We start from the raw sequence: 72089 nt of genomic DNA on the forward strand, positions 1-72089 counted from the left end.
TTATATGCTAATATGCTAAATGTTGTTGTTTACCGCTTTAATATTATTTGAATTGTGAATATATACAACTGCTACGAAACCCCCTTCTTTCCGAGTCTTCTGAATTTATGGTGTACACGTGCGCATGACCCACCTTTCTGTTAGAGTCCTACCAAATAAGACGAAGTTGGGACAAGTAACTAGGCCGGGCAGACTTTCGTGCTCCCGGTACGTTGCCCCCGCTTCGGCTCAAACTGTCCGTTTGGGTAAGCCAGGTTTAGAACAATCAACCTAAGGTTTTACACTTAGAATAACTCAGCCATGTACCGGATCCCTAGTAGGAACGAATATTTGCATCATATGCATTTGGCCTTGGAGACTCAACACAGGGGTTGGGTCTGTCTAGGACAGGTGAACCCAAAATAAAAAGACCATCATGATGCATCCTACTTGTTACTTGTGCATTCATTTGCCTCGAACATGCTTGTTGACCAGCTTAAATAAAATCATGGTAAGAAGAAAAGAATAAAATGGGTTGTTTTAAATTTCGAAAAAAAAAGGTTTTAAATCTTGAAATAAAGGTATTTAATAAATAATAAAAAAAAATCGAAAATTACTTTTTTAATATAAATTTTCAAAAAAATAAATTTTGACTTTATCAAAATTAAATTTCAGATACAAAATGAGCATCACACAAAGCCCCTCATCCACAAGTACGGAAGAATTTCTATGTCAGCTTCAAATGTGGTGGTATGATTTAGGCGAAGACGGTCAAAAATGGGTCGTCAAGCATTTGGGAAATCTCACGGACATTATGAAAGTTAAACCCCGTGATGATCTGATTGCGGCGTTAGTAACTTTCTGGGATCCTGTTCACAATGTTTTTCGTTTCTCTGACTTCGAGCTTACTCCTACATTAGAGGAGATAGCTGGATATACTGGTTTTGAAGGAAGTTTAAGAAATCAAAGCTTGATATTCACAAAGGCTCCTTCGGTACATCGATTCTTCGGTCTTTTGAACATCAGCAGTCAAATCAGGAAAAGCAATGTCATCAATGGATGTTGTTCCTTCAACTTTTTGTATTCAAGGTTCGGAAAGTCAGATGGGTTTGAAATTCATGAAAAAGGCCTTACTAATAAGCAAAACAAAGACACTTGGCAGATTCACCGTCGATTTGCTTTCATGGTGGCTTTTCTAGGAGTCATGGTCTTCCCAAATAAAGAGCGAACAATTGATATTCGCACCGCAAAAGTTGTGCAAATCCTTACCACCAAAGAAAATCACACCCTTGTCCCCATCATTCTATCAGATATTTATCGGGCTCTGACTTTATGTAAATCAGGAGCAACGGTCTTCGAAGGATGCAAAATTTTGTTGCAAATGTGGGTGATGGAGCATCTCCAACAACAGCCCAAGATCATACAATATGGGTCAAAAAATGATAATTGCATCGAGAGCTATGAGGAAAGAACAAAAAATTATCAAGCTCCAGAAGGGATAGAAGCATGGGTATCTCATCTAAAGGCTTTAACGGCAAATCAAATTGAATGGACTCTGGGATGGCTCCCGATGAGAGAAGTAATACATATGTCAACCTCAAATAGTTATCTACTACTATTGGGATTGAGAAGCATTCAGCCATATGCACCACTAAGAGTCCTAAGGCAACTAGGGAGATATCAAATAGTTCCTGATGAGGAAGATTTGAGTATGCAAGTAATCGAATTACACCCAGAAGCCACTATTCCCGAAGCTCTACTTCAGCAGATGTGGAATGGGTGCCGATACTTGAAAAGTGATACTCAAGTCCTAGACGCTACCAAGGGTGAGATAAATCCTGGATATGCAAGGTGGTTCGAAAAACGGTCTCGCGTGGATGATGTACCAGAACCTGAGCTAAAAAGGCCAACAAAAAGACCCCATGTTCAAAACTTCAATGATAAAATCCAAGAGCGGTTGATCTGGGGAGAAAAAGAAAAAGGGTACAAAGCAACTATCCATGCCCTAAAAGAAAATCTAAGAAGCCTCAGTTTGGAGAAAGATTTGCAAGAACAAGAAGCCGAAGGCGAGAAAAAGAGTCTAGCTTGTGAGAATGAAAATCTTCATGCTCGATTCCAAAAAATGAAAAGAGTTTCTGAAACGCCAAAGAGGAGCTGGAAGGATCAAAAAACCATCGCCAATCTCTTTGAAAGAATGCAAGATTATGATTTCATTCTTGCGGAAAATGAAAGGGCATTGAGCAAAGCAAAAGAAAAGATCCAACAATTAAACGAAGAAGCCAGATCTAACAAGGAACGCCAAGATAGGCAATCCGAAAAAGACAAGGCACAATTCAATAAGGAAAAAGACTATTGGATGCGATCAGAAGACCAGCTTCGTGCACAACTAGAAGAGGCAAGAAGATGCAACAGAGAACACCAACAAGCAGACCTCGACAGGGAAAGAGCGCAAGCAAGATTAGAGCAGGCCAGACTCCGAGCTTTGTTAGAATCAGCTCTAGATCGTGAGAACCGTGTCAGAGATATAGCCACCACTCGTCAGCAGCAATTGCAAGACCAAGACCAACGTCTCCAAGGTTTCAGGGCACAAATCCACGACCTGGCAGTCTTCACATCTCAAAGTTATGTAAACTGCCAAGGAATGGATTATGAAAGATTTACTGAGCATGCGCCCACTTTTACTCGTCATCTAGCAATGGAGTTGGAGAGGATGTATCGTACACTGGGAGGCCATCCGGGTCAAGCACCACATTGAGCAGATAATCCAATATTTGACAACAAAAATGGAAAGTGGGGCATGTTGTGAGATGTTATGAATTGTATCTTTTATTTAAGTGTGTGTGTTTTCAAGCCATTTTCTTAAAGTTTTCAAATGTAATTCCATCTTTGTGTAATGAATAAAAATGATCGCCTTTGGTCTGAACTACGCAAGGTCTGATTCATGTGAGGCATGATACGTAGGCAATCTCTAAGATTCGACCACCACGATAAAGATATATATAGTAAATAAAAGCGAATGACAATTTTTCAATTTCAAGAAAGCTGGGACGACACAAGCAACCGAGCGAATGCATAATAGAAAGGGATTATTTGTCTAGGAGCATTGCATCTCAACGTGTGATTATATATGTGTTAAACTCTCAAAACTAACAAGTTTGTCCATTTCCAGAATTCAAGCAGTTAGTTTCTCTAAAGAGTATACTGGCATATTATCACTATCACACAAGATCAAAAGGACCAATACCCGAAAGTATGTCTATCCCAGATGTTGACACAGGTATGGATATAGAAGAGATGGATGTCGGAAAAATGAAAGAAGAGATGTTTAAGCTCAAGCAGCAAATGGCTGAAATGTACCAAGCTTGGTCTACAGGACAGTTACCCCCATCTTACCCAAATAACCCTGCTCCATCAATGACCCAAACTCAGGATCATATCACCACTGAATTATCCCCAAGTTTTCCCATTTATCAGCACTACCGAGGCACTACCTCTCAGACACCACAGTCTCCACCTCCAAAGCCAGTTCCGTACTTTCCTCCACCTATGACTCCTGTTTTCGTAGCACCTCCCACTGCTACATTTCACAAATCTCCTAGTGAGCCTACATTCCAGGCCCAGGACAACCAATATTACCCGCCGGAGCCCACCCTCAAAGCCTCCGAAATTCATTCAACCACTCCTCATTTTGATCTCCCAACCGAAATTGACAAGCCAGCCAAAAATGCTGAGCAAGAAGAGATGTTCCGGAAGGTCAAGAGTCTAGAACAATCGTTCAGAGACATGCGAGGATTAGGTGGGCAAGTCAGTGTAGCCTACAAAGATTTATGCTTATTCCCCAATGTACAATTGCCAGTTGGCTTCAAGATGCCCAAATTTGACCTATACAGCGGGCACGGCGACCCAGTAGCCCACTTAAGGGGTTTCTGTAGCAAGATGCGAGGAGCTGGGGGAAAGGATGAATTATTAATGGCATACTTCAGTCAAAGTCTAAGCGGATCAGCTTTGGAGTGGTATACACGCCAGGACCATGGAAGATGGTACACCTGGGATGACCTGGCACAGGCATTCGCATACCATTTCCAATACAATCTGGAAATCATCCCAGATCGATTATCTTTGACCAAATTTGAGAAGAAACACAATGAAAGTTTCAGAGAGTATGGTTTTCGGTGGAGAGAACAGGCAGCAAGAGTAGATCCTCCTATGAAGGAGAGCGAAATGGTAGACTACTTCCTCCAAGCCTTGGAACCAACTTACTATGCCCACTTGGTTTCAGCGGTTGGAAAATCATTCAACGAGGTAGTAAAGATGGGAGGTATGGTAGAAGAAGGCCTCAAAACAAATAAAATCATGAGATATTCAGCAATTAAGGCAACTACTCAAGCTATTCAAGGCGGGGTAGGAGGAATCGGAAGAAAGAAAAGGGAGGAAGCAGCAGTAGTTGATTCAGGAATTTGGCCGGGACCCAGAGGTTCACCACTTTACTATAATCAACAACGACCTCGCCAATCAGCTTACCACCATGATTCATCCCAACACTACTATCACCCTTCAGAGCCTCATTTTGCCATTAACCATGCTCAAGCATACAATCAGCCACCTGTTCACACCAATTGGCGTGCTCCTGTCACACCAAATACTTACCCCCGAGCTTATCCCGGACCAGGTTTCAGGCCTAGGCCAGCATTCAGGGGAGAAAGGGAATAGAAAAAGAAAACTTACACTCCATTGGGAGAGTCTTACACTAGTCTGTTCCACAGGTTGAGACAGCTAGACATGCTGAGACCAATACAATCCAAACTACCCAATCCTCCACCAAAGAATCTGGATTACACCATTAGCTGTGAATATTGCTCCGGTGCACCAGGCCATGATACGGAGAAATGTTGGCATTTGAAAAATGCAATACAAGAGCTGATTGATACTAATAAAATCGAGGTTCAAACCCCCGAAGCTCCAAATATCAATAGAAATCCAATGCCAGCCCATCAAGAGGCTAACATGATAGAAATCATACAAGCTGATGGAGAGACAAAGAAGCCGTCACAAACTGTCATGATGATCAAGTCTCATGAAACCAAGCCAGATAAGCAGTTAATGGAGGAGAAGCCGGTGTCTAAGCAGAACAAGAATGGTGACGAACCGTCTATGATAGTCGATGAGGTATCATCAAGCAAAGTTGCCGCAAGACAAGAAAGGCCGAAAGTGATAGTACCAGGGGTTGCTAACAAACCCATTGTATTCGTGGAAGGAGCACGTACAGATCGGGTTATTATTGCACCTGTAATCCAGCTGCCAGTCATCAACAACAAAGCCATCCCATGGAACTACGAACGAGTGACTGTAATGTACAAGGGAAAAGAAATCAAGGAAGAAGTGTGCGAGGTGCAAGGCTTGACTCGTTCGGGAAGATGTTTTACTCCCGAAGAGCTGAGAAAAACTAAAAACAATCCAATGCCAACAAAGAGAGCTGTGACGGAAGAAGAGGCGGAGGAGTTTTTAAGAAAAATGAAACTCCATGATTATTCTGTTGTGGATCAATTAAAGAAGACCCCCGCTCAAATTTCATTGTTGTCATTACTGATCCATTCAGAGGAACACCGTCTGGCGTTGATGAAAATCCTGAATGAAGCTCATGTTCCTGAAAAGATATCTGTAAATCATTTGGGAAAAATAGCCAACAGAATCTTTGAGACAAACAGAATTACATTTGCTGATGATGAATTACCTGTGGAAGGTACCGAGCACAACAAAGCTCTTTACCTCACCGTGAAATGTGAAAACTCCGTAGTAACCCGGGTATTGGTCGACAATGGGTCCAGTGCAAACATATGCCCTCTCTCCACTTTAAACAAATTAAAAATTAAAGAGGAGAGGATCCAAAAGAATAGTATCTGCGTACGAGGATTTGACGGTGGAAGCAGAGATTCATTTGGCGACATAGTGTTGGAACTAACTATAGGGCCAGTTGAATTCACAATGGAATTCCAAGTGTTGGACATGACTGTTTCTTACAACTTGTTGTTGGGTCGACCATGGATCCATGCTGCTAAAGCAGTCCCGTCAACACTACATCAGGCTGTCAAGTTTGAATGGGATCATCAAGAAATAGTCGTGCATGGAGAAGAAAGTTTAAATGCTCACAACAGTACCATTGTACCGGTCGAGGGAACAGAAATTGACCAAGGACCATGGGTATACCAAGTGACAAACACAGTGTCGATAGAGAAAATTCCAGAAGGGAAATACCTTCCGAATCCAATGATATCCTCTGCATCAGTCATGATAGCTTATGAAATGTTAAAGAATGGCTTTATACCCGGCAAAGGTCTGGGCTTATCTCGGCAAGGAATTGTACAACCAGTATCTCTCCCCGAGAACTGGGGAACATTCGGTTTAGGGTTCATACCCACCGCCAACGACGTAATAAGGGCCAGGAAGTTGAAACATCAAGCATGGGTTCTTCCAAAACCAGTACCACATCTGTCAAAGTCTTTTGTCAAGACCGGCGCTAAAAATCGCCCGATAACAACAATTCCTAAATCCCGGGTCAATCCTGAGAAGGAATTAATTGAAAGGTTCGAGAAATTGTTTAGTGATGTGAATATGTTGGAAAGCGGAGAAGGGTGTAGCAACGCAGAAGTTCAATTCGTTGGGCCAGAAACAAAGCTCAATAATTGGAAAGCCACTCCTCTCCCAATTCGAAAGGAGTCTTGGTAGTTTATTTTGATTTTCTTTCAGTTTGTTTGGGTTATTTCAAGGTTGTAATCCCAAAGTTTATCTTACAATTGGTTTGAAGTGTGCAAAACCTTGTTATCTTTCATCATCCAATAAAAAGCAGTTTCCTTTTTATTATCATTCCTAATAGCTTTCTTTTCTTGTTCTTCTTTTCTGTACAGTTCCTTTTACGCTGGCTGTAGTGATATGGCATGCATGAGGAATCTTCAGCCCAGTCTTAAAAATCAATCTGGTTACGAAATATTAATTCAAGAAATATATTGTGATTATGAATCAGAATATGATGAAGATGAGGTTTTTGAAGAGATTAGTAAAGAGTTAATTCACTTTGAGGAAAAAATCAAACCTAACTTGAGTGATACCGAGGACATCAATATAGGGGACACGAGTAATGTCCGGGAAACTAAAATAAGTGTCCATCTCGAACCAAAGATCCGAGAAGAGTTAATTAAAGCACTCATAGAATTCAAAGATGTTTTTGCATGGTCGTATGACGACATGCCGGGCTTGAGCACTGATTTAGTGGTCCACAAATTGCCCACCGATCCAACGGTGCCTCCTGTCAAGCAGAAGGCTGAGAAAATTCAAGCCTGATATGAGTATGAGAATTAAGGAAGAAATCACCAAACAATTGGAAGCAAAGGTCATTCGAGTCACTCGATATCCTGTTTGGTTGGCTAATGTCGTTCCTGTGCCAAAGAAAGACGGCAAAATTAGAGTATGCGTCGACTATCGCAATCTCAACAAAGCAAGTCCAAAGGATAATTTCCCATTACCCAATATCCATATTTTGATCGACAATTGTGCCAAGCATGATATAGGGTCTTTCGTGGATTGTTATGCCGGGTATCATCAAATTCTAATGGATGAAGAAGATGCAGAAAAGACGGCATTCATCACACCATGGGGAACTTATTGCTACCGGGTAATGCCATTCGGTTTGAAGAACGCCGGAGCAACCTATATGAGAGCAATGACCACAGTGTTTCATGATATGATACACAAGGAAATTGAGGTGTACGTGGATGATGTGATCGTAAAATCAAAGCATCAGGCCGACCACGTTGGGGATTTGAGGAAGTTTTTCTTGAGACTTCGCAGATACAACCTCAAGCTTAACCCTGCCAAATGCGCATTTGGAGTTCCATCCGGAAAGTTGCTGGGATTCATAGTCAGTCGACGAGGCATCGAGCTAGATCCGTCAAAGATTAAAGCCATCCAAGAACTGCCACCTCCAAAAAACAAAACTGAAGTAATGAGTTTGTTGGGGAGGTTAAATTATATCAGCAGGTTTATTGCTCAGCTCACAACAACCTGTGAGCCAATTTTCAAATTGTTAAAAAAGGATGCTGCAGTCAAATGGACCGATGAGTGTCAAGAAGCGTTCGATAAAATAAAAGGGTACTTGTCAAACCCACCCGTGTTGGTCCCGCCAGAGCCAGGAAGACCTTTGATTCTTTACCTGACGGTTTTGGAAAATTCATTTGGTTGTGTATTGGGGCAACATGACCTCACTGGCAGAAAAGAACAGGCCATCTACTACCTTAGCAAGAAGTTCACAGCTTATGAGGTTAAGTATACTCATCTGGAAAAGACATGTTGCGCCCTAACATGGGTAGCTCAAAAATTGAAACACTATTTGTCATCCTACACTACTTACCTCATTTCTCGTTTGGATCCATTGAAATACATTTTTCAAAAGCCTATGCCAACGGGAAGACTTGCAAAGTGGCAGATATTGCTCACAGAATTCGACATCATCTATGTGACTCGAACTGCAATGAAGGCTCAAGCACTGGCCGATCATTTAGCCGAAAACCCGGTCGATGAGGAATATGAGCCGTTGAAGACTTATTTTCCTGATGAAGAAACAATGCATATCGACGAGGTGGAACAAATTGAAAAACCTGGCTGGAAACTTTTCTTTGATGGAGCCGCCAACATGAAAGGAGTCGGAATAGGAGCTGTAATCATTTCTGAAACAGGGCATCACTATCCTGTTACGGCTCAATTGCGATTTTATTGCACCAATAATATGGCTGAATATGAAGCTTGCATTTTGGGGTTAAGGCTAGCTGCAGACATGGGTATCCGAGAAATCTTAGTCATGGGAGATTCGGATCTTTTGGTACATCAAATTCAAGGAGAATGGGAAACCCGAGACTTGAAGCTCATACCATACCGACAATGTCTACATGATCTTTGTCAGCGGTTTCAATCAGTGGAATTCCAACATATTCCAAGAATCCATAATGAGGTGGCCGATGCATTGGCTACCCTGGCATCAATGTTGCACCATCCGGATAAAGCTTATGTAGATCCGATACATATTCAAGTCCACAACCAACACGCTTATTGCAATATGGTTGAAGAAGAATTTGATGGTGAACCATGGTTCCACGACATCAAGGAGTATATCAGAATGGGGATATATCCCGCACAAGCCACAGGAGATCAAAAGAGGACCATTAGGCGATTAGCAAATGGATTCTTCTTAAGCGGAGGAGTTTTGTATAAAAGAACACCAGATCTTGGATTATTAAGATGCATAGATGCCAGACAAGCTACAGCTGTCATGTCTGAAGTACATTCAGGAGTTTGCGGACCCCACATGAGTGGATATGTGTTGGCAAAGAAAATCCTCCGAGCTGGTTACTATTGGCTTACCATGGAGCGAGATTGTATCAGTTTTGTGCGCAAGTGTCATCAATGCCAAATACACGGAGATTTGATTCATTCTCCACCATCCGAGTTGCACACAATGTCGGCACCATGGCCATTCGTTGCCTGGGGCATGGATGTGATTGGACCAATTGAGCCGGCAGCATCCAATGGGCACAGGTTCATTCTGGTAGCTATTGATTATTTTACCAAATGGGTTGAGGCCAAGACATTCAAATCAGTGACCAAGAAAGCTGTGGTCGATTTTGTCCACTCAAATATCATATGTCGATTCGGAATCCCGAAGGTGATCATCACAGATAACGGTGCTAATCTTAATAGCAACCTAATGAAGGAAGTATGTCAACAGTTTAAGATTACACATCGCAACTCTACCCCATATCGGCCCAAGGCGAATGGAGCAGTAGAAGCAGCCAACAAAAACATAAAGAAGATACTTCGGAAAATGGTAGAAGGTTCAAAACAATGGCATGAAAAATTACCATTTGCATTATTGGGATACCGCACTACTGTTCGCACTTCAGTAGGAGCAACTCCTTATTTGTTGGTATACGGCACTGAAGCAGTAATTCCTGCAGAAATTGAGATTCCTTCCCTTCGGATCATCGCCGAAGCAAAGATTGATGATGATGAATGGGTCAAAACCCGTCTAGAACAGTTAAACTTGATTGACGAAAAACGATTGACCGCAGTATGCCATGGTCAATTATATCAAAGAAGAATAGAAAGAGCATACAACAAAAAGGTGCGTCCCCGGAAGTTTGAAGTAGGTCAGCATGTGCTGAAACGTATTCTTCCACATCAGGTTGAAGCAAAAGGCAAATTTGCCCCGAATTGGCAAGGACCATTCATTGTGACCAGAGTATTATCGAATGGTGCACTATGTTTAACAGATATTGAAGGCAAATGCATAGATATGGCGATCAATTCTGACGCGGTAAAGAGATATTATGCATAACTTTTTGAATGTTTGTATTTAGCACTATTTCGAAGATTGAAATGACAAAGGCAATTTATTCTGCTATCCAAACACTATACCATTTGCTTCCCCTTTGAGCCATACTTGTTTCTTTCCTACCCTCTCTTGGAATCAATAAAAAAAAATCAAAATCTTCACTATTATGTAGTGAACTACGTTTGACCTGATTTCTCAAAAGAAGGATACGTAGGCGCCTCACGGCTCGGTCATAGGGTGCACCACATGCACAAGGTGCACGGAAAAGAAATATTAAGAGACCCCAATCAAGAAACTGGGGCAGGAATTGTATTGGAAATAAGAAAGGATTCCAAGAGTTGTAATTTTAAACCCATGCCAAAGCTATTTAGCTTTTAATACCTTTTCCATTCCTAACCTTATACCAAAAAGACCTTTCGATCAATCTTAGAAAAATGCTGAGACAAGCAAATGAAGTGGTTCATAACACTCTGGTACAAACAAGGAAAGAAAGTAAAAATGAGAGAGTCTTATAGGTGAAAACCCACACGGGCACCATAAGGCGAAGGAAGTTGAGAGAAAAGTAAAATGAGAGAGCCTTATTGGTGAAAACCTTCGCAGGCACCATAAGGCGAAAAGGAAGTGAAGAAGTGGAAAATGAGGAAAACTTATCGATGAAAACTCCTTGAGACAATTGAAAAGAGATTGATTAAAAGACTGGGTTGATTAATCCGAAATGCATACCCTGATCATTGGTGCCATTAATTCCAGTCAGATAAGTCCTTTATTCCTTTTCCAACAGTCATCCAAAAATTAGAATTTTCTTTTCATTCTATAATTGTCGAAATCAGCATATTTCGCTACTAATAATCTTACTTTCTCCAAGCTTTGAGATAAGTTTATTCCAAACAAATAAGAAGGAATGTCAAGGTATACTACCAAGATTCAAGGTTGCAAGATACAGCCACGAAAGGTGGGAGATAAAATATGGGTATAAGATAGGTGAAATCAAAAATGGATCAGCAAAGTCAGAAGGGGCATATGATTACAGTTAAAAGGTTTTGAAGGAAAACATACAAAGGGGAATCCTATAGTCAATGATCAATTACAAAGACAAAACAGTTTTTTCAACCATTCCGAGGCAATAAAGAGAGACAAAGAGCAGCATCACCATCTGCAAGAATACCACAGCAAACCAACCTGCTTTAAACTAACGAAGTTTTCTTTGATTTAAAACAGGGGCAAGTATAATATTTGTGTCAGGAAATACCCGATAAGAAGTTAAAAAGAAGTCAGGCGTCCACCTGGAGAATGAGGATAAAGAAATTAAAGAAGTCAGGCGTCCACCTGGAGAATGAGGATGAGAATTAAAGAAGTCAGGCGTCCACCTGGAGAATGAGGATGAAGAATTAAAGAAGTCAGGCGTCCACCTGGAGAATGAGGATGAGAATTAAAGAAGTCAGGCGTCCACCTGGAGAATGAGGATGAGAATTAAAGAAGTCAGGCGTCCACCTGGAGAATGAGGATGACAATTAAAGAAGTCAGGCGTCCACCTGGAGAATGAGGATGAGAATTAAAGAAGTCAGGTGTCCACCTGGAGAATGAGGATGAAGAATTAAAGAAGTCAGGCGTCCACCTGGAGAATGAGGATGAGAATTAAAGAAGTCAGGCGTCCACCTAGAGAATGAGGATGAGAATTAAAGAAGTCAGGCGTCCACCTGGAAAAATGAGGATGAGAATTAAAGAAGTCAGGCGTCCACCTGGAGAATGAGGACAGAGAATTAAAGAAGTCAGGCGTCCACCTGGAGAATGAGGATGAAGTTAAAAAGAAGTCAGGCGTCCACCTGGAGAATGAGGATGAAGAATTGAAGAAGTCAGGCGTCCACCTGGAGAATGAGGATGAGAAAAGAAGAAGTCAGGCGTCCACCTGGAGAATGAGGATGAGAATTAAAGAAGTCAGGCGTCCACCTGGAGAATGAGGATGAGAAAAGAAGAAGTCAGGCGTCCACCTGGAGAATGAGGATGAGAATTAAAGAAGTCAGGCGTCCACCTGGAGAATGAGGATGAGAAAAGAAGAAGTCAGGCGTCCACCTGGAGAATGAGGATGAGAATTAAAGAAGTCAGGCGTCCACCTGGAGAATGAGGATGAGAAAAGAAGAAGTCAGGCGTCCACCTGGAGAATGAGGATGAGAATTAAAGAAGTCAGGCGTCCACCTGGAGAATGAGGATGAGAAAAGAAGAAGTCAGGCGTCCACCTGGAGAATGAGGATGAGAATTAAAGAAGTCAGGCGTCCACCTGGAGAATGAGGATGAGAATTAAAGAAGTCAGGCGTCCACCTGGAGAATGAGGATGAGAATTAAAGAAGTCAGGCGTCCACCTGGAGAATGAGGATGAGAATTAAAAAAGTCAGGCGTCCACCTGGAGAATGAGGACAGAGAATTAAAGAAGTCAGGCGTCCACCTGGAGAATGAGGATGAAGTTAAAAAGAAGTCAGGCGTCCACCTGGAGAATGAGGATGAAGAATTGAAGAAGTCAGGCGTCCACCTGGAGAATGAGGAAGAATTAAAGAAGTCAGGCGTCCACCTGGAGAATGAGGATGATAAAAGGAGAAGTCAGGCGTCCACCTGGAGAATGAGGACAGAGAATTAAAGAAGTCAGGCGTCCACCTGGAGAATGAGGATGAAGAATTGAAGAAGTCAGGCGTCCACCTGGAGAATGAGGATGAAGAATTAAAGAAGTCAGGCGTCCACCTGGAGAATGAGGATAAAGAAATTAAAGAAGTCAGGCGTCCACCTGGAGAATGAGGATGAAGAATTAAAGAAATCAGGCGTCCACCTGGAGAATGAGGATGAGAATTAAAGAAGTCAGGCGTCCACCTGGAGAATGAGGATGAAAAATTGAAGAAGTCAGGCGTCCACCTGGAGAATGAGGATGAAGAAAGAAAAGAAACAGTCAAGGCACCCACCTGAAGAACGAGGGAATGAAATTGAAATGTTGAAATCAAAAGCCCGCTCATATGGAAAAGGAGCACACTTAGAATCAATAAAGCAGAGAAGTCCAACAGAATCCCCAGCAAGAAACAACAAGAGTTCCAAAAGGAATACGGAATAAGCCAAATGCCCAAGATTCACCAAGATATCAAGACAACAAGAAACGCAAGGGCATGATCTAGATAAGATTTTTATAATTCATGTACCATAATCTAGTTTAATTTTGTATTTCCTTTAAAGTAAGGTGTAATAAGGAGGTCAGCAAGCAGTAAAAACAGCACGAAGCAGCAGTAACATCACAGTCCCACGGTAGTCCCAGCTACCCAAAACTTCCCGAACTACATTGACCTGATTCCTTTATAGCCAAGGATATGTAGGAAACCTTTGAAGCAGAGGTTCGGTCAAATCTTTCTAAAAATGCTTCCCACGGAGTATTCGAACGGGCAAAAATCGCTCGTATCCGCTCACTTTATCTTTGCACGAAAACTCTTCGAGTTTCCGCACAAAGAGGGGCAGCTGTGAGCACGTGATTTTTGCCTTACGAAAAACTACTCCAAAATAAATCAAAAATAAAATAAATTTCTTTTACTGTGTAATTTCTGAATTTGCGTGGTGTTAAATATTTGTTTATGTCCGTAAATGTTTACTTTGTCATGATAAAATGAAAAATAAAATAAAATACATGTTGCATGCATATAGGATATAACTATGCATTTTAAAAGATAATTTAAATAAAAAAAATATATGCGTTAGTTCTATTTTAAATATCCCACTGTGTGATTAATGTTTTTGACTATGTGTTAAATAATTGTTATGAAGTAATTAATATTTTTGTGTAAGGTTAAAAATTGTTTTATAATTTTTATTAGGATTTTTTATAATTTAAATAAAATTAGAAAATATATATAAATTGTGAAAGGAAATTGGACCTGGATTAAAATCCAGGCCCAAGTGAATTAATTCCCTCCCAGCCCAATCCAAAATAGCCTGTCCGGTCCAATTCAATGCAGCTACGCCAAACGACGTCGTTTGGTGATCATTCATCAAGGGCCGTTGGATTAAGTCCATCCAACGGCCAAGATTTCATCACCCTAACCCGTGATCATTACCCGACCCACTGCCCCGGTTCAACCCGTCCCCCAACTTAAACCAAACGATGTCGTTTGGTTAAGTGGATTGATCCTAGCCATCCATTCTACTTGATCCAACGGACGATACCAATCCACCCCACCCCTATATAAATCCCAAGCCTTACCCCGGCCCCTAACTGAACACCCCCCCTCCTACACTGTTCATCATCGTCCCCCAAACCCCCACTCCTAACCCTAGCCGCCCTAGGATTCCACCGCCTGAAACCCGGCGGCATCAACGCCGCCGGTCACCATCTTGACACCCCAGAACCCTCTGAACGTCCCCTACACGAATATGACCTTAGATTCCTTCGAATCAGGCCCCAACCCTTTGAATCTTAAATCGAAGGTTGGCCTGAAAACCTGATCTAAACCAATCAGCACCTAGTTAACACCATAGCTTCCCCTAGTCATCCTGAGTATGGATCTGTTGTTTGTTTGGCTCGAATCAGTTCCGAGCTTCTCGAATCTTCTTTTGAAGATTCGGACCAAACAAGAACAAGCTCAGATTTGTTTTAAGCTGACACCAAATGACCCCTAGGCTACCCTCACCCTTGTGTCATGTTTGGTTCTTCTCGAATCTGACCAGAAATGGTTAAATCCCAAATCGAATTTTTAAGAACCCTAAAAATACCAAACTTTCGGATTCTGTTCAGATTAAGTAAAGATTGAGGTTCAATCGACCTTAGTCGAAGTATTTTCAGTGGAAAATACTTCGACTAAGGTCTGTTTGATTTCAAACAAAAATCCAAATCCAAGCTGAGTTCGAGTCGGATTAAAATTGAAGATTCAAAGGTATTTTTTCTATTATTTTGTGTATTCTACGTGTGTTGTTGTTTGTCTTAATAGCTTGTTAATTTTTCATGATTTTATTTGATTAATTCTGTCACTTTTGTCTCATGCCCGTCTATATGGTCAAATATGAAACTGTTTTCAATTGGTTGTGATTGTTCATAATGTAAGTAATCGACTCGATTAAGTTCGTCGATTAGTTATATTATGAATTCTCACTTATGATAATGCTAATAAAAACAGTCTGCTTCTATTGTTTTAGACTAATTATTAACAAATGTTGTAAATAGTCAACTGATTAATACTCGTCAATTAAATCATGTTTGTTTGTGAATCAGTGAATTCAAATGTATGCTGTATATGTTGTTTTCTGAACAGGGCATTGTCAGTATATTGACAATGCTCCTGTGTATGTTTGATCTTAGTTCAATTATAAGTTCAGTTTGCATTATTATGCTGAACCCAGTGTAATATTGTCAAGTTTGAGTTCAAGTTTACAAATGATGATTAGATGTAATTGTGATAGAATGTTTACATTCTTAGGATTCAGTCCAGAACCTAAGAGAATTGGTATTAGCTGTGTTAAATCAGGTTGATAATTAAGTTTGAACAGATTTTTAAATCTGTTTTGTAAATTCTGTTATGATTTTTACATTTAAGGCAGTAATAATAGTGATCACAGTAGGTATTTCTGGGTTAGAAACAGTAGGGTAATGTGATAATAGTAGTGGGCTGAAAGTGGAATGTAATGGCTATAATTTAAGTAATAAAGGGGAACAAGGGATAATGGGGCTGCTGAAAATCATGTTAGGATCACATAAAGTATTAAAAAGTAGTTTTTAATGGAAACTTTCTAATTTTTAAAGGGATAAAGGGTCCAGCCACCATGACAAAGGTGCAACCAGCCCTGTATAAATACAGGAGCTGGACAGCTTAAAAGGGGAAGACTTAAAAAGAGAGTTGCAAGAGAAAAAAAAAAAGGAGTTTTTCAGAGAATATGGGCAGTTTTCAGAAGAAGAGAGTTTGAGAGATAGAGCTTAAGGCAGATTTTAGGAGATTGAAGGAGGAAAATCAAGACAGAAATTTAAAAAGGAAGATAGAAAGAAAGGAAAACAGAGACACTAAAACAGAATTCTATATCGGAAATTAGTATTGACGCTGATTCTGTGTTCTTGAAATTGAAAGTTTTCAGTCTGTTTCGTTCTAAACATCAAAAATCAGAAATATTACTCTTGGTTTTGAATCTGTCCGGATTTGTTCGATCTCATTCTTCAGTTAAAAATCTGAAGTTTCTTAAAAGTACTTTTACTGTGCATCTGGGCTCTTCGAATCCTATTCTTGTTCAGATTTGCTGTGTTATCGGTATATTCTACTGATTTTGTTACTGCTGCAACTGCTGAAACTTACTTCTTCTACCTCCATTTCCAGGTACATATCTTCTTAAATTCTATGTTGGAAAGAGATTCAACATGACTCATCAATGAAGCTAGAATTGAAATGCTATTTTCCAATTGTCCAAGTTCATTAGTTTTAATTTCATTTTTATGTTAGTTAACTAGTAGTGAATTCAATTTATAGCCATGAGTTAAATTGTCTTATTTTGAAATTCATATAAAGTCTTTTGTAATAATGTTAGCCATTCCGAAATCTCATTGGTATAGATATATGTGAATTGTCAAAACAGGGAGTAAGGCATAAAAATGGGCCATTGATTACATCCCATAATACCATTAGCTAAATGTAAAGATTAAGAAGTTACATTAGTAGAATATCTTGTAACAAATATGATTTTGTTTAGATTGGTATAAGTTATTATATGGTATGATGACAGGTATAATCATATGAGTAAAGTAAGTTGGTATAGCTCATCATGATGTTAAAACGTTATGAATGTTTACGCCAAACAGTTAGGTTGCATGTAAGGTAACTTTGTTGAATTAACTTGTATAATAATTCCCTTTCTATAAATTCGATGCTTATCTATCTTCATAAAACAAAGTGACCAAATAATTAGGCCTATTAGATTAAAAGCGAGTATATGAGAATGAAAAGAGATGTACAAGCATAAATTGCCACACTTTACATCAATGATAATTAGAAATAGAATTTGCATTAAGTAAATAATGAAAATTCTCGGAAAATATTTCCTTCCTTTATGAATCATTTATTTTCAGTTTCATATGCAATTTATTCTTTGGCATATATATATATATGTCATATTTGTTTAAAAATAGTATTAATCATATTTTTATTCTGTTCTTTGAATTTGAATAGTTGGAATGAATATAACTTATATTCGGAAATCATAATCGACGAACAACCTTTAATAGATTGCGAATTCTTTTCAAAGAATTTATAGGCCTCTAAATAGGAGTTTCTCATGATTTTCACATAAAAGAAATACATAAATATAATAAACAATTTGTGGAAAATCCCTAAACCATTACAAATATTTTGCGCAATTAGGGATACGTTCGCGTACCCTGATTATATTTTTAAAAGTAAAAATTCGGATTATGCGTACGCGCAATTTCGAACGAATATTTAATAAAAGGATTTATCCAAAGGCGTTAAATCAATTTCATAAAAACCCGAGATGTACGGTTCACTATTCAAGAAAAACAAATATTCTTGATTCGACACAATTTTGAAAAAATGATTGCTTAATAAATATATTATCAAAAGTTATTGTGTACACGTACGCGTGACACAAGTCCGCAATTTTTTAAAACACGAATATACGTACGTGTAATTCGATTCAAAGAAGGGTCCTCAAACACAGTAAGTATAAGCGGTAGCAAAAATCATGTAACATCAATATGTTTAATAAAAATCAAGATAATTAAGCCAATAATAAAAACAGTTAAGCGACCGTGCTAGAACCACGGAATTCGGAAATGTCTAACACCTTCTTCCGGATTAACAGAATTCCTTACTCAGGATTTCTGGTTCGCAGAATAATAAACAGAGTCATATTCTCCTCGATTCAGGGATTGAAATTGGTGACTAGGGACGCCTTAAAATTCCCAGGTGGCGACTCTGAAATAACTAAATAAATCCCGTTTCGACTGTCCTTCAATTGGAGAAAACTCCCCACGCGCCCCTCGGGCGCGGCAAAAAGGAGGTGCGACACCTAAGAATATTGAAATTTAGGGATTTAGACCTCAAATTGAGGTCGGATTCCAAAACCAATTATTTATCCGGGCTCGGGGACGAATGGGTAATCGGGTTTTGTTCCGAATTTCGGGTTTGGACCAAGCGGGTCCGGGATCGATTTTTGACTTTTTGGGAAAATCATTGGAAAAACTATTTTCATTCATTAGAATTGACTCATTTAGCATTTACTAATATTATTAAGTAAATTGTGACTAGATATAAGCGGATTGGTGGTGGAAACAAGAGGTAAAGCGGTAGTTGAGGGTTGAATTGTGTTCGTGGCATTGAGGTAAGTGTTTGGTCTAACCTTAGCTTGAGGGATTCGGAGTTGAGTCTTATTTTCTATGTGTTAATTGTTGAGTACGACGTATAAGCATGGTGACAAGTATCTATATGTCGGTGTCAAGCATGCCCGTGAGTCTTATACTATGATTAATGTGACTCTATTTCGTATTATTCATGCTTTATATGATGATTTCTATTGTTGAACAAGGCTTGTGAAAGTATTATTGGCAATTGAATATTTTAGAGCGTTGGCTCAAGTTGAGAATTGAGTTGTAAAGTAAATGTGGAAAAGAGAAGAGGTTTATGATATTGTCTCCCTTGCCGGGATGTTATTGTTTTTTATATTATCTCCCTTGCCGGGATGTTATTACTCATGATATTATTTCCCTTGCTGGGATATTGTTGTTATGCTATTATTCCCTTGATGGGATTTTATTATGATATTATTGATTCCCTTGCGCAAATTGCTTTGTGATTGTTTCTTGGGTGAGAAAGAGTGTAAAGCACGAGGGTAATGTCGTGCATGATTTTGAGAGTATTAATGCACGAAGGGTGATGTTGTGCCGATATTGTGAGGTAAAAGTACGAAAGGTGATGTCGTGCCGCACGATGTACAATGTCATGCCATGATATGAGTGATAATGCACGAAGGATAATTATGTGCCATGATTATGTGACGTAAAAGCACGAAGGGTGATGCCGTACCGATTATATTGATTCTTATGGTGAGGATGAGAGTAAAAGCATGAAGGGTGATGCCGTGCACTTGTCTTTGATTTTTTGATTCTTGCTGATAATTGAATTATGGTGTTCTTTACATTTATCTATTGGTTTTCTGTTGTTACTTGATGTTCCCCGCAACATGTTTCCCCGTCCTATCCTTAACTGTAAATTTCTACCTTTATTTTTTCGCTGTATATGATTTAACTGCACAGGTTTATTTGGTAGTCTTGTCCTAGCCTCGTCACTACTTCGCTGAGATTAGGCTAGGCACTTACTAGCACATGAGGTCGGTTGTGTTGATACTACACTCTGCACTGTGTGCAGATCCCGGTGCTGCAGTTTTCGGACCGTAGTGAGGTTGTTGCCTTCAGTCCATCAGGCAATCGGAGGTAGTCGCAGGCGTTCGCAGGCCTTGCCGTCCCCTTCCTATCTAGTTTTTCTTCTGTTTTTTATTATTTCAAAGACAGATATGTATCCATTTTGTTCGGACCCTATTTGTAGTATTCATAGACAGTCTGTGAAATTGTAACACCAGTTCTGGGTAGCTTATGTTTATGGATTTGTATCGATATTATTTTTAATTGTTATGTTTCGTTCTTCCGCTTTATTATCTTCGCTGGTTATGAAATGTTAACTCACAATTGTTAAGTGATTAAAAATAAAAAGAATTAAATAATTGGAATAATTGGCTTGTCTAGCTTTCACTAGTAGGCGCCATCACGACTCTCGAGGGTGGAAAATCCGGGTCGTGACACATTCACATCCTTAACATGAGAATATCAAATTTGGCAATAATAGCCTTTCAAACTTGTGATGGTGGTTATGTAATTGCTTTTTAGACATTAAGGGTATTTCGGTTCAGACATATATTTAACATATATTATAATGAAAAATTATTATATAATAAATAATATTTGAAATCTTTTTTATCAGTGAATAGCAACTCAAAGAATGTCATCCAGTGAGTGACATTATAGAAATTTTCATGCAATATCTTATTCATGTAAAATAATATATAAATTTTTGCATATGAGTTGTTAATATTAATAATGTAAGAGCTTTATTCATAAATCAGATATTATATTAATTATGCGGATCTTTTTAACCAAAAAGATTTTTGTTAATATATGTGATAGACTTATCTGTAGAACAAGTCGAATTTTATTTCTGGAGTTAAAAAAGAGTGAAATTGAGTAATCAAACGTATAAGTTAATAATGTTGGATAATGAGAAAAATAAAAAAATAGAAAAATTCACATATAAGTAATTTTATTGATAGTGATCAGAACTCAAAAATATATTTATACAACTAATGATAAAAGAAAGGTAGAGATTTCAATAAATATTAAATTAAGGTACATAATACAAAATATATATATATATATATATATATATATATATATATATATATATATATATATATATATATGTAGTTTTTATAGCAAATTCCTAAAAGAATCTATACTTATGCTGTAAATAAATTAAAATTAAAATTTAAAAGATATTTCCTTAATGGAAATCAAGACTAAAATTCTACATGCAAAACTTAAAGAGAACAAAAGAGATACTGAAACTTAATAATATATTTAATACATGTAATATTAAAATAACAATCATAAAATAAATATTACAATAACATTCTTAAAGGATTACAGTACTTTATTTAGACTTTGAATTTACTTGATTTGTAATTCATTGGTACTTAAAGAATTTTCATTACCAAGTAAATAGATAATCATGGTGGTCAATCCATGATTATCAATACCCATCAATGGTGAAGCCACATTCAACCAAGGGGTGTAAAATATATATATATCCCTTGGTAAAAATTCTAGCTCCGCTACTGTATACCACCATAATTATCTATTTAGCAACAAGTAACCGCTCCAAAGTAAGCAAGAGGCATTATATTAGTTTCTAAACAAAATATAATTAACTCCAATAATAATTTCACAAATTGGTACAGGTGACAAATACATGCACCAAAGCTCATACGGCGGACTAGACTTGGACATTTAGCGCTTTTCGCAAACTGACCTAGACGAAATTAAAAGGAAATCAACGAGGCCACCTTATTTTTGATCGTGGTGACAATATTAATATTCCTCGTAGTTGACAAAGAATAAGAGGCTATTATGGTAATGTTTGATTACCCAAATAAAAGAATAAAGTTGCTGTGAAGGAATTAGGCAACTCCATACACCTATGAGTGCACGTTTTCATTTTGGGAAGGATGAGGTGAAATATTGTATTATTATCTTTGTACTCGACTAGCTTGAGTTTTAAATAAAGACTCCCAACTCTAATCGGAAATCGTCTCGTTTGCGGGGTAAGAGAATTAACCACGTCAATCCCAATTAAATGGTATAGTAAAGGGTTAACAAAATTTGATTTCTCACAAGCAATTTGAGCTAATAAGTATGATGGGAAGACCTCGAATCAAAATTGTTACTTATTGGTAAACATTTTCAACGTTGTATAGACATACACTTCTCTTTTTCTCTTTTCTAAGGAAGGGCGAGGGGAGGTTTAATTGTATTACTGTGATGATATATGTGCATTTTTCTGCATTGGTATTGACCCATAAATTGTGCTTCAGTACCATGCTTATGCAGGTAACAGCATTTCAGAACTCCTCGATACGATCGAACCAGTTGACAATGGTTGTACATAGTCCCTTAGTGTCATTTAAGGCAACAGTCTTAACCACTTGCGCAACAGCATCTGCTGGAGTGTATACCGCTCCTACTCGCCATTTTGGTTCCTAACCACCCCCAAAAAAAAAACAATCACATTGTGTTGAAATGAACGAATAACGCAATGTTCACTTATAAGAGCAATTTTCATATTCTATATCAGGATGAGTAAAGGACTGTTCAAGGATAAGGGAGTTTCCATTATCATTGCGTGGTACTATCCTTTTTAACAATTTCAGCTTGAAAATGATGCTAAAATTTGCACTTTTCAGTGGACTATGCTGGTAACAAGTAGAACTGATATCACTCGCAAGAGTCGTATCTCATGTACTTAAGAGTTCTCCTTATTTCTATAGCTAGTTAAAACAAGTGAATAAAGAAAATCACGCAACAATATGCAAGTTACCTGTACGCACGGTGTGATGTGGTTACCAGTTAATGCAATTTTCTCCACCTTTCCACCGAAAGATTCTACTCGGGGCTTTAATGTCTCTTCAAGCCGATCTGTCTCATCGATCGTATCAGAGTCAAACTTCACCTGAAATAAAGGTCAAAACTAACATTGACTTTCAATCAGAAACTACTTTTCTGGATGATAAAAACCATAATATGAATACCAGCAGTGTACGCTTGACGTTGTATGAGTTTTTGAAACACTCAAGATTTTCAGAGGGTGTTGGCTTGAACTCTGATATCCCTTGAGCAAGCTAAAGAAACAACAATCTCATTAGACCGATAACTAAGACCAAAACCATAATATGCTTAAAATTTGGAATGCATGAAGACAGTGTGATTCAACAAGATATATATTATTCAAAACTGTAACATGTAAGGGAGACAATAAATTTTTCAACCAAATTGCAGGATCACCAATAAATAAAATGGACAGAACATACCTCGCCAAATACCGAAGGCAATTGATCAGCAAATTTAGTCAACGAAACAACTGTTTCCGGATCATAGTCAGGGATGATTGTTCCAGCTGTATCAAGTAACACCCTCAACGCATCTCCTACATATTAGGTCATACATATACAGTGAACGATAACTCATTGAAGCTCTTGATCAATCATATTGATACATCACTCACTCCAGTATTTCCAGCATTGCAACATCTGTAACTCTTAAACTTTAATTGAACTTTGCAAAAAACTATAACACAATCATCAAGAAGACTTAAGTATTAAAAAAGGTACAAATTTGAGTGTCTGTAGAAGCTTCTTGCTAATAGCTTAAGTTAATGTTATGGACACGTATCAACATGGTAAGATTTCAAAAGAATATCAGCCTTATTTTTCTTGATTTTCTTGGCCCTAGTTTTCATAAATAATGCTGTCAAAGTTTTGACATAGTAGATGGTAAGATTTAAAATGAAGTTTCCTTCTTATTTTCATACTCGTTGCCTTAATGTCGTGGGTTAGATGTTCATATTATTTCACAAAAGAATAGATCCAACATTTACTAAACTCATTCTCACACTTGTAAGAACACATTAAAGTCCACGCGTGAAACCAAAATCGGGTTACACATACTGGGAGGGTGTTGGGTTATGTAGTATTCCACTCGCTGAACTTAAAAAAAAAAAAAAAAAAGAGTTATGTGGTGTGCCACATCGTGTATATAAAGACACCTGAAGGGTTTATAGAAGTCTTGGATTACTTCATCTAGTGGCGTAAGATTTTACGTTGCATGTTTAAATTCTTTCGCATGAATTAATGTGCAAAGTTATTAACTTCTTATGTCAAACATCAACAAGACATCATCAGTATCATTCAGGTTAAGGAAACTATTGTAGTTTCTCAGTAAGAATAGGTCAAGATTTTAGAAGAAGTAGTATCTAAGAACTTACAAAGAAATAATTGAACTTCGCCTAAATCCTTTCTCACATACCTGACCTTCAGTAGGAGGATTTTTTTTTGTTTTGAAACAAGTAGTATCTAAGACCTTACGAAGTTACATGTGTGTATATATATATATATATATATATAAATAAACAGAAACCAAAACAACATTAAGGCAGGTCAGTACCATATTCACAAGATAAAAAATAATAAAAAACTAGCGGTGTCAGCTAAGGTCACAGTGAGCCTAGCAAATCAACCTAAAGATTCTACCTCCTCCAGAAAATCAGCTAAAGCTCACACTAGGAGGATATTTTTACTTCTGCTTGATCTAAAAAGATTATATCTCTACATCTAATAGCCATTTTAAAAGGAAGTCGTCTGATGCTCCACAAAAAGTGGAATACCAGAAAAGGTAAAAGTGGGTTTTCTTGTATTTTGACACCAAATCACTAGAATCATGTACAGTTTCTAAGATCAACTGGTAGACAGCACATGCGCTTGTCCAATTGCAGGAGAAAAATAGAAAAATGAGAAAGAGAGTAGGAAACAAAAGAGTGTAGTAGGCAACGAAAGGAGAAATTAAATAATATTCACATGTTCCATTGAATTTGACCCACTTTCCTTTTTCCGGTACAAAAAACTTCACCTATTTCTTGAAAATGAAATTTTTTTCTTCCTTGAACAATTTAAACTCATAAACAAATATTAAATCATGTACATTTTTCTAATTAAGTATACCACTTCTAATAATTCAGACAATTTTTTGTACACTTCTGCATCAATCTCAACATAAGAATCAATTTAAACATTTTATTCTTAAGCTCCATACAAGTTAAATTAGGTAGATGGAGCAGCAGTTGCTTGCAAGATTGCTGCATAAAGGAAATAGCAATTGACATCTCTAAACAAGAAAATCAGAATTTAATGTTTCTAGACCCCTCAAACTTATGTTGATCATGTTTTGGAACTCCCTACCAAGAAAGGAAAAACATTATCCAAAACTCTCTTTTAACTTTCATCAACCCCCCCCCTCTTCCCCCCCCCCACAAATCGACACCCTTCCCACCCGGCCCCCGACCTATCACCACGCATCTCGATCTCATCCCAACCCAACCACCCCCAACTCCTGCCACCCCTCCACCGATGGCCCTCGGACCTCGAGACCCAAATCCTGACCTTAAAGTCAAGGGGTCGAGTACAACATCGGGGTTTGGGTTCGGGGTTCAAGATCAAGGTTCGGGGGTCAGGGTTGGGGTTTAAGGTTGAGAGGGTTTAAGGTTGAGTTCAGGATATAGGATCAAGGTCGAGGGGGGGATCAGGGTTTGAGGTTGGGTTCGAAGTTTGGGGATCAAGGTTTGGATAGGGGGTCGAAGTTCAAGTTTAGGGTGGGGTTCGAGTTCGGAGTTGGGGTCGGGATCATGATTCGGGGATCGTGGTCGAGGTTCGAATTCAGTCAGGTTCGGAGTTTGGGCTCGTGGACGGGGTTGGTTCAGGATCAGGGTTTGGGGTCGATGCCGACCCCAACACTCCGACCCCCAACTCTTGTTTCCACCCCGACACCTGACCCTTGACCCGATCCTGACACCGACCTTGACCTTGACCCCAAACTTCGACCTTGTTTGCGAGACCCCTTCCCCCCTTCTCCTAACCCCAAACTCGAACCCCGATCCTGACCCGGACCTTGAACCCCAATTTGGAACTCCGACCTCGACCCCCCGACCCTAACCCCGACCAGCTGAACTCGAAACCCGAACCAAACCCTAAAGCCGACCCTGACCAGAACCTCGACCTCGGCCCCTAACCCCCGACCTGAACCCCCACTGCCATGATCCTCCCCTGCCCCTTACACATTCCGTCTCCCATGGTGTCTGAGTAGCCTATATATTTTCTGCTAACTAACCCAACACCAGAAAATAAGTATGAAAATCACTTATTTTCCAAAAAAATAGTTTCCAAGAAAACATTTTCTGTGGAAAACGTTTGCATTCATAGCAAACACACCCTAACGTCTCTTATAGTTTCATCAGCATGCAATAGAGCTAGAAGAAATCTAATTGGTTGAGGTGATTAATAAAGACAAAGAGCAACGTGCATTGTAATTTGTTTATGACATTAATCATTTTTGCATCACCTCAAATAGATATTATATCTAATTCCCAAATGATTTTAGCTTTGTCCTGGTAAGTTTGTTACTCCGAGATTTTTGTGAAATGGGTATGTCACAATGAAAAGAAGCAAATAAAGTATCTTGAAGCTTACAGCAGCTTTCCTTTTCTTTTTTTTCATTCCCCCTAACAAACTTTTTCATTTTTTCGTTCCCCCTAACAAACTAATATCTGCACTGCCCTTGATAGCTCTGAACCGCTAAGATAGAGCAGGTAATTGTCATGGTTAATTAATTAGATTGAGTAAATAAAATTTCACTTACAAATAGTGAATCTTCACAATCTTACTTGAATGAGAGCTATAGTTTCAGCACAACATACTACAAATTTGCAGAAAATCACTACTATGGTTTCTAGGGGAAATTAATAATAGAGAAGCAGTTAGATTGATCTACCTGAAGCGGATTGAGCCATTGAATATACTGGAGATATAACAGGAACCATCTGGCCAACAAGAAGACCTAACTGCAAAATGGGATAAAAACCTCAAGAAATGATGCATTTTGGCAGCAAATTGTTCTATGGAGAAAATAAAAGCTGAACTTGAAGTTTCTAGAAAAACAAATTGTTGCAAGATTTCATGCTTCTTTCAAAAAAGTAATTACGGCATCTGATCCTTCCTCGTCCACATTTACTCCTATCAGAAAACACCTATATTACAAGCCAGTACCATACATAGTTATCCTTATAGATTATCAATCATCCCTTAGACAAACACACGAAAAGAAAAGAAGGAAGTGCTTAAATTTGTCTAAGACTCTCCTCACCTATATTCTCTATCAAATCATAAAACAAAATACACGGCAGATAAGCTTTATCCGATTTTCCATCAGGGAGTAGGAAAGGAAAAAGAATGGAATGAAGTAAAGCAAGTTATCAGAGACTCAAGTGTTCTCTTTGATGCCAATGGCATGCCATTAAACCAGATCTAGATCTTCTCCTTAGCAGTCAATTCATCTCAGCACTCGTGCTCTCTCCCACTTTTTTCATTCTATACCATTGTTTCTATTTGTTATAAACCTCACAAAAGCATATATAGCTTTGCTAACATGACATGATAACAGCATTGCATACGCTTTTATTAAAAATTCAGGCTTCTTTCTTTGTTCATTTTTGGCGGGGTCTTGAGCAGGCAAAGATTTACCTTGACCTCGGAAAAGGAACTAGACATAAGTATAACATTAAGATTATGAGATATAATAAGTTGAGAAGGAACACATAGCAGCGGAAAGATAAGTTGAAGCATTTGTACAGAAGCCATAACCACACACGGGTGTTCAATACTTTAGGAATTAAAGCAGAATAAAGGGAACAAAGTAAAAGAAAAAGTCAATTTTGTTATTCTCAAGCTATAATGGATTGTATATTGTCTCTAGATAGAAGATGAATGATGAAAAACACTAGGTGAAAGCCAATATAGCTGCACAAAATTAGAATGTTAAAAGCAAAATATAGCATGTGAGAAAGCGACAAGTTACCTGCTCAAAATATGGCACTGCCTCTGACGCTGGCCTATTGTTGTACGATATTATAATATTAGCCTTCATGAAAGACACATAAATGGATTCAGTAAGACATTCATTTCTTTGAACTAAGGGGTCGTTTGGTATATGGGATAAGGATAATAATCCCGGGATAGAGTTTGGGATTAACTTTATTCCATATTTGGTTTGGGATATTAGCTAATCCCGGGATAGCTTTTACACCAAAATGATGGGGTTATTATCCCATATAGAAGGTGGGATAACTAATCCCCATGGGATATCCCACCATTGTACCAAATGACTCCTAAAGGTTCAGAATTCTCTATGACTGCAGGTAAATGGAGGTAGACTGTAAGCCAAATATCAGAAGCCAAACCTTAGGTATCTTCTCACAAAAATAACTTCCTGTAAGTGCTTGAATAAGAGCACCATTACTGCAAAATCCACGGTACCGAAAAACAAAAAAGAAAAAAAGAAGACATCTTAGCCAGGTAAAACTATATTCACCTCTAGCACTTCAAAGTAAAAAGAGTTAAAATTAGTGAACGCTTTTGAAACAAGCCGATTAAGCAAATCTAACTCAGACTGAGCTACATTAATGGCACACGGAAAGAAGGATATTGAAGCCTTCACGTGAAAATCTATTTACTACTCCCTCCTTTTCAATTTATGTATAGTATTTCCTAAAAGTGTGTTCAAGAATGATATATTTCTAAATTTAGAAATAATTTTAACATTAAATTCCATTTTACTCCAAGTGAAATTTTTTATAGCCACACAAATGTTATGCATATTTAAGACGAGAAGTATCAAAATATTTTCTTGAAACTTGGTGCTGAGTCAAACTAATTACCGAGTAACCCATTATAAAATAACTAGCCTTTGAACCAAACTATTAGGAAACAACAATGGAGAAATAGAGTGATTCAACTCTAATTAATTACCTGTGGCCAACAGAGTAAAGTGGCAAATCAACAATGTCAGCAGCAGAAAGGCCAGAATCAGGCAACCCTGATGCTAAAATTGAACCAAAACAAGCATGAAATCTCTCGAAAACCTGTCTTGTGACTTGGGCATGATCAAATGTCACATTGTAAGGCACACATATTATCAAATACCCTTCTCTCGCCAAATTCTCAAGCAAATAACTGTTAACAAGAAAAACCCCAGAACAAAAAATCAATAAAAGATTAGAACTTTAATACCAATTCCAGAAACTACAACTTGTTTAACCTGTAAGAAACTTCAGGAACAGCTCCAATAAAAGCACCACCAACAAATTTGATTATAGCTTTGGGTTTTTTACCCTTTGGTGGAGGAATTACCAAACAAGAATCCATCCTTTTGTAAAACTTAGCAGTAGTGGCATTATTGTAATTATAACTTGTTCTTGGGGAGTTGAAATTTTCTGTACCCACATATTCATATTCATTTGAGAGAGTCATTTTAGGAAACTTAAAGAACTTTGGGTTCTTGAGATTTAGAGGAGAAAAGGGGTGGAATAAATCTGTACATTTACTTGGAAAAAAGGGTTTTTGTTTGATTTCATGAAGATTAGAAGTGAAAGTAGTAATGTAAGCTGCAGAAGTAGAAGCCATCTCTCTACTGTGAGAGTGCAGCAGTGAGGGAAAATGGAGAGTTGAGTATCTATTTAATTTGTGGAGTTGTGGAGGTTTTTATGTTACGTGGCATGATTTTAGTGATGTTTTGGAGATTCTTATTTTTCTTTTACCAAGCTATAGCAATGACAAATTGTGTACTAAAATTGTTTTAGTAGTAAATTTTATTTAACAAAATGGCATGAAGTATAGAGTCCTTCATTTCTAAGGCGGAAAAGGGCCTAAAGTACCTCAAGTATCAATTTGGTACAATAAAGTCCTCATTTCTCCTTTTTTAATAAAAAAGCATTTTTCGTTTAATTTTTGGCTCAATTATGCACTGATTTCTAACCGATTAAAAATTAATCCACGTGTTACATTTTTTTGGCTGAACTTAAAATCCAGCCCTAAACACTAAACTACCTGTAACTCGCCTCATTACCGACTGCCCCCTTTAATTCCTTTTAATCCAAAGAATCCATTCTTTAAAGATGCAACAACGTCTTCGTCTTCGTCTTCTTCTTTTCATTAGGGTTCTTTAATGGGAAAATTTCACATAAGAATAATTGAGCTTCATACTTTTTAATTTTATAGCCCATATTTTAATTACAACCAACTAGCCCAAAATTAATAGGCTAAGATTCAACATCCAACTCCAATAGGTTCTAGAAATTATTATTTAATTTTTAAAAAAGATTGTTCAAACTTTTAAGTTAATTTTTGAATCAGTAAATGTGACTCAAATATTAGTTCAACCAACCAAATCCATTTGGATGGTGAAAATTAAATTTTTAACAAGCTTAAATATGTGGGTTTAAATTTCGAATTTGATTTTATGAGAAATTTGGAGTGGGTGTTATTTAGACTTGTTAGAAATAGTATAAGGAGGTTGTATATAAAATTTGAAGTCATTTAATGGAGATTTGGACTGGTTTTGAACAAGAATTGCAACAGAAAATAGTGGAAGAAGTTCGTCTACAGATGCTTGTATAAAGGTGCATAATAGTGTATAAGATGTGTTTATACACTCATATACATTATTATACAAGATTATACATAATTATACAAAAAAACTGACTTCATCTTCTTCCTTGCGTCTTTTCTAAAATTTAACTCAAATCTTGCTCAAATCTACTCCAAATCACTTCAAATTTAAATGGTTGTAAGAACACAAGTTTTGAATTTGCTAGTGCTTTCAAAATATGTACAATATGGGCTAGGTTGGGTAAAACTTAAAAACATAGGCCATTTTTTGTTATGGTGTGAAGTCATGTGTATTTTCTTGTAATTTTTTCTCCATATCCCATCTCCCATCTCCAGTTACTGAACTTTGTATTGATGAGAGACAAAGAATTGCTTCCGATGGTATTATAGTGGTCAGGTAAACTTCTTAAGCTTTTGATGCATGACATACTTGTCCACTGTGTGATACTGAACTTTGTAAGATATCTGTAATGTAGTACGAAAATATTACATCCTCAATCCACGGATGGTATGACAAACAAATCTTTGAAAGGAAAAATAAGAATCACCACACTGCTTGTGTCTTGATAAAGGGAAACTTCTGGATTCGCTTCATAAAGCGGCACATGCTGCATTGTCAAGTTGTCCACTGAGTTTCCCGTTGCCGCACATGGAAAGAACTGTGTCTGAAGTTCTAAGGAAAATGGCTCGGAAATACAGTAATAAAAAACCTAAGGTTATTGCCATTCCCTTTGAAAACCTGTGGGAGTCCTGGCTGATGAAATCAATGGAAAACTTTCTGGAAAATTACATGCTGGTTTGGGAAGTTCACCATTGAGAGAAGAAGAAGAAAAAGAAGAAGAAGAAGAAGAAGAAGAAGAAGAAGAAGAAGAAGAAGAAGAAGAAGTTGTGTCTTTAAAGAATGGATTCTTTGGGTTAAAATAAATTAAAGGGGGGTGTCACGACCCAACTTTCCCTTCGTTTGGGTATCGTGATGGCACCTAGTCTTAGGGACTAGGTAAGCCTAACATTTTCAGAATAACAACAATAATAGAAGAACATCTAACAATTTAAAAGGGAAATCTCCACAAAAATTTACAATTCCCAAGATCGGCTACAAGTCTAAGCTCTACACAGTTCGCTACCACTTCTAAATACAACTGTTTAGAAATAAGTAAAACAGTGTGAACACAAAATAGGAAGGTGACTCCAAAGCCTGCAAGCGCAGCAGCATGGTTACCTTGAGTCTCCTTGGCAAGAATCCGCACATCTACTAACGATCAATACCTGGATCTGTATAAAAAAATGTACAAAAGTGTAGTATGAGCACACCACAGATGTGCCCAGTAAGTATCAAGACTAACCTCGGTGGAGTAGTGACAAGGAACAACCAAGACACCCACTGGTCTAATAAACAAAACAAGTGTAAGTATGGGAACAATGGTGCATGGTTTCTACATGGAAGCTACGCAATGTGACTAACAATATAATAATTATAGTAAGAAAGGGAAGCGACAAGTATCAGCGGAATACTATAATAATGACACAGAAGAGTGAAAGAAACATAACCTAATTCCGAAACCACAGTTACAACAAAGACAAATAATAACTCAACAACTACGACAGCTTTTTCATTTGATTTTTACTCAACAACCTTCACGAAGTACCGAACCTCGGATAAATTACAATTCACGGGTCTCAATACCTGAACCCAACACTTGGCATCTTGTGCCCTCATCCCACCTCATAATCATGATGATATCTCCCGGGCCAACCAGAACCACTCTCACATAGAAGGCAAGTAAACAAGGGTGTACATCTATACTCAACAATATCAAGAAAACCTCTTATCTGATAAGGGCGCTTAGCTACGTGTATGCTTGTGCAAGTGTCCTAACATAGTTCATACTAGCTAGTAAGCATAAGGAAAAGAACGGGCAACACGTAGAATAACAGAGATAAAGTAAATGAAAAAAATAGCTCATAACACAGTAATAACAATAGGGAATCTCCTGAGATACTGTCTCGTAGTCCCAAACGTAAATGTTCAGGGGGATCTCCCGGAATACCGTCCCATAGTACCAAAGTAAATATGCAGAACAAGGGGATCTCCCGGAATACCGTTTCGTAGTCCCAAAGTAAATATGTAGGGGGATCTCCCGGAATACCGTTCCGTAGTCCCAAAGTAAGTATGCAGGGAAGGGGGATCTCCCGGAATACCGTTCTGTAGTCCCAAAGTACATATACAGCGCCACCAATAGATATAACAGTTACAGCACGACAGAAACCTCGTACATCACCACAACAAGTACAACAGCAACAATGACAATAATATAAAGTACGGTGAGTAATCAACTCAAGAACTTTAAATCACAAAGAAACGGTAGAATCAGTTCACAAGGAATAACCAAAGTAAAGAATGTTAGGCATAAAGGGAACAGTTCAACAAGGGAAAACTAATATGTAGCAACGACCCCACAATATACAAGTCAACAATAAGGAAGCCAACACGTGTCAAATAGTTCCAAATAAAGGCAAGTCAACTAAGATATAGTTTATCTAAACTCCTTTTATGGTTGAGCGATTGCGAAGGATATTCAACAATTCAAATAATGGTAAGTAGAAGAAGATAATCATAACTTCAATTAAGACTAAACAATTATAGGATGAGATAATAATAATTTCAATTAAAGATAAGCAGTTATGGAAAGATAGCATGACGATAGAAGAGGCAAAATCTTCAGTTAAGTCAAAGAAGAGACAAATAGGCAATAAGAGTGAATCCTAAAGCAATAAATTCTAATTAAAGCATGTAGAAGTGAAACTAGCAAATAGGAACTCAAACGTATCAGGAACAACTTCTTACATAGTAAATATAAGGACCTACAAACCCTAAAGGCCAACTTTCCACAAATAAGTTCGAGCACGCACTCGTCACCTCGCGTACACGAACTACAATCAACATAGAAGACTCAAATCCTAAGGGAAAATCTCACACACAAGGTTAGGCAAGATACTTGCCTCAAAGAAGGCAGACCGATGCTCTAAAATACACTTCTCGGGTGAAAAGACCTCCGGACGGTTCAAATCCAACCAAAACAACTTGAAGTCACAAATAAAACTCATAAGAAACTATTCCGGATCATAAAGTTTTAATCTTTAACAAAATCCAAAAATCGGTCCAAAAGTCGACCCTCGACCCGCACCTCTGAACCCGACGAATTTCACAAAAACCGAATATTCATTCTGATACGTGTTCAACCCTACAAAATTATCAAATTCTGATACCATTTCGTCCCTCAAATCATGATTTTTTATTTTGAAAACTTTCTTCAAAAACCAATATTTTCCTCAACTCAAAACACAAATTAAATGATAAAAGTGAATATAAAATTATGGAATATATTATATACTAGGTGAAGAAAACTTACCGAATCGATTTGCTTAAAAAAAACCCAAAAAGAAGCTCCCAAAATCGAAGTCTAAAACTCCAAATATGAAGAAAATTGCCAAACCCTCAATTTAATGATTCTGCCTAGCACTTCCACATAAGCGCATCTGCGCTATCGCATTTGCGGGCAGACGTTCGCATTTGCGGCAGACGTTCGCATTTGCGGGCAGACGTTCGCATTTGCGAACTTGACTTTTAGGCCTAGGTCTGCATCTGCAGACAATATAGCCACATCAATGGCGTCACAGAAGCGATAACAAGAGAGCAGAAGCGGGCTCCTTCGCAGATGCGATAGATCAATCACAGAAGCGGTTACGCACCTGCGTTCCAGCATTCACAGAAGCGAGCTAGCTTCCATGCCACAAAGATCGTAGACGCGATCAGGCTCATGCACGGAGCCGCACCTGTGCTCCAAAGTCGCAGGTGCAAAAACACCAGAATCAGTCATGTTCAAAACCATGCAAAACATCTGAAACTCGTCCAAAACGGGTTACGAGACCCCCAGGACCCCGTCTAAACACACAAACAAGTTCTATAACTTAACACGAACTCGCTCGAGGTCTCAAATTACATCAAACAATGCCAGAAATGAAAATCGCGCCATGAATAGAACTTATGAACTTTCAAATCTTCCAACCTCTAAAACTCGCGCCGAAACCTACCAAATCAACCCGGAATGACGCCAAATTTTGCAGACAAGTCCCAAATGACATAATGGAGCTGTTCCAACTCTCAGAATCGCATTCTGACCCCGATATCACAAAAGTCAACTCTTGGTCAAACTTCTCCATTTTCCAAACTTCAATTTTCCAACTTTCGCCGAAATACTCCAATTTACCCTACGGATCTTCAAATCTAAATCTGGACGCACGCCAAGTCCAAAATCACCATATGAAGCTGTTGAGATCATCTAAAACTCATTCTGGAGCCGCTTACTCAAAAAGTCAAATTCCGGTCAAATTCTCACCGCTTAAGTTTCCAAAACTAGATTCCTTCGTCCAATTCGACTCAGAATCATACAGTAACTGAATTCAACATGCACGCAAGTCGATACACATAATATGAAGCTGTTCAAGACCTTACACCATCGAACAAAGCTTAAATTCTCAAAACGACCGGTCGGGTCGTTACAGCGGGTCGGTAATGGGGCGGGTTACGAGTGGGTTAGTGTTTAGTGTTGGATTTTAAGTTCAATCAATGAAAATATAACACGTGGATTAAAAAAAGTTTTTTTAAATAGAAGGCTATTAGAAATAAGGGCATAGTTGAGCCAAAAGTTAAACAGTAAGTGATTTTTTATTCGAAAAGATGGAAGGAGGTCTTATTGTACCAAATTCGATACTTCAGGGGTACTTTAGGCCCTTTTCCGTTTCTAAGGGCTTGTATGGTAAGGAGGAAAACAAGAATATTTTTAAATTTTTTCAGGTGGTTTATATATTTTTAAAAAATATTTTCTTCTAATTTTTGAAAAATGATTTATGTCCCTTCCAAACTCCCACGTGTGTCATTTCCAACTTATATTTTCCACCCTCCCACCTCCACGCATCCCAGCTCACACCCCCTGGGTCCCCTAATTCCAAAAAATAAGTTAATTTGTTACGACTAATGATATATTTTTCAAAAATATTTTTTTTATAATAGCATGTCACGACCCGGAATACCCACCATCGGAACCGTAATGACGCCTAATATTTCACTTGATAGGCAAGCCAATGTTATAGAATCATTAAGCCAATTATTATACATTTCAGTAATTAACAACAAATAATCTATAACAAGTTAAAATGAATGCGGAAATTCATAACAGCCTCAATATGTGTACTACTACCCGGATCTGGAGTCACAATTCATGAACTTCTAATATTTCACTACAAGTAAATGTCTGAAAGAAATACAACTATTTTTTAAATGAAATAAACAGTAAAATGAAATGTCTAGAAGGGGAACTCCAGGGTCTGCGGATGCTAGCATATCTACCTTGGGTCTCCTATCGGATGAATCCGGCAGCTAACCTCACGATCAGCTGGGGCCAGTACCAAAATCTGCATAGGAAATGCAGAGTGCAGTATCAGTATAACCGACCCTATGTACTGGTAAGTGTCGAGTCTAACCTCAGCGAAGTAGTGATGAGGCTATGACGAGACGCCTACAAATAAACCTGTGCAGTATAACAGTGTATGTACAAATAACAGCAATGAGAGAAACCAGACAAATAATATCGGGAAGGGGACATGCTGAGTGGATCACAAGATAAAGAATCACAACAATAATAAGAACTTGATCAACCGATATACCTTGAACAATTAAGAACAAATAACACAGTTAAGGAAATGCACGACATCACCCTTCGTGTTTTTACTCTCAACATCACCATATGAATCAATAGAAAAGGTACAACATCACCCTTCATGCATTAACTTTCTCATAATATGGCACGACATCACCCTTCGTGCGTTAACACTCACAATATGGCATGGCATCACCTTTTGTGCATTAACACTCTCCCTCACCAAAACAAAGAACAATGATAACAGGGAAATAGAAATAACAAGAACAAGTCTTACTTCCACATTTGGTTCCACAATACCAACCTCAACTTTGAATCAATACTCAATTATAACCAAAATTCCGTAAACATGATAAGAACGATCAACATAACGATTAACTAGTCTAAGCATGGATAATATGATCAATGAAAGCAACAATTACAAGAATAAGACCCACCCGCATGCTATAACCTGACAACAACACATAGGTACTCTTCATCTCACCTATACGTCGTACCCAACATTCAAACACATAGCAAATAGGCAATTAAGTCCTAATCCATCGATCCAAGGTTAACCACGATACTTACCTTGCTCCAACAGCCAAACTCAAAGCTCAACCACACCTTTTCCTCTCAAACAAGCCTCCGAACCAATAGAATCTAGCAAATTTCCAACCAAGAAATTCAAATTAAGCCTTAGGAACTACCCACGATTGCAGGAATTCAATTTAGGCAATTACTGAAAAAGTCAACAAAAGGCAACACTCGGGTCTGCTTGGTCCAAACCCGAAATTCAGACCAAAACCCAATTATTCATTCACCCTTGAGCCCGGTTATATAATTGATTTTGGAATCGGACCTCAATTTGAGGTCTAAATCCCCAATTTATTAAATCCCTAATTTCTACCCAAAACCCCCCAATTCTACCATGAAAACCTTACATTTTAGGTTGAAATGTAGTGAAAGATTGAAAGGAGATAGGTTAGAATCACTTACCAATGATTTGGGGAAGAAGGAGTCTTGGAAAAATCGCCTCTAAGATTTTAGGTTTTGAAAATTTGAAGAATGAGAGAAAAATCCCGTCTAAGTCATTTTTACCCAGCTCTGGATCCGCAAATTCGACCTGGGCTTCGCAAATGCGGGAAAAGCTTCAAAAATACGAAACTCCCACATTTCTATTGCTTTCGCAAATGCGAACAAAATGTTGGCAATTGCGGAATCTGAGGATCACAAATGCGACCCATGTCTTCACAAATGCGACTAATCCTTCCCCAGACTTACTTCGCAAATGCGAAGGATGTTCACAAATGCGAAACCTATGTGGCCCAGCTTCTCTTCACAATTGCAATGAGAAGCTTGCACATGCGAACCCTTCAGAGGTCGCAAACGCGATGCCTGATTTCGCAAATGCGAGTTCAGAGGCCTACAACAAAATTTGAAGCACCAGCAACCTCTCCAAGTCAAATTTCACTCTGTTGCCTATCCGAAACTCACCCGAGCCCTCGAGGCTCTAAACCAAAAGTGCACACTAGTCTAAAAATATCATACGAACATGCTTACTCGATTAAAATACGAAAATAACACCTAGAACTAAGAATTGAACACCAAATCATATGAAATTTTCAAGAAAACTTTAAAACTCCTATTTTCACAACTGGACGTCCGAATCACGTCAAGCCAACTCTGTTTCTCACCAAATTTCACAAACAAGTCACAAATATGGTATTGGACCTATACCGGGTTCCAGAACCAAAATATGGACCCGATATCTAAAAAGTCAAACCTTGTTCAAACATTTCAAATTCATTAAGCCTTTAGCTTTCAAATTTCGACAAATGTCCGATATCTCGGGCTAGAGACTTCCGATTCTAATTCCGGGCATACGTCCAAGTCCCAAATCACGATACAGACCCATCGAGACCTTCAAAACACAAATCTGGGTTTGTTTACCAAAAAAATGATCGAAGTCAACTCAAATAAAGTTTTAGGTAAAATTTCTTGTTTTTAACATAAAAGCTTTCCAAAAAGACTCCCGGACTATGCACATAAATTGAGGAAGGCCTAAACATAAATTTTAAGGCTTCGGATCATTGAATTGAGTTTCAAAACATGAGATGACCTAGCGGGTCATCACATTCTCCACCTCTAAAACAATCGTTCGTCCTCGAACTGATATAGAAAAGTACCTGGACTGGTGAAAAGGTGGGAATATCTACTCCGCATGTCCGACTCGGAATCCTAGGTAGCTACCTCAACGGGCTGATCTCTCCATTGCACTCGAACTGAAGGATAACTATTCGATCTCAACTGACGAACCTGTTGGCTAGAATAGCCACCGGCTCCTCCTCGTAGGTCAAATTCTTGTCCAACGGGATAGTGTTGAAGTCTAAAATGTGGGATGGATCGTCGTGATACTTTCGGAGCATGGACACATGGGACACTAGATGAACTGCTGATAAACCAGGTGGCAACGCGAGCCTGTAGGCCACCTCTCTCACTCGCTCAAGATTATCAAAAGGCTCGATATATCTAGGGCTCAATTTGCCCTTCCTTCCGAACCTCATCACACCCTTTATGGGTGACACCCGGAGCAACACTCTCTCTCCGACATGAAATGCAACATCACGAACTCTATAGTAAACATAACTATTCTGCCTGTACTGAGCTGTGCGAAGTCGATTCTGAATAATCTTGACCTTATCCACGGCATCCTGTACTAAGTCTGTACCCAAAATCGAGCCTCCCCTGGCTCAAACCATCTGACTGGAGACCGGAAGCACCTACCATATAATGCCTCATAGGGAGTCATCTAAATGCTCGACTGATAGTTGTTGTTGTAGGCAAACTTTGCTAGCGGCAAGAACTGATCCCACAAACCTCTAAAGTCTATAACACAAGCGTGGAGCATATCCTCTAATATCTGAATAGTGCGCTCGGACCGCCAGTCCGTTTGAGGATGAAATGTTGTGCTCAGCTCAACCCACGTGCCCAACTCACGCTGCACAACCCTTTAGAAATGCGAGGTGAATTGCGTACCTCGATAAAAAATGATAGACACTGGCACTCGTGAAAATGAACGATCTCGCAGATATAAATCTCAGCCAACCGCTCTGAAGAATAAGTGATCACGCCCAACTATGCCTTCTAAAAGACAAAGCGGTCGTTGCAAATATAATCCGGTTTAAGTCTGGAGTCGAATCCTCAGGGAACTAACCTATCTATTACAATTCTTGGCAATGCTATTGTCAACTCAAACAATTTCCAGATGCAAGATTTTTATCAATAAAGATTGGGTTTTTGTTTAACTACTTCCAATGATATTAAAAATAATATGTTAAATCAAATATAATTCAATGGTAAAAAGGTCTAGGGTATTGATTTCCCCAATTGCTAGTTTAAGTCTTAACTCTTTTGCTATAATCTCGTCGTAATACTTTATGAGGATTATGAGCTATGGGTTATCGTAATTATATCTCGATCAACTACGATAATTTACTAGAGCATTCTCTCGAACTACTCTAACTGACAATATATGTAGCTCTGAATTATCCCACCAAAGTATCGTTATCTCTAACCCCACTTTTAAGTTCAAGTAATGAATCTCTTCAATTACCCAAAAGTGGTGTTGTTCAACAACAGTCTAACCTAATATTCTTTCTCAAGCAACACAAGGCAATTAGACACGATTAATCAAGGGCCCATTCAATTAATCACCATACAAAACGTAGTTGAACAATCATATAATAAATCCAGCTTGATTATAATAAAGTTGAGTCAAAACTTCATCCAACAATTGGTTCCATCAACCCTAGATCAAATGTTTAGCTACTCATAACAAAGCAAGAGAAAACTACAAAAATTTTCATAATGTGTAATTGCAAGAAATAAAAGGAGATAGAAAAACTCTAATGTTTGGTTGATCTTCTCACACCTGTTCTTTCCTCCAAAGTAGTCTAAAAACAAGCTTAAAACTTTCTTGGGCAAGCTTCTTGAGTTTATAAGGGTTTTGAACAAGTTTTCCCCGAGTTACACTTTGGTCCCAAAAGTCTGGGCAATTGCACAGTTCACCCGCGGCCGCGGCGTGACCGAGGTGAGGGCCAAACATTCTGCCTCGTATTAGTTGCATGTCGCGGTCCCACCGCGGTCCACCGCAGTCGCGGTGGATTCAAATCCAGTCCCCTTTTTTGCTTATTTTCGCTCGGGTGCTTCTTGCTTGGATGTTTTCTTCATATTATTGACTCCAAAACACTCCATAGTTCTTCCTAACTTGGATTAGTCCCTGCGAAGCAAAAGAACACCAATTAGAGCATTTTGTTATCATTTAGTCTATAAAACAACAATAAAGCATGGTATAATTAGGGTGTAAATATCGTCTATGTAGCCTATTATCAACACCCCACACTTAAATCATTGCTAGTCCTCGAGCAATCTGCCACACTCTATCAAAGTTCCTTCCCTAAGCTTTCCCCTTAACGAATTACACCATGAACAATTCACCAAAGTTGCACCTAGTAGTGAACAACCTTTGCCTCAAAAGTCGAATCTCTCATGCCATGTAATATTTGCACTTACTCAAACTACTCTATACAGAAGTCAAGACTTACTTTTCCTTCGTGAATCACATGCCCTCACATCACACAAGAGAGTAGTTCCACAGTTAATATTAGTAAGAACAATTAGGAACTCAAATGGACAAAATTCGCTCACTCTCAAGAAGAACATTCACATGCCACAAAGATGCACCATAGTCTTGCCCGTAGTGTACTACTCTACTAATCAAGCCTATTCAGTCTAAGATCAATTAGGACTTCACTTGGTTGTAATGTAGGCTAAGGGATAGGTAGGATATATTTGGATATAGTGACTAACCTCCCTAAGCACTTTTAATACAATCACATTAACCTTCAAAATCATGCTTATGTCAACCAGACGTTCCACCATATTTTTATTTATAACATCCCATTCCTTTAGGTGCATTTGTATCAAGCTACCACTTATCAACTATTACATTTATTCATTTTTTTTACGTGGCGCTTCTTCTTTTACTCTTCCAAAACTGCACCTTTCCTCTATTTCATTGGTTCCACTCAAAAATCAAACCACCACCCTACACTTTAACCTTTACATATGTCAAGGTCATTCAAGTGCTTGTAGGAGGTAAAAGGGGTTCAAATAGATGGCTATTCAAACAATTGGGTAAGGTTCGCAACGTGGTTGCCACAGAAACAGGCTTATAGGATCAACGGGGTTCACTATGATGTATTACATTTAGGTGGGTTTACTTATATATCTGGTTTAACAAAGAAATGTCTATATCACTTCTAAGACTGAATGAAGCTACTATTTTGCTTTGCAAACACACGGAGCAAGTTCTAGGCATCAAATGTAAAGCATAGAATACAGTACAACTCACACACACATGGCACATGACTCACTCCAGATTGGTTAATCAAGAGACTCTCTTTTGGGTGTTCAAGTCAGTTACAAACATACAAACTTAAGGCATTTTAGCAAGAGTCAACCACTAAGACTAGGCGCTACACTCTAGTGTCGACTGTGTTCAGGTGTATTAACGCCGAGGGTTTTTCTTTCTATTTCAGCTCGTAACCCATCAATACTAACTAAAACTAAAAACAAAATAAACAAAAACTACCTACACCCGGTTCAAGCTAAACCCTTGGAAAAGAACCGTGGCCCAAAGAAAAACCAAGGGGGAGTTACTACACTAACTAAAAATAAAATAAAAAAATCTTTTTGGTATTTTTTCTAGACTAACTTCCCTCAAGAAACTATCACAAATATCCGTCATCAGGAAGAGTCCTTATATTCCTTTTTTTAGTTAGTTCGACTAATGTCCCTCAAGAGACTTGTCGAAAGGTGTCCGTCTTCGGGCCAAGTCGAAGTTAACTACATGACTTTACCATACCAATCAATCAAAAAGAAAGCAATATCATACAAAGTTACACAGTCTATTTACCACAACAATCATCCCCCACCCCATACTTAAAAGTTTGGCATGTCCCCATGTCAACAAATATAAAGTAGAGTAAGGTAAGGGGACTTCCCACAAAATCAATCCTGATCAGAGACGGTGCCAAGGTCGAGGTGACATGCTCGTCCTAGTGCTCGAAGCTATCCCATAATCTTTTTCTCCGACTTGGCCTGTTGAGTGGCCAGAGTGTCAACTCTGGTGCCCAGGTCATCGACAGAAGTACGGAGACCAGCCATTTCTTGTTCTGGAGCTGTCATGCGGGTACTTCAACGTGGCTGTAATGGGTCATAAGACTGTAGATAGTCGTTGCCCCTGGACCATTGACATCAGTCGTGTTGCTGGAGGATAGCAAGCAGCTATTGATAATGGTGAGCCAGCACTTTGCCTCCCAATTAAGAGACTGTGAGTTTAATGTTATCAAACATTTTATCCATATAAACTCCATGTCAGGTACACATATGACATCAAGAATTGGTGTCCAATTGACCCTCGGGCAGTGATAAGCAATATAAGCATCCATCTCCCCCATGAATACTGGTAGTCGGTACACTCGGCGGATGGCCTCGAGGGACACATTTACCCAGGTATTGCGTACTATGACAACCCCATCCTCATGTTCCGGGAAGTTAGCATAGAATTCTCTTACCATCTGCACATTTGCCTCCTCCAGTTCCTCAAAGAAGATGTCCAACTGACGCCTCCTCAACTCAGTAAAGATATTCGGGCCTTCCACTTGCAAAGCTGCTCGGTCAATATGCACCTCTGCTAACAATTTCTTAGACGCCTTTGCATTGTACCTGTCCTCCACCGGTTTGGAGACAAACCTAGTGCTGTCAAACTATGGCGCACTAGCTTGACCTCTAGCTCTCGAGGAACTACCCGGTCCACTAGCGGAGGACCCTATGTTGCGTCTCTTCCTAGAGGGATGCATTTTGCCTGTCAAACAGAGAATCGCCTATCAGTGAGAGTGTAAGTTGTGTGAACTATGGGTGGTTACTCAGACTTTACCACAACCATGGTCACATTAGCCCTGATAACTCCATTAGGGCAATTCCACAAACACCTTATGGGCAAGACACTTTCCTAACACATATAGCCCATATGGATATATCAATGTTTCCCCTAAATCACAATTTTCACTTCACCATTCCACCCACAACACTAGTCTTACACACACAAACACACACATCTCTACAACATAGTGCACACACTTCACTACACATTAGGCACAAAACCTATTACAAAGCAAAAGGAAAATCAAAAGAAAAATACTACACAATTAAACATTAAACTACATAAAAACTAAAATAAAATACAAGAAAATAGAGGGAGAAGCATGCCATAACTGGGATGAGTAGAGAGGTAGAGGAATGGAGGTAGAATGAGAATGGTAGATGGGAGCGAATAGGAGAAAAGTGAAGAAGAAGAATAAGAAGAAGAGAGGAGGGAGATGAGAGATTAGGGTTAGAGAGAGAGAGAAATTGGGAAAGTGAGGGGTTTGGGCGGTGGTTATGAGATTATTAGGGCGGAGTTAAAAAAAATATAAAATAAAAGAAGAAGAAAAGAAAGAAAAAAAAAGAAAAAAAAAACTTACCTGGTGCGAACTCACCGTGGTTGACCGCGGTCCCACCGCGGTTGCGGTGAGTTAATAAAATTGAGGAAGAATATCATCGACTCACCGCGTTCCCACCGCGGTCGCGGTGGGTTGAGCGAATTCGAGGCAGAATCCTGTTCTCTCACCGCGATCTAGTCGCAGTCGAGGTGCGAGGAAATTTTTATTTTTTTATTTTTTTTATAAGGTTACATAAGAAAACAAAACAACACATTCGTGGGTTGCCTCCCACGCAGCGCCTGATTTAACGTCGCGGCATGACGCAGGCTCGGATCATCACTCCTCATTCGCGTACTGGGGCTCGTCCAACGTTATTGTCTCTCTATCCCCTTTCTCATCTGCCATTCCAAGGTAATGTTTCAACCTTTGCCCATTCATTGTGAACTTATTCGTCCCATCTTCTGATTCAATCTCAACAGCTCCACTTGAGAACATTTGCACCACTCTAAAGGGTCCTGACCATCGAGACTTTAACTTACCCTGAAACAATCTCAATCTTGAGTTGTATAACAACACTAGCTCTCCGGATTTGAATTTTTGGTCCACAATGTGCTTGTCATGCATTAGTTTCATCCGTTCTTTGTATAATCTAGCACTCTCGAATGCCTGGAACCTGAATTCCTCTAACTCATGTAACCTAGTGACTCTGTTAGTACTTGCTGTCTCCATGTCCAAGTTCAACTGTCGCAGTGCCCAAAGTGCTTTATGTTCGAGCTCTACCGGAAGATGGCATGCCTTTCCAAACACCAACTTGTATGGTGACATACCAATTGGAGTTTTGAAGGTTGTGCGGTACGCCCACAATGCATCATCCAGCTTCTTTGCCCAATCGGTCCTTGTTGCATTCACTATTTTTGTAAGGACACTTTTAATCTCCATGTTGGACACTTCAACTTGCCCGCTCGACTATGGGTGGTACGGGGTGGTCACTTTATGACGAACTCCATACTTTTCCAACAGTCGTGCGGATGCTCTATTGCAGAAATGGGTTCTGCCATCACTTAGTATAGCTCTCGGGGTGCCAAAACGTGTGAAATGTTCTTCTTTAGAAAACATGTTACCCCTTTAGCATCATTGGTTGGGAGAGACACTGCTTCAACCCACTTGGAGACGTAGTCAACTTCTACCAATATGTACTTGTTACCATACGAGATGACAAATGGCCCCACGAAGTCGATCCCCTACATGTCAAAAACCTCCACCTCTTGAGTTGTGGTCATTGGCATCTCATTTCGGCGAGATATGTTGCCTATCCTTTGGCATTCATCACAACTTTTGACCCAAGCATGGGCATCCTTGAACAGAGTTGGCCAATACAAGCCCGACTCCAACACCTTAGCTGCTGTCCGAATTCCTCCAAAGTGTCCACCATATGGTGAATCATGACAAGCCTGCAAAACAGAATGTTGATCGTTCTCGGGGATACACCACCGGATCATATTATCTACACATATTTTAAATAGTAGAGGTTCATCCCAATAATAAGACCAACAATCACGAAAGAACTTTTTCTTTTGAATTGAGGAGAGTTCATAAGGTACAATACCACTTGCTAAATAATTAGCAATATCAGCATACCACGGTGCCTCCTCCATTGTCATTGCTAGTAACTGTTCATATGGGAATGTCTCTGTTATATCCTCAACCTCTACCTTCTTTTCAGCTCCTTCCAACCTTGAGAGGTGGTCAGCTACTTGGTTCTCTGTCCCGTTTCTGTCACGTATCTCTAGATCGAATTCTTGTAATAAAAGAACCCAGCGAATCAAGCGTGGCTTTGACTCCTTCTTTTCTATCAGGTACCTAATTGTTGCATGGTCAGTGTAAACAATAACTTTTGAGCCAATCAAGTATGACCTGAATTTGTCGAATGCAAAAACGACAACCAACATCTCCTTTTCCGTCATGGTATAATTGAGTTGTGCACCACTTAGCGTTCTGCTTGCATAGTAAATTTGGTGCATCAGTTTATCATTTTGCTACCCCAAGACTGATCCTATAGCGTAGTTACTTGTGTCGCACATGAGCTCAAACGGTTGCTCCCAGTTGGGTGCAACAATGATGGGTGCAGTCACCAATCTCTTCTTCAGCTCCTCAAATGCCAACCTGCAATCATTAGAAAACACAAAGGCCTGATCCTTTTCAAGGAGTTTGTATAAAGGGTTAGCAATCTTGGAGAAATCTTTTATGAATCGCTTGTAGAACCCGGCGTGCCCAAGGAAACTTCTCACTACCTTGACTGAATTAGGTAGTGGCAACTTCTCAATCACGTCAACCTTAGCATGGTCAACCTCGATTCCCTTACTGGACACTCGATGCCCCAAGACTATCCCTTCTTGTACCATAAAATGGCACTTTTCCCAGTTCAGCACTAAATTTGTCTCCATATATCTTCTAAGCACTCTTCTTAAGTTGTGAAGATAGTCCTCGAATGAATCCCCCACCACGGAGAAATAAGCCATAAATACCTCTATAATGTCCTCCACCATGTCCGTGAAAATGGATAACATGCACCGTTGAAATGTCACTGGTGCATTGCAAAGCCCAAAAGGCATTCTCCGCATGTGAATGATGTTTTCTCTCTGTCTTTGAGGGCTATTGAGATCTGATTGTACCCCGAATATCCATCCAAGAAACAAAAGTGAGATCACCCAGCCAACCTGTCCAGTATTTGGTCAATGAATGGTAAGGGAAAATGGTCCTTCCGAGTGGCTGTATTTAATTTCTGGTAATCCATGCAAATCCGCCATCCGGTGACTGTACGCGTCGAGATCAACTCGTTAATCTCATTTTGTACGATCATCATTCCTCCCTTTTTCAGCATACACTGAACAGAGCTGACCCAATTACTGTCAGAGATGGGGAAGATGATACCCGCATCTAATCATTTGATCACTTCCCTCTTCACCACCTCTTTCATATTTGGGTTCAGCCTTCTTTGATGTTCTTTGGAAGGTTTGTGCCCTTCTTCTAGGAGAATCTTGTGCATACAAAAAGCTGGGCTGATACCCTTTATGTCCACCATGGTCCAACCAATAGCAGTCTTACATCCCTGTAGCACCTGTAGGAGTTGCTTTACCTGCACATCTAGCAAACCGGATGATATAATAATAGGCAAAGTAGAATCAGGCCCTAAGAAAACGTACCTGAGGTGAGCTAGGAGCAGTTTCAGATCCAGTTTGGGTGGTTCCTCTACTGATAGTTTTGTCGGTGTTGTAGCCCTCTTTTCTAACTCAAGGGACTCGAACTGAGGTTCCCTCTTCCAGAATCCTTGGCCTTCGTGTGTCATGACCCACTCAGCCAACCCTTCACTATCCATCTCCTCTAAATTTGTCAGGCAAGCCTCCAATGGATCTTTAACAGTCAGGGTCACATCATCTTCGTGCAGGATCACATCCACTGCCTCCACTAGGGAGCAATTAGCATATTCACTGGGTCTCCTCATGGATTGTTGAACGTTCAATATGACTTCTTCATCGTTCAACCTCATTTTTAATTCCCCAGTTTCACAATCGATCAGTGCTCTCCCAGTGGCTAAGAATGGCCTCCCTAAAATAATAGGTATCTCTTCATCTACCTGGCAATCTAGAATAACAAAGTCTGCAGGGAACATAAACATTCCCACTTTTACCAACACATTATCAAGAATCCTTGTCGGCCTTTTAACCGTGCAGTCAGCCAGTTGCAAAAGCATCAAAGTCGGTCTAGCTCTGCCAATGCCCAGTTTGGTATATATGGCCAGCGACATCAAGTTTATGTTGTCTCCTAAGTCACATAATGCCTTTGCAAAGGCATAACTCCAATAGTGCATGGAATAGTAAAGCTACCTGGGTCAGACATCTTTTGAGCCATGGGTCTTGTCACTACTGCACTGCATATCTGTGTTAGAGTTACTATGGATAGGTCATGAAAATCAAACTTTTGTGACATTAGGTCTTTCATCATCTTTGCATAGCCTGGCATCTCCCTCAAAGCATCCATCAGAGGAATATTCAATTGAATTTGATGCAGCATCTTCGTGAATTTTCTATATTGATCTTCCTTCTTTTGTTTTACCAGTCTCTGAGGGAATGATGCAGGTATCACCCTTTGTGCACTGTTTGCTGGCTTCTCTCCATTGGGGTTCTGTGGTTCAAGAGGTACCACCTGTTCTGCAGCTTGTTCACTCTCTTTAGCTTTACCCTTATCATCCTGAACCTGTTCAACCAACACTTCAGTAAGTTCTGCTGATTTATCTACCTCCAATGGAACTGGAGTGGATGGTGTAGTCTCTTTTCTAGCTTGTGCAACTTCCTACTCCCTGTCTAAATCTCTCCCATTTTGGAGACTTACTGCCATCAGCTGATTCGGATTTTGCTCTTTGGGGTTAATGTTCGTGTCTGCTGGCAATGTTCCTTGGGGGTGGTTGTTTAAGGCCATAGATAGCTGCCCCAACTGAGTTTCAATGTTCTTTATCGCTGAGTCATGCACTGCCAACTTTTCATGCATCTTACCATTTGTTCCAATGAGTTGTTGAAGCATACCCCTGATCTCTACCATATTGTTATCTTGTTGCTGAAGAGGTGGCTGATATGTCAACTGTTGCTGGTTCTGTTGTGGATAGCCCTGTTGTCTCTGATATGTCACCATTTAGCCTTGAGGTTGTATACCTCCAGGCTATGGCATGTTTGGTCTGTATTGCTGATTTGGTACCGGTCTCCACTGTTGTCCTCCTTGTCTCTGACCCCCACTGTTGTTAACATAATTCATATCCTCTCTTAACCCTTGGTTGTCACCTTCTCCACTCCATGAACACACATAAAACTGATTAACGCAGGGTGTACACAGTCTTTCATTTGTTGTGTCAACAATATGCACTTGCTTTGTACCCATCTCATCAATCTTCTTTGTCAATATACTCATCTGAGTCATGAGTGTGGCTATGTTCTCTGCATGCGAATTATTCGGGTCAAGAGGAACTGAATGCACTATTGGTGCCAGTGTTGTACCTCTCGTCATCCATCCCGAATTCTAGGACATCTTGTCAAGAAGGATTTTGCACTCGGTGAATGTCTTATTCAAAAATGCACCCCCAGCTAAAGCATACATATTGGCCTTTAGATTGTCGGCTAACCCCATGTAGAATCTCTAGCCGAGCATCTGGTCTGGAATCCCATGGTGGGGACACTTCACTAGCATCCCTTTGAATCTTTCCCAAGTTTCCTGCAAGGTCTCAGTAGGATGCTGCTTGTACTGTAATATCTCATCAATCTGTCTTGCAGTCTCGTTGGGCGGGTAAAACTTATTCAGGAACTGCTTGACTAATTCCTCCCAGGTGACAATGGAATTGATTGGGAGCGAATTCAGCCAAGTCTGAGCTTCCCCAGTCACAGAGAATGGGAACAGTAACAACTTGATAGCTTCTGGGGTCATATTTGGCTGCCTTTGGGTCACACAAATCGACAGAAAATTTTTCAAGTGTTGTTGAGGATCTTCAATGTGTGACCCGGAGAACAATCCCTTATTCTGCAGAAAATGCAGCATGTTGTTGGTGATTTGGAATATCTCCGCTTGTATTGGGGGCACAGTAATGGCAGTGGTCAGGTTGTCAGTTGTTGGTTGTGCCCAATCATAAAGTGCAGCTTCTGGCATAAGAGGTGCCACCACTCTGACGTTTGGGTCGGCTGTCTCATCCCTGATGTTTTCGTCGACGTTATTTACGTCACCCATGTCAAATTAAAGTTGGTGCATTTGTTGTGATTGTTTGTTCTTCTTGTTGGAACAGTTCAATGCCCTAAATGTTTTCTCGGGGTATGAGAGTCCTTCAAGCAGTTCTCCAGTCCTCGAAGAATTCCTAGGCATACACCTGAATCCCACAAGAGTTCAAATGTGAGAGTTTCAATGGAAAAAAAATTGTTTAACACCTTAGAAATTTGATTTAAACTAATAATTCCAATACTACTTCTAAGTTGTAATAAATAACACCGTTAATTCCCTGGCAACTGCGCCAAAATTTGATCATGCCTAACTATGCCTTCTAAAAGACAAAGCGGTCGTTGCAAATATAATCCGGTTTTAAGTCCGGAGTCGAATCCTCAGGGAACTAACCTATCTATTACAACTCTTGGCAATGCTATTATCAACTCAAACAATTTCCAGATACAATATTTTTATCAATAAAGATTGGATTTTTGTGAAACTACTTCCAATGATATTAAAAATAACAATATGTTAAATCAAAGATAATTCAATGGTAAAAAGGTCTAGGGTATTGATTTCCCCAATTGCTAGTTTATGTCTTAACTCTTTTGCTATAATCTCGCCGTAATACTTTATGAGGATTATGAGCTATGGGTTATCGCAATTATTTCTCGATCAACTACGATAATTTATTAGAGCATTCTCTCGAACTACTCTAGCTGACAATATGTGCAGCTCTGAATTATCCTACCAAAGTTTCGTTATCTCTAACCCCACTTTTAAGTTCAAGTAATGAATCTCTTCAATTACCCAAAAGTGGTGTTGTTCAATAGTAGTCTAACCTAATATTCATTCTCAAGCAACACAAGACAATTAGACACGATTAATCAAGGGCTCATTCAATTAATCACCATACAAAACGTAGTTGAACAATCATATAATAAATCCGGCTCGATTATAACAAAGTTGAGTCAAAACTTCATACAACAGTTGGTTCCATCAACCCTAGATCAAATGTTTAGCTACTCATAACAAAGCAAGAGAAAACTATAAAAATTTTCATAATGTGTAATTGCAAGAAATAAAAGGAGATAGAAAAAATCTAATATTTGGTTGATTTTCTCACACTTGTTCTTGCCTCCAAAATAGTCTAAAAACAAGCTTAAAACTTTCTTGGGCGAGCTTCTTGAGTTTATAAGGGTTTGGAATAAGTTTTCCCCGAGTTATACTTCGGTGCCAAAAGTTTGGGCAATTGCATTCTGCCCAGACTTATACCGCGGTGAGGGCCAAACATTCTGCCTCGCATTAGTTGCCTGTCGCGGTCCCACCGCGGTCCTCCGCGGTCGCGGTGGATTCAAATCCAGTCCCCTTTTTTGCTTCTTTCCGCTCAGGTGCTTCTTGCTTGGATGTTTTCTTCACATTATTGACTCCAAAACACTTCATAGTTCTTCCTAACTTGGATTAGTCCCTGCGAAGTAAAAGAACACCAATTAGAGCATTTTGTTATTATTTAGCCTATAAAACAACAATAAAGCATGGTATAATTAGGGTGTAAATATCGTCTATGTAGCCTATTATCAATAAGTAACTGCCATAGGAATGAAATGCGCTAACTTGGTCAGCCTGTCCACAATGACCCAAACTGCATCGAACTTCTTCTGAGTCTGTAGGAGTCCAACAACAAAATCCATAGGGACACGCTCCCACTTCCACTCTGGAATCTATAACTTCTGAAGCAAACCATCAAGTCTCTGAAGCTCACACTTTACCTGCTGACAATTTATACACCGAGACACATATGCAAATATATCTTTCTTCATTCTCCTCCACCAATAATACTGTCGCAAGTCTTGATACTACTTGGCAGCGCCTAGAAGAAAAGAATATCAAGAACTGTGGGCCTTCTCAAGAATCAACTCACAAAGTCCATCCACATTAGGCGCACAAACACAACCCTGCATCCTCACAACTCCATCATCTCCAACAGTAACATGCTTGGCACCACTGTGCCGAACTGTTTCCCTAAGGACAAGCAAATGAGTGTCATCATACTGCCGACCTCTGATACTTTCAAACAAAGAAGACTAAGTGACTGTACAAGCTAAAACACGGCTGGGCTGAGAAATATCCAACCTCACGAACGGATTGGACAAAGCCTGAACATCTAATGCAAGCAGTCTCTCACCAACTGGAATGTACGCAAGGCTGCCCATACTCGCTAACTTTCTACTCAAAGCAATGGCCACCACATTGGACTTATCGGGATGATACAAGATGGTGATATTATAATCTTTCAATAGCTCCAACCACCTCCTCTGCCTCAAATTGAGCTCTTTTTGCTTGAACAAATACTGCAAACTCCAATGATTTATGAATATCTCGCACGACATGCCATACAGAGAGTGCCTCCAAATCTTCAGTGCATGAACAATGGCTGCCAACTCCAAGTCATGAACGGGGTAATTCTTCTCGTGAAACTTCAGCTGCCGTAAAACATATGCAATTACCTTGCCAGCCTACATCAATACCGCACTCAGTTCAATACGAGATGCATCATAATATACCATATAAGATCCTGAACCTGTGGGCAACACCAACACCATTGTCATAATCAAAGCAGTCTTGAGCTTCTGAAAGTTCGCCTCACACTCGTCTAACCATCTGAACGGGGTACCCTTATGGGTCAACCTGGTCAACAGGGCTACTATAGATGAGAACCCCTCTATAACCGATGGTACTAACCCTCCAAACCTAAGAAACTCTGGATCTTCGTGGCTGAAGTGGGTTTAGGCCAGTTCTGAATTGCCTCAATCTTCTTAGGATCCACTTGAATACCCTCTGCCGATACAACATTCCCCAAGAAGAAGACCGAGTCTAACCAAAACTCACATTTTGAAAACTTAGCATATAATCGGCTATCTCTTAGAGTCTGAAGTACGATCTGAAGATGTTGCTCGTGCTCCTCTCGACTATAGGAGTAGATCAAGTTATCATCAATAAACACAATCACGAAAGAATCCAAATACGACTTGAACACCGGGTTCATCAAGTCCATAAATGCTGCTGGGGAATTTGTCAGACTAAATGACATCACCAGAAACTCATAATGCCCATATCGAGTCCGAAAAGCTATCTTAGGGACATCAAATGCCCTAATCCTCAACTGATGATAGCCAAACCTCAAGTCGATCTTTGAAAACACCTTGGCACCATGAAGCTGATCAAATAAGTCATCAATCCTCAGCAATAGATACTTGTTCTTGAAAGTAAATTTGTTGAACTACCGATAATCTATGCACATCCTCATCGACCCATCTTTCTTCTTCACAAACAACGCGGGCGCACCCCAGGGTGAGGCACTATGTCTAATGAAGCCCTTATCAAGCAAATATTGCAACTATTCCTTCAATTCTTTTAACTCTGGCAGGGCCATACAGTATGACGGAATATAAATGGGCTGAGTGCCCGGAACCAAATTAATACAAAAGTCGATATCCTTGTCGGGTGGCATCCCCGACAGGTCTGCAAAAATACCTATGGATACTCTTGAATAACTAGTACATAATCCATGGAAGGAACCTCCGTACTAGAATTGCAAGAAATACCTTTGGAAACTCTCGGACAAGAGTTCTTTTTTCTTTTCTTATTGATATTTTCTTTCATTAAAACGAATTTCAATATTAAATCTTGTTAGACTCCATTATTGGAGTCAATAGAAGGAAATTGGAAATGAAGAAAACCCTAAATCGGGAGAGAAAAGAGAAGGGAAATATTTTCTTATTTCATCAAAAGCCTAATGTTCCAGATACATCTAAAAGTATATAACTATTTACTCATCTACATATATTTGGACTGGGTCGGTACTATACAATTGGGCCTAGATAATAGAAAATGAAAAATATTAAAACTACTAACTGATGGGCTGTGTGTCGGAAGAATTAGGCAGCCTCAGCCCAAAACACCCCCCCCCCTCAAGCTGGAGGGGGAAGCCACTCCAAGCTTGCCAAGCAAACGATAATGTATAGGCCCTGCAAAAGACTTAGTCAAAATATCACCAGGCTGATCAGCACTAGGAATATGATGGAAAGAAATCAAACCAGATTGCAAACAATTGATAACGCCCAACTCTAGTCCTAAAAAGGATAAGCAGTCGATGCAAATATAATCTGGTCTAAGAGCCCGAAGTCGAATCCCATATAGAACTAAGGTTTCGCTATAACTATTAAATATCACTAAGAAGGAAAGCTCAAATAATTCCTAAGTTCTAAATATTAAGATTCTTATGTCTAACTAATTAACTAACAATTTAAAGTATTAAATTAACAACTAAAGATACTAAGGGTTAGAGATAAGATTAAGGAGGTCTAGAGTTATTATTTCCCCAATTATTGGAATGCGCCTTGCTACGCCTTCTATAAATTTGTCTAATTATTCTCTAATGATCACGAGCACTCGACTTATCGTAATTCTCTCTCGAGCAACTACAATAATATACTAGTCATATTCTCTCGAATTACGCTAGCTCGCACTTTTTCACCGCTCACTATGATCACGTCAAAACTTCGTTATCTCTAATTTCGCTTTTAAACCCGCCGTATTGATCTCTCATATACGTTAGGAATGACGTTGTTCAAAAACCACCTAAATATTTACTCTTTTTCAATAAATACATAATAAATAGGCACCATTAATTGAGAGATCTTCAATTAACTAAAATAAGCACGTAGTTGAACAAATAAAAAAATTCAAAGACTCAATTATATCAAAATGTATCAAGAATTCATCCTACAAAAGGTTCTATCAAAACCATAGATAACAAAATTAGCTACTCATAAAGTATATAAAACTATAATACTAAAATTCATAATCAATAATGGAAATAGGAAGAAGAAAGTGAAAAAATCGTAGAAAAATTCTTCGCCTTGCTCCTTGTGTGTTCTAGCCTCCTTAGGTCGAATCACCCCTCCTAAAGTGAGTTTAAGGACTATTTATATGTGATAGGGTTTTCATAGGGAGAAATAATACAAGCCCACTTCGGAACAGTCTTTTTAGGTTAGCTCGTTCACTCTCTCGTGCGCACTTGAAAGTGAACGAGCGAAGTTCTTCTTTTTTTCTTTTCCTTCTAGGTATCTCGTGCACTTCCATGCCTTTTTGCTATAATCCGCTATTTGTTTTTTCAAGCTTTCCTCTGCTAGCTTGTTCACTCTCTCGTGTGCACGCGAGAGTGAACGAGGAAAGTTCTTCTTTGTCTTCTAGTACCGAATCAACTTCTTTTGTTCACCTTTCGTCCAAATTGCTCTTATATGTAAGAATGCACGTAATGAGCATAATTCAATACAAAAACTCATGTAACCTCCCGCATTCACCCAAGTTATGAGATGAAAGTACACCCCAAAATATACATTTTTTACCATTTATCAATACCCCACACTTAAACTCTTGCTCATCCTCGAGCAACTTTCAAAATTAAGCACAATGGCAAGAAACACCTTTAAAAACATACTCAAGCATCCTACCAATGATAATTATTTATACCAATACTTAGAACCCAACATAAGAACTATTGACATTTTTCTTCAAAGGTAGACCCATGCCAAGACTACTTAAAATATTTGTGCGACTTCTTCTAACATCCTAACCTCAAGAGGTGACTCCAATACAATCCTTACTATGACTCACTTCTTGTGTCAGCTCAAAATGCCTGGACTTTACCAATCCTTTGTAAATCATATGCTCTCATCACAATCAAAGAGAGAAATTAGTCCACTCAATTAAATATGCATTTAAGTATAATTTAAGGACTTATAAATCGAAAGAATTCGCTCACTCTCATAAAGAAATTCATATGCATACCGAAGTCGTACCATAGGCTTGTCGTAGTGTATGTCTCTATTATTCCAAGCTTGTGAAGTCTAGGATCAATTAGGTCTTTCCATGTTGTAATGTAGGCTAAGTGATGGGTAAGATATATTTGGGTATAGTGACTAACCCTCCTAAGCACTTTAATATGCTACACTTAACTTTCAAATACACACTCTTCATGACCAATTCAAGATATAATTTGGCCCTTCTTCTTTAAGCACAACTATGCATTCACTAGCCCAGATTAAGAGGAATAGGAGGTGTATTTTCTAAAAAAATTATTTTTCTTTTCTTTTTGAATTTTCTTTGATTTTTGTTTTTCTTTTTTTTTCTCTTTTTTTCAACACTCTCCAAACTTGGGTTGCCCGGCTAATGATCTTTCAATACATACGTGCACCTTTTGGCCTTTCTGTGGTTCCACTCAAAAGCTACCTAAACTCTCACCTTACTCTTCTAGCGACTTAAATACTTTCGGAGGTAAAGGTTCAACAAGATTTAATTAAGAATAAAAAGGAAATCGGCTTGTAATGTGGGTGCCAAAGAAAAGGTTTATAGGCTCAAATGGGAAATCTAAGGATAATTTTATTTATGGTAGCATGCTAGCTCAATGGACAATCAAGTAAATGTCTACATCATATCCTAGACTCACAAAGATTACTTATTTCGCTTCGACTAACACACGGGGCAAGTTTTAGACTAACACAAAATAGCACAAAATGTACTTAAGACCTCACAACACACAATGCACATGATTCACTCCGGACGGCTCATACCCAACTCTTAAGTTAAACAACTAAGCACAATTATCATATTAATTCAACACATGGAAGTAATCATAGGAGTCAAAAGATAAGCCTAAGTGTCAAAATAAAGCCATATATATTCTCAAGGCATGTGGGCACATAGAATACGAAGAAGATAATCAGCTCAAATGCTACAACTCTAAGTCTCGGCATAAAACATTTCAAAAAAACATAGATACTCAAGTCTTCTCATTCCATTATCATTTCTAAAAAGAAAAGGAAAATCTTTTTTTTCTTTAAACTTTACTCCCTCAAGAAAACTGTCTAAGAAATCCATTATTGAAAAAAGTCCAAATTTTTCTAAAAATTCTACCTTAAAAAAACTACCTCCCGGTTCAAATACTCATCCCTTGGAAAAGAACCGTGGCCATAAGAAAAACCAAGAGGGTTTATTTCTACTTAATTTATATATATATAAAACATAGCACAAGAAATTACCCAGACAGTCTTCTCCCACACCACACTTAAAATTATACATTGTCCCCAGTGCACACCATATAGCAAGAGGGTAAAAGGAACTCCCTGATAGGCCAAAGGCCGAAGCATTAGCAACTCATGGGGTACTCAGACTTCTCCCGGGCAATGATCTTTTATGTGGGCACCCCACACTTAGTTCCAGCCATCTTGCTTTCTTTTGCATCCTTCCAATGGCTTTGCTTCTCATGCTCCTAGAAAATCAAAAAAAATATACTAAAAATTAACACAGTAAAGATAATTAAAAATCAAAGAAAGCAGTAAAGCTGGGTTGCCTCCCAACAAGCGCCTGATTTAATGTCGCGGCACGACATGAACCACTTTCTGCCTCCACCTCGAGCTAATGAATTGAACCCCAAGTTTTGATTGAAGCTTATGACTATGCTCTTGGGGGCAGTGGAACAAATCTATCTAGGCCAAGGAAATGATATAATATTCTACGTTTCTTGGTCTTTAGATGAGATGTGTAATCATGTCTTTCTGGCACAAAAAATGTCAGAATAAAGGTACTTTGTTCCTCATCCCTTGACTCCTCAATTGGCTCGGATGACTCTATTTTCATATCATCTCCAAACACAATGTGAAAAAATGCTTGGAGTGAGGACCAATGCGCTCAAAATAAAAATTTGCAGGCTTATTCACATCCTCTTCATGACACAAACTAGGGTCAACTAAAGTTGCATCTTTAAGGTCCTTGGTTGACTCAGATGTCACTTCATTAACATGGCATCCTCAAATTCTAGATAGATAGATTGTTGGTGTTCTAGTCTGACCTCCTTCATTAGCACCTCAATTTCTGTATTTAATTCACGCTTTTATTGGTTACTATCCACAATATTGGTCTGTTAAGCATTAAAAGGTTCAACCAGTTGACTCATTTGAGCCTCCAAGTTGCAAATAGTTGCCTCTTGCCTTTCTATCTGCAGCTGTCTTTCATCATTTTGCTCCACAAGGCACTTTAACATATCCTTGATCTCTTTCAGGTTATCATTTTCGGGTTCTTTTTTCCTATTAACTTCACAAGAAAAAACAGAACCATCATGGTAAGGGGTTGAGGGAGGATAAAAAATATAATCACAACCATAAAATGACCATCTTGAACACCACACACATCACACACATTCCATAAATAAGATTGAGTTGGTGCACATAACTCGCTCTCAGGAATATTTTGATAATTTTGCCACGAGTGATTTCCTTCGCAACATGTATAAGGATCAAAAGTAGAATGACAAACAACTAAACTCCCATAATTCCAAGATGTCATGTTTCTCAAATCAAAAAGTAGAATAAAATAAAATTAAAAAGAACAAAATAAAATAAAAAATCAAACTTGAAACATAGCAATATAGACATCTACAACTATACCGTTAGTTCCCCGGCAACAGCACCAAAATTTGATCACGTCCAACTCTAGTCCTGAAAAGGATAAGTGGTCGCTGCAAATATAATCCGGTCTAAGAGTCCGGAGTCGAATCCCACGGAGAACTAAGGTTTCACTATAAATGTTCAATATCACTAAGAAGGCAAGCTCGAATAATTCCTAAGTTCTAAATATTAAGATTCTTATGTCTAACTAATTAACTAACAAAATAAAATAGTAAATTAACACCTAAATATACTAAGGGTTAGAGACAAGATTAAGGAGGTCTAGAGTTATAATTTTCCCAATTGTCAGAATCCTTCCATGTAACACCCCGTACATTCGAACTAGGTGTGGATATGTTAAATGGATATTAATTTGATATTTTAGACATATAAAGTCCTAGAGGGATGATTATTGGTGAAAATAGTTGCTCGGAATCAAGATAGAGAGTGAGGTACATAAGATTCGATAAAATTGACTAAGTTTACAAAAGGTCCATCTTCCAGCAGCGATTAGTGAAAACGTGTAAGGAATTTGGGAAAACTCAAAAAATAAAAGTTGTAGGCCTTTGAAATATATTTCCAACAATATATATATGGAGCCCGAATGAATCTATTTGTAAAATGTTATGCGCGTTTTACAGAACAGTGTGCAATATGTGCGCCCTAAGCGCGCTTCGACCACGGCCGTGCACCTGTAGCAGTGTTACTGCCATTTTGCATGGTCAGGTGGGTGGTCAGGCCTACAGGTGCGAGAGCACACATGGGGGGTCATTTTAAAGCACTACTTCATCCCTCACAGCCCCAAAACATAAAAACTTGCTCTAGAAAGGGGAACTCTAAAAAACCTAACTCCTTAAGGGTCCCTCCACCTTCCAAGGTAAGTTATAATGGTGATTCTAAGTTAATTTCAATTTCCCAACATCTTATTAATATGGTTAAACCTTTCATATCATTAGATATTTGATTGGGACATCATTATTGAGAGAAGGAACCCTAGAACTCGAATTTAAGAGGATTGAACTTCAAAAAGGTAATGTCTTCACCCTCTAGTTCATGAGATATGAGTTGATGAGTTTGATAGGAAAGCATGAATGATTATAGGTTTGGGTTGTTGATTGTTGATTATTGGTTAAGGGTGTTATTTACCTTTTGGGTGATAAAGATTAATGTTAATTATAACCATTAGAGACTTTAGAATTTATATAGGAGCAAGAGAATGGGTTATTGGGTGTAGATGCACCATTAATAAGGAATATGAAGCTTTATTCTCACCAAGTGTTTGATAAAATATTTAAGTGATCAAAATATAAGTATCATTGCTAATATGGTATCCCTTTAACTTGTATTGCTATAGATTAAAGTTAAATGGGGTGACAAACACTGTATTACGCTCAAGGATAGGAAGTTAAGGTATGTGAGGCTAACTCTCTATGTTTAGGAACGTTAATGATACTCCCTACACTACATTTCTTTTACGACATTACTAATTGTCTCAGAAATATAGTTTAGCGTAGTTCCTTGAATAGTTGTAGAACTTCTATTCTCTAGCTTCATAACTCGTTCATGACTTTCATTCTGCTCGTTGTGAGCTCAGTTCGTATTCAATATAGACTTGGGTTTGATGTCCCTGAGTCTTAGTGTAGCTTACTCAGCATGTCATAAACAGTTGAAGTTTTAGTGTTCATAATCAGTTCAAGAATACATGTCTCAGTCTAGTCCTATTCAGTATTCCAGTATTATATAACTCAGTATGATTCAGTATCATGTATTGCAGTATGATTCTCAGTTCCTGATTTTAAATTCCTGAATGTTGAACACTTGTATTTAGGTCTGAGGTCATTGTTTATATGCTTTATGCATACTTGGGCCTGAGGCCGTAGTTTATGATTTATGCATGTTTGGGCTTGAGGCCGTAGTTTATGCTTTATGCATTTTTGGGCCTGAGGTTGTAGTTATGTATACGTATACTTGGGCCTGAGGTCGTAGCTTGTGCACATATATATTGGGCCTGAGGCCGTAGCTTATTCAGATAAACAGGTTGTTCATCATTTAGAAGAGGAAGTATTCATATCCTTACTTCCTTTTATCAGTTCAGTTATCAGTTATCAATTATCATTTCAGTTTCAGTTTCAATAGTTATCATTTTAGTTATCAATTATCAATTCTCATTTATCAGCTTAGTTTTAGTTTCAACATTTATAATTCTTTCTTTCAGTTGCTTTACATACCAGTTCAATTCAAATGTACTGACGTCCCTTTAGCCCGGGGCCTGCATCGTGATTTATAGGTTGACGATTCAGAGTGCTAGGATTCTCGTACCAGCTATTTGGTGATCCCCAGTTCTTTCAGGGCATTATCATTACCTTACAGTCTTTAGTATTTTCAGACAGTCAGTGTTTTCAATGCTTCATTAGAGGCTTCATAGACTAGAGTAACAACTAGACAATGTCGCACGCTTTTCATATTAAGCTATGTTGGCTACAAATAATTTCAGAATTGTATTAGTATTTCGCAATTTGATTTATATCATCCAGACTTTCAGTATATCAACATGTGTTAGTTTATCATCCGCATTCAGTATTTATGATATCACATTTTGATTTAGCCAGCCAGTTGGTTCACTCGGTCACATGTAGTCAAGCACCGAGTGTCGTGTTACGCCTAGGCCCAGGTTAGGGGCATGACAAAGCTTGGTATCAGATCACCAGGTTCAAGTGTCCTAGAGAGTCTGTGAAGCCGTGTCCAATGGAGTTTCCTTTATATGTGTGTGTCTGCCACTCATATAAATGGTTAACTTCCAATACATCCAGGATTGTCTCAATCTTTCTACTCTAGATCGTGCCATGAAGCTTAAAGCAATAGTTGACCTTCTTTTCCTATCGAATTCTAAACGTATTGGATACCCAAGCGACGTACGGGAGAAACCTAAAGCCCTAGAGAGGATAATTGGCCATTAGGGGTATAATTATGGAGTACAACTTGGTAAATATGAGACTTGAGAGGATGTTAAAAGTGGGATGCAATGGATAGTAGTACATATTAGAGCATAACCTTATTAGAAAGTACAAAAGCAGTTATCATGTCTTATGGTTATCAGTTTACCGTAGTTACCAGTTATACAATCTTTCAGTTAGCAAGTTTATGGTTATTCAGTATGCCAGTTATTAGTTATTCAGTTACCAGATCTCCACTTTTCAGTGTATCAAAATTCTGATGACTGGTGAGTATTTGGGTGCTAAAAGAAAATGTAAGTAACAATGGTTATAGCGAAATCTTCGCATATTTTAGGTACAGATTAAGACCCAAGAATCGTCGGATGGTGCAGTAAGTGATTTATCAGATGATGGTATACTTTGAAGGATAAGTTTGTGCATGGTAGTGTAATCATATGTGTTTTACCTCCTAGAACAACTTTATTTAATTCTTGAAAATGGAGCCACAAGTTGGATGATGATAGTTCAAATATCAGACCCTAACATTAGTCACTATAGTTTTGGATAGAAAAGAGTCTAAGGGCAAAATACATAGGAGTCAGAAACGTTTATTATTACCAAAGATGTGATTTCGTACAACTTATGCATATGACTAGAAGATATGATGTATGCCATAAGAACCCAGAGCAGCCAATAGTGAATTTTAGGGAACGATTTTAAATTGTTCATAATTATTCAAATCAAAACTAGAAGTACCATGTTAGTAAGCTACTATAAGAAGCAGCTATTGATGTAAGATAAAAGACATGGCATTCCCCCTTAGGTTATGTGACTAAGCGATTACCGTCGATGTTTATAGTATGATATGATTTTGCATTATATAGAAAGTTTGGGGTTAGATATTTTAATTTTTTTAAGATAGATGAACTTTCGCTAAGTGTGATCCATGTACATGGTCCAAAAAAAACGATAAGTATGCGACCGTAGAACATGGACGGATGGTGAGGGAAGTTAGAAATAACCTTATGCCTCACTTTAGTTATCCAAAGTAGAAGAAGAAAACGTGATTCTAGCAGGTGTTTATTAAAAGAATAATAAGTAAGTTTTGAGTTGATACAGTGAATTAGCAATTTCAGCAGAGCTAGTAGAGATACAATTTGATTTACTTAGCCAGGTTAACTCTAGTGAGTGGATGACAATTTGAAATACTGAACGCATGTTAGAACCCGAAGAGTTTAAGTTAAATCCGAAGTACAGTGGCAGTGGGAAAAAATCAGCTAGTAGTGAGAGCACAAACTATAGAAGAATAGCCTTTAAGAATTATCGTAATGTGGTTTCTCCAGTATTGACAGTGTGAGCAGAGTAAATTATTAAGATTGTATATTATGAATACATAAGCTTTCCGTTATGTGAATAATTTAGTTTTTTCCAGTAAAAAGATATTTCTCAGAAGTAAGTTGGAAGATGAGTCGTCATTGACGTAGAGTGCAAAGAATTGCAGAAAATAAGGAAAGTTATTTGGATCCCAACAAAAAAGGAAAGATCCACAAGTATAAGACCTTTGGTCTAAGGGGTGATGTGAAAACCATCAGTAAGTCCAGATGGAGATTTGAAACTCGAATAGTTAGCATGGGATATGAAAAAGAAAATCAGTTTGGTAATGAGGGAAAATTGTATAATTACCATAGGGATTATGTCTAGCATGTGTATGAAACACAAAATGAGTAGAATGATCATCGAGCTTAGTTATTGATGATAAAGTGATCACAGAAAAACTATAAAATCATGCCTATTTATGTGTTACAAGGGTAGTGCCATTGCACGGGACTCTAAAATTTAGAGTACATGTCAAAGACTTAGTTCACAAATACTATAAGTGTTTTCAGGAAGTGCTTAAGAAGATAATCAAGTGTGGGGAGTATAACTCATGATTTAGGTAGATAAAAGAACTCTGGTGAAAGAAGTTAACCAGCCAAGAGGAGTTCAACTTCGGACTCCGAAGATGACGGAGTTGTTGTCTAGAATAGGACTTTTCCCCCTCAGTAGCCGAAGTGAAGGAGAAATAGTTTGATGATCCCTACTTGTTGTAGCTGAAAGAGGGGATTCACATGCGTAAGACGATGGCTTTTGAATAAGGGGGAGATGATGGTACTCTGAGGTACCAAGACAAAATTGTGTGTTCCAGACATAGATAGACTTAAAGAGGGAAGATCATGTTAGAAGCCCATAATTCCAGGTATTCTTTCCATCCAGGTTCCCCAAAGATGTATCATGGTCTTAAGGATATTTATTAGTGGAACGACATGAAAAATAACATTGTAGACTTTGTGGCCAAGTGTCCGAATTATCAGTAAGTGAAAGTCGAGCAGCAGAAAGCCCAGTGTTTTACCACAAAATACACATATTTTGAGTGGATATGGAAAATATGGAATTTATAACAGGATTATCTTGCTCATCTTGAAAGCATCATTTGATTGGGTGATTGTAAATCGACTTACCAAGTCAGCACATTTCTTGCCAGTAAAAACTACAGATTCAGTAAAAGATTATACCAAGTTGTACATTCAAAAAATCATCTGATTGCATGGGACTCTGTTGTCCGTCATTTTGGACTGTGGTGCTCAGTTTAAAATGAACTTATAGAAGTTCTTTCAGAAATGATTAGGCACAAGTTTTTCAACCTTAGAAAGATGGCCAGACAGAGCGCACTATTCAAACAGTTGAAGATATATCGTTGATGTAATTGGGATGATCACATACCTCTCATTGACCTTGCTAATAATAACCTACCATTCTAGTATCAAGATGGCACGTGCGAAACTCTGTATGGGAAAAGGTGTAGATCGCCAATTGGCTGGTCCAAAGTTGGTGAAGAGGAGATGTTGGGACCAAATTTAGTCTATCAGACTATAGAGAAAGTTAAATTAATTCAAGAGCGTTTGAAGATAACTCAAAGCCGCCAAAAGTCCGATTCGAGCGTGCGGCATAGAGACCTAGAGTTTCAAGTTGGTGATTAGGTGTTTCTGAAAGTTTCGCTTATGAAAGGCGTTATGAGATTTGGGAAGAAGGGGAAGCGTAGTCCCTGCTATATTGGGCCATATAGAATCTTGCGAAGGATTAGTCAATTAGCTTATGAGTTGGAGTTGCCACCAGAATTAGTGGCAGTACAACTAGTATTTCACGTGTCATGTTATAACATTCAAGTTTCCAATACTCAGATACTCATGTCAGTTCAGTACTCAGGTACTCATGTAGGTCCAATACTCAGATATTCATGTCAGCTCAGTACTCAAATATTGATATAAGTTTAGTACTCAGATATTGATGTTAGTCAATACTCAATTATTTGTGCCAGTTCAATATTCATATATCTATGTTAGTTCAGTATTCACGTATCCATGACAAACCAATATTTAGTCAATGTAGTAGTCATTCAGCTCAGTATCTCAACAGTTCCGTAATCATTTATTCATTCAGTTTAGTATGCAAGTGTTAATGAAAGTTCATGATTCCACCATACCCGTTTAAGGTCCATAGTTAGCAGAAGTTACAGTCAAGACAATCATTTGAGGACGAATGATCCCAAAGGGGAAATAATGTAACATCCCGTACATTCGGACTAGGTGTGGATATGTTAAATGCGTATTAATTTGATATTTTATACATATGAAGTCCTATAGGGATGATTATTGGTGGAAATAGTTGTTTCGGAATCAAGATGGAGAGTGAGGTGCATAAGATTCGACAAAATCGACTAAGTTTACAAAAGGCCCGTCTTCCAACAGTGGTTAGTGAAAATGTGTAAGGAATTTGGAAAACTCCAAAGATGAAAGTTGTAGGACATTGAAATAGCTTTCCAATAATATATTATGGAGCCCAAAAGGATCTCTGTGCAAAATGTTATGCATGTTTTACAGAACAGTGTGCAATATGCGCGCCCTGAGCGCGCCCCGACCGCGGCCACGCACCTGTGGCAGTGTTACTGCCATTTTGCACAGTCAGGTGCGCGGTCAGGCCTACAGGTGCATGGTGGCACACATGGGGGGTCATTTTAAAACCCTACTCCGTCCCCCACATCCCCAAAACATAAAAACTTGCTCTAGAAAGGGGAACTCTCAAAAACCTAACTCCTTAAGGGTCCCTCAACATCCAAGGTAAGTTCTAATAATGATTCTAAGTTAATTTCAATTTTCCAACATCTTATCAACATGTGTAAATCCTCCATAACATTAGATATTCGATTGGTACATCATTGTTGAGAGAAGGAACCCTAGAACTTGAATTCAAAGGGATTGAACTTCAAAAAGGTAATGTCTTCACCCTCTAATTGATTCTAGCATTGTATTAATGATTATAGACTCTAGTTCATGAGATATGATTGATGGGTTTGATAGGAAAGCATGAACGGTTATAGGTTTGGGTTGTTGATTGTTGATTATTGGTTACGGGTGTTGTTTACCTTTTGGGTGATAAAGAATAATGTTGATAATAACCATTTGAGACTTTAGAATTTATCTAGGAGTAAGAGAATGGATTATTGGGCGTACAGAAACCATTAATAAGGACTATGAAGCTTTATTCTCACCAAGTATTTGATAAAATACTTAAGTGACCAAAATATGAGTATTGTTGCTAATATAGAATCCCTTTGACTTGTATTGCAATAGATTAAAGTTGAAAGGGTAGACAAACGTTGTATTACGCTCAAGGACATGAAGTTAAGGTATGTGAGGCTAACTCTCTATGTTTGGGAATGTTAATGATTCTCCCTACACTACGTTTCTTTTACGACGTTACTAATTATCTCAGAAATATAGTTTAGCCTAGTTCCTTGAATAGTTGTAGAACTTCTATTCTCTAGCTTTATAAATCGTTCATGACTTTCATTATGAATGTTGTGAGCTCAGTTCGTATTCAATATAGACTTGGGTTTGATGTCCCTGAGTCTCAGTATAGCTTCCTCAGCTTGTCATAAACAGTTGAAGTTTCAGTCTTCATAATCAGTTCAAGAATACATGTCTCAGTCTAGTCCTATTCAGTATTCCAGTATTATGTAACTCAGTGTGATTCAGCATTTCAGTATCATGTATTGCAATATGATTCTCAGTTCGTGATTTTAAATTTTCGAATGTTGAACACTTGTATTTGGTCCTGAGGTCGTAGTTTATATACTTTATGCATACTTGGGCCTGAAGCTATAGTTTATGCTTTATTGATGTTTGGGCCTGAGGCCGTAGTTTATGCTTTATGCATTTTTGGGCCTGAGGCCATAGTTATGTATACGTATACTTAGTCCTGAGGCCGTAGCTTATGCATATATATATTGGGCCCGAGGACATAGCTTATTCAGATAAACAGGTTGTTCATCATTCAGAAGAGAGAGTATTCATATCCTTACTTCCTTTTACCAGTTCAGTTATCAGTTATCAATTATTATTTTAGTTTCAGTTTCAATAGTTATCATTTCAGTTATCAATTATCAATTCTCAGTTATCAGCTTAGTTTTAATTTCAGCATTTATAATTCTTTCTTTCAGTTGCTTTACATACCAATGCAATTCAAATGTACTGACGTCCCTTTTGCCCGGGGCCTGCATCTCACGATACAGGTAATGATTTATAGGTTGATGATTCAGAGTGCTAGGATTCTCGTACCAGCTATTTGGTGATCCCTAGTTCTTTCGGGGCATTATCATTACCTTACAGTCTTCAGTATTTTCAGACAATCTGTGTTTTCAATGCTTCATTATAGGCTTTGTAGACTAGAGTAACAACTAGACAGAGTCGCAGGCTTTTCATATTAAACTATGTTGGCTACAAATATATTTCATAATTGTATTAGTATTTTCGCACTTTGATTTGTATCATCCATACTTTTAGTATATCAGCATGTGTTAGTTTATCTTCCACATTCAGTATATTATGATATCACATGTTGATTCAGCCAATCAGTTGGTTCGTTCGGTCACATGTAGTCAAGCACCGAATGCCGTGTTACGTCCAGGCCCAGGTTCGGGGTGTGACATTCCCGCTACGCCTTCTATTATTCTCTAATGATCACGACCTCTCGACCTATCGTAATTCTCTCTCGAGCAACTACAATAATATACTAGCCATATTCTCTAGAATTATGCTAGCTCACACTTTTTCACCGCTCATTATGATCACGTCAAAGCTTTGTTATCTCTAATCCCGCTTTTATACCCGTCGTTTTGATCTCTCATATACGTTAGGAGTGACGTTGTTCAACAACCACCTAAATATATACTCTTTTTCAAGCAATACATAATAAATAGGCACCGTTAATTGAGAGCTCCTCAATTAACTAAAATAACCACGTAGTTGAACAAATAAAAAAATTCAAAGACTCAATTATATCAAAACGTATCAAGAATTCATCCTACAAAAGGTTCCATCAAAACCCTAGATAACAGAATTAGCTACTCATAAAGTATGTAAAACTACAATACTAAATTCGTAACCAATAATGGAAATAGGAAGAAGAAAGTGAAAAACTCGTAGAAGAATTATCCACCTTGCTCCTTGTGTGTTCTAGCCTCCTTAGGTCGAATCACCCCTCCTAAAGTGAGTTTAAGGACTATTTATATGTGATAGGGTTTGCATGTGGTGAAATAATACAAGCCCACTTCGGAATAGTCTTTTTAGGTTAGCTCGTTTACTCTCTCGTGCGCACGCGAGAGTGAACGAGCTTAGTTCTTCTCTTTTTCTTTTCCTTCTAGGTATCTCGTGCACTTCCCTGCCTTTTTTTCATAATCCGATGTTTGTTTTTTCAAGCTTTCCTTTCCTTAGCTTTCCGATGTTTGATCTCTCGTGTACACGTGATAGTGAACGAGCAAAGTTCTTCTTTTGTCTTTTAGTCCCGAATCAACTTCTTTTGCTCACCTTTCGTCCAACTTGTACCTACACATAAGAATGCACGTAATGAGCATAATTCACTACAAAAACTCATGTAACCTCCTATATTCACCCAAGTTATGAGATGAAAGTACACCCAAAAATATGCATTTTTCACAATTTATCAACAATCTCTAACAAAATGGCAGTCAATGTTAATGTGCTTGGTTCTTTCATGGAAAACAGGGTTTTGGCAATATGCAGGGCAACATGGCTGTCACAGAAGACCTGAACAGGAGAGGAGAAGACCAAGCCCAGGTCACCAAATAAACGAACCAACCAAGAAACCTCAGCTACAACTTTCCTCAAAGCGTTGTACTCAGCTTCAACAGAGGAAAGCTATATACTAGGTTGTTTCTTGCATTTCCAAGAAATAGGACACCCACTAAAGCTAATAAAGAAACCAGTGATGGACTTGCGAGACTGGAAACATGCAACCCAATCAGAATTAGCATGGGAAACAAGAGATGTATCAGAAGACCTGGATAAAAGAATGCCCTCTCCAGGATCATTTAACAAGTACCTAAGAACATGAAGATCAGGTAACATATGGGGAACCTAAGGAGCCTGAAGGAATTTGCTCAAATGCTGGATAGAAAATGCAATATCAGGTCGAGTGTGCTGCAAAAAATTTAGTTTCCCCACAATTCTTATATAGAGGATGGGATTAGTAAGGGCCTGGCCCATGTCAGGAGCAATCTTGATAGAAGACACAAGAGAAGTGACAACAGGAGAGAAGTGATGACAATTGGATTTATTCAAGAGGTCAAAGGCAAATTTGTGTTAACTAACCAAATACCCTTGAGAATTCTTGAGTCCCTCAAGACCCAAAAAATAATGGACAAACCCCAGGTCCTTAATTTTAAACTTTGAGTCCAAGAAAGATTTCAAACTGTCATGCTCAGCCACATCATCCCTAGCAAGTAATATATCATCAACATAAACAGCAATGATAGTGAGAGAAGAAGGAGAAGACCTGGTGAAGAGTGAGTAATCATTCTTACTAGACATGTAGCCTCTTGAGACCAGAGCTTCAGACGGTATTGAAAACCACTGTCTAGAAACCTGTTTGAGGCCATAAAGAGACTTGAGGAGCTGCAAACCAAAGGAGAAAAACTAGAAGCCATAGGGGCAGAAATCTGGAGACCGGGTGGAAGCTTCATGTAAACATCTTCATAGAGATCACCATGAAGAAAGGCATTATTCATATTAAGTTGAAACAAAGTCCAGTCCCTCTTGGCAGCAAGGGAAATAAGACATTTGATGTTGGTGAACATAACAACAGGAGAAAGGAGAACTCTCTAGTACACGTGAGAGTGAACGAGCAAAGTTCTTCTTCTGTCTTTTAGTCCCGAATCAACTTCTTTTGATAACCTTTTGTACAACTTGCTCCTACACGTAAGAATTCATGTAATGAGCATAATTCACTACAAAAACTCATGTAACCTCCTGCATTCACACAAGTTATGATATGAAAGTACACCAAAAAATATGCATTTTTCAGAGTTTATCAACAATCACTAACAAAATGCCAGTCAATGTTAATATTCTTGGTTCTTTCATGGAAAATAGGGTTTTTGGCAATATACAGGGCAACCTAGCTGTCACAGAAGACCTGAACATGAGAGGAGAAGACCAAGCCCAGGTCACCAAATAAAAGAACCAACCAAGAAACCTCAGCTAAAACTTTGCTCAAAGCTCTGTACTCAGCTTCAGCAGAGGAAAGCTATATACTAGGTTGTTTCTTGCATTTCCAAGAAATAGGAGACCCACCAAAGCTAATAAAGAAACCAGTGATGGACTTGCGAGACTAGGAATATGCAACCCAATCAGAATCAGCATAGGCCACAAAAGATGTATTAGAAGACTTGGATAAAAGAATACCCTGTCCAGGATCATTTAACAAGTATCTAAGAACATGAAGATCCGGTAACATATGGGGAACCTAAGGAGCTTGAAGGAATTTGCTCAAATGCTGAACAAAAAATGCAATGTCAGGTCGAGTGTGCTGCAAAAAATTTAGTTTCCCTACAATTCTTCTGTAGAGGCTGGGATCAGTAAAGGCCTGGCCCATGTCAGGAGTGATCTTGATAGAAGACACAAGAGGAGTGACAGCAGAAGAGAAGTGATGACAATTGAATTCATTCAAGAGGCCAAAGGCAAATTTGTGTTAACTAACCAAATACCTTTGAGAATTCTTGAGTACCTCAAGACCCAAAAAATAATGGACAGACCCCAGGTCCTTAATTTTAAACTGTGAGTCCAAGAAAGATTTCAAACTGTCATGCTCAGCCACATCATCCCTAACAAGTAATATATCATCAACATAAACAACAATGATAGTGAAAGAAGAAGGAGAAGACCTGATGAAGAGTGAGTAATCATTCTTACGTGAAATGTAGCCTTTTGAGAGCAGAGCTTCAGACAGTATTGAAAACCACTGTCTAGAAATCTGTTTGAGTCCATAAAGAGACTTGAGGAGATGCAAACCAAAGGAGAAAAACCAGAAGCCATGGGGGCAGAAATCTGGAGACCAGGTGGAAGCTTCATGTAAACCTCTTCATGGAGATCACCATGAAGAAAGGCATTATTCACATTAAGTTGATACACAGTCCAATCCCTCTTGGCAGCAAGGGAAAGAAGACACTTGATGTTGGTAAACTTAACAATAGGAGAAAAAGTCTTAGTATAGTCAATTCCCTCTTTTTGAGTGTCACCTCTAGTGACCCACCAAGATTTGTATCTTTTGATGGAGCCATCAGACTTCTGTTTGATTTTATAAACACATTTGCATGGGATAGGCTTCTTGTGAGGAGTGAGTGGAACAATCGCCCAGGTATGGTTTGCATCTAGAGCTTTAAATTCCTATAGCATAGCCTCTTGCCAGGTAGGATGAGATGCAACTTGCTGGTAAGGAAGAGGTTATTGCATGTGCAGCTCAGTAGGAGAAAATGAAGATGTTAGAATTAGGTTTTGTAAGGGCTGAAGAACAAATATAATCCTTAAGATAAGGAGGAGTATGGCAAACCCTAATGGACTTCCTAAGAAGATGAGAATATGGAAAAGGAAGAGGTGTAGAAGAGTTAGAGAAGGGGGTAGAAGAGGTGGAGTGGAGAGAATCAGATGCAGGAGAAGAGGAAGAAATAGGAGGAGGAGAAGGTACTAAAGGAAAGGTTGAAGCAGATGAGGAAGATACACTGTCCACAAAAGGGACAAGAGCAAAGGGTTGTTCAGGTGGAGATGGAGAAGAATAAGGGAAGATGTGCTCATGAAATACCACACCTCTAAAATAGAATATGGAATGATTGGTGAGGTTAAGTATTTTATATCCCTTTTACCACAGGGATAGCCTAAAAATACACATTTGATTGCCCTAGACTGAAATTTATCCATGCCAAGCTTAGGGGTACTAGTATAGCATAGGCATCCAAATGATTTGAGGTGATCATAAGAAGGGGAGACACCATGAAGTCTTTGGAATGAGAGATTTTGCCTAGGACAGAATAAGACATCCTATTTATTATATAAGTTGCAGTCAATACACATTCACCCCAACATTTAATAGGAAGATAAGATTGGAAGAACGAGGCTCTAGAAGTTTACAAAAGGTATTTGTGTTTCTTTCAACCACCATATTATGTTATGGAGTGTGGGTACTAGTAGTTTGGTGAAGGATCCCATTTTCAGAGAAGAAGGCTTTTGCTTCAAAACTCCCACCCAGTTCAAAAGCATTGTCAGCTCTGAAAGTTTGAACAGAAGAATGGAAATGATTTTGGACCATTTTGGTGAAAGTTTAATAATTGTAAATGCATTGCTTTTACATGATAATAAGTGGGTCCATGTTACTCTGGAGTAATCATCAACAATGGTGAGAAAGTATCTAAAACTATTGTATGTCTTGGTGTGGTAAGGACCCTAGAGGTCTAGGTGAACCAGTTGGAAAGGGGTAGTGGATTTTATATGACATTCTGGAAAAAGAAGTCTTTGCTGTCTAGCCATAGGGCAGATAGAACATGAGAAAGACTGTTTAGAAGGAATTATGTCAGATGAAAAACTAAAATTGAATTTATCTTATGAAAAGGCATGTGACCTAATCTTTGATGCCAAAACAAATTCCATTATATTAACATTGGTGGAAGAAGTACAAAAGGGATTATTGAAGAGGATAATAGAATTAGAAACAGTGCATGCATTACCAGATGGAGTGATAGAAACAAAAGACGAATATTCAGGTATCTTAGGGAGCAGAAAATATAACCCATGAGAAGCTCTACCAATTTTCGGTGGCCTCTTCAAAGAAGAACCCTGTAGAAAACAAGAATGACTGCTAAATAATGCTAAGCATTGTAATTGAGAAGGAAGTTTATATACAGAAATAATATTGAATTGAAAAGAAGGAACCAACAGTACATTGTGCAAGATAATATATGTTCTAAGTTGTAATGAACCAGTAGAAATTACTTTAAATTTATAACCATTTAATAGAGTGATTAAGTAAGGTTTAGGTAAAGGTAGTAAGTTGTGTAAAAATTATTTATTGGAGGTCATATGGTTAGTTTCACCTGAATCCAA

The 72089-nt window shown here is 38.6% G+C and overlaps 2 protein-coding genes across 2 annotated transcripts; both read right to left on the reverse strand.

Annotated features, from left to right (window-relative positions):
- Nucleotides 1-21834: 21834 nt before the first annotated feature.
- Nucleotides 21835-29246, reverse strand: LOC104222188 (uncharacterized). Its single transcript, XM_009773380.2, has 9 exons — nucleotides 28836-29246; nucleotides 28547-28750; nucleotides 27979-28036; nucleotides 27597-27659; nucleotides 26514-26583; nucleotides 23006-23121; nucleotides 22727-22816; nucleotides 22516-22647; nucleotides 21835-22177 (listed from the first exon to the last, which is right to left on the reverse strand). The coding sequence occupies exons 1-9, from the start codon at nucleotides 29198-29200 to the stop codon at nucleotides 22040-22042; spliced, it is 1236 nt and encodes a 411-aa protein (XP_009771682.1). The 5' UTR covers nucleotides 29201-29246; the 3' UTR covers nucleotides 21835-22039.
- An 18003-nt stretch (nucleotides 29247-47249) lies between these two features.
- Nucleotides 47250-48113, reverse strand: LOC138875426 (uncharacterized). Its single transcript, XM_070154254.1, has 2 exons — nucleotides 47817-48113; nucleotides 47250-47681 (listed from the first exon to the last, which is right to left on the reverse strand). Exons 1-2 carry the CDS (start codon nucleotides 48111-48113, stop codon nucleotides 47250-47252), a joined length of 729 nt encoding a protein of 242 aa, XP_070010355.1.
- Between the last annotated feature and the right edge of the window lie 23976 nt (nucleotides 48114-72089).

This window comes from Nicotiana sylvestris, chromosome 8 (assembly GCF_000393655.2).
Source record: "Nicotiana sylvestris chromosome 8, ASM39365v2, whole genome shotgun sequence".
Taxonomy (NCBI): domain Eukaryota; kingdom Viridiplantae; phylum Streptophyta; class Magnoliopsida; order Solanales; family Solanaceae; genus Nicotiana; species Nicotiana sylvestris.

Coding starts and splice junctions, on each gene's coding strand:
- LOC104222188 (XM_009773380.2), bottom strand. CDS start 29,200: ATGGCTTCTACTTCTGCAGCTTACATTACTACTTTCACTTCTAATCTT. Junction 27,660..27,978: donor TTTGTGAGAAGATACCTAAG/GTTTGGCTTCTG, acceptor TCTTTCATGAAG/GCTAATATTATAATATCGTA. Junction 26,584..27,596: donor CAGTGCCATATTTTGAGCAG/GTAACTTGTCGC, acceptor CCCATTTTGCAG/TTAGGTCTTCTTGTTGGCCA.
- LOC138875426 (XM_070154254.1), bottom strand. CDS start 48,113: ATGGTGACATATCAGAGACAACAGGGCTATCCACAACAGAACCAGCAA. Junction 47,682..47,816: donor ATCCGAATCAGCTGATGGCA/GTAAGTCTCCAA, acceptor TTGGTTGAACAG/GTTCAGGATGATAAGGGTAA.